Genomic DNA, 72,089 nt, shown 5'->3' on the forward strand with positions numbered 1-72,089 from the left:
TCCAGCTATTAAGGAAACATAGTTGACACTCTTCTCTACGCCAGGCACTGTAGTTATATTAGCGCTTCTCTCCTGAGGCTGGCTGCCTACTGGTGAATTCAGCCATGTGTAAGGAAAAATATAATTGCATAATTTAGTAAGAGAGATGGTTAGTATGCTGTGACGAGGCAGGGTGAGGGTTAGAAAGGCTGAAGATATTCAGAAAGCTGACCTTCTGAGCCAACCCAGAGCTACAAATCTTCAGTGATAAGTAGGCATTCAGGCTAGTAGATTATAATATGTACTTTTTTATATATATAATCTGGGAGCAACTATTATGGAAACATCTGTTAGAATGTTGGCAAAGATAAGCATCTAGAGGTTAATACATTTCTTATATATAATCAATAGACGATTTAAAAATGAATCTACACTACAATGTTTTAGCTTAATTTAGAACAATAAGCTTTTAAGGAGTATCAACTATTTATCAGGCATTGTAATTAAAATGTGTTGATTCCAAACTTGAAGGAGATAAAAAGATAAGTGGTATTTTTGAGCTCCTAGTTTGTCCCATAGACTCCAAGTATAACATCTTTTCATATTCAAAATACTTCCCTAATATAGATTCCTAACTCCGTTTCACAGATGTTGATGCCGAGTCTATGTGAAGTTAGACAAATTGCCAAATATCACAGGGTGTGTGGGAAGGCCTGATTTACACCCAAATCTCTCTATTCCAAAGCGGATTTTGTTTGTATCTTTGTTTTCCCCCTTATTTCTAAACTCACTAGGAATACTGAAAGCAGAAGACAGTTTTACACAGCCAGTACTTACTAGGAAAAAAGACAGATGCTATGTTGCCTGTGCAATTTCATTTTCACTTTTGTCCAAGCTGAAAGGAGACGGAACATGGGCTGATGGCAAGAGGGACAGAGCAGACACAGTGAGAAATGTGATTTGTATATTTTTGCCAAGAGTTTTTAAGTGGCAAAATATTTTGGCAATTATCAAAGTGATTTCTAAAGCTGCTCTCAGTTCCCTTTTATGGAAACGTATCTGAGCCACAACTTAGGATACTCATTTTCAGGAGAGGATATCTGAGGAAATTGTATTAGGAACAAACTTCTAGGTGGAAATATGCTGAAATAAACATCAATATGAAACTGTCCCTTTTAAGTCTATCATTGCATAAGCTTTGCACACATGCAAACTAAAAATGACTGTTGTTTTTAGGATGGGCTATCTATGGTAAAACTGCAGAACAAAAGTTTCTAGGGGCTAATGGATACATCTATAGATTGGATCCTTATTGTGTAAAATGATATCTAGTCTCATCTGCACAGAAAATAACTGGAAGGACATTTATTAAATTGCTCAGTGGAGACAAATCTGATTGGTGGAATGACAGGCGATTTAATTTATTCTTTATATTTTTCTGTACTGCTCAAAACCTTATTAATATGATTCACAGCTATAATAACAGCTGCAGAGGAGTCTCAAGCTGCGCATTCTCCAAACTGTAAAAGGCCAGAGCAGCCCACGTGGGTGTTTTAGTAGAGGCATTTCATCCTCACACGACTTCGGACATGTTTTTCTCCACTAAGCTAGCTGCTCCTTGTCAAGCAGAACATATACCGATCTTAGCAATTTACACTTTCCAGAGACCTTTTCCCAGACACATTCTCCTACCAAGTCCTTGCCACTGCCCATCACGTGCTCTCCTGCACACCAGCCTTTCCTCAGTGTGCCACGCTGGCGCTGATGGGGGCACCTTCAACACTAGCTAGAATAATCTCACACCCCTGGCTCCTCAGCAAGAGAAACGATTCCAGTCACACAATTCTCAACGTAGATATTACTTCTCCTTCCTGACTCACCGCTTCTGTATTAGCTGCTTTTGCTTCTGCCTCATGTCCCTGTATTATATTATCCTTCTCTGGTCAGAGCACTTACTATATTTTGATAAAATTGATTTCTTTTTAAAACTGTTTCCCCTACTAGATTTGAATTCCATGAGTCATTTTACACACACATTCGAACAAATTATATATATACATATACATCTATACACATATACATATATAGTAAAATGCATATCTACTCCACTTATGTGTGTGTGTGTGTGTGTGTGTGTGTGTGTGTGTATTTGATGTGTGGTTTAAGGAATTACCAGAAAACTTGCAGTTGCTGTCATGAGGAATGAGAGGTGATTGTGACTAGCAAGGAGATGGAAAATGGCTGTGCAGTTTCTGATGGGTGAAGACCATGGCGTTATCGTCTCTACTCTTTATGGTTGTCTAAGCATTTCTAAAACCTGTAAGACAGAGATGGCAGGAAAGGGAGACTACACAAGGGACTTAGTTAATAGAAAGTAAGTGAATAAGTAATGGGACACAGACTATAAAGTGCGTTTCGAAGAAAATGTGTTGATAATAATTATTACAAAGCAAATTGAATAGTTAAGGCACCAGAAGGTCCTAAGGGCTCAATACAGATAAAATAAAAGGTTTATTAAATCAATAAAATAATCATTGATCAATTCAATCATCTCCCTTGCTCTGCTTGACTTTAATTAATTTTGAATGAATTTATTAAAAAATATGTACTGAGCCTATGCTGTACATACCATCAGACACTGCTGTACATAGCATGGAATGCAAAAGATATAAAAGTACATAATGGTATTTATTCATCAATAAGCATGTATTGAAAAATGTTATGTGGGAGTCACTATACCAGAATATGAATGTAAAGTGATTTTTTTTAAAGACTTTTATAGCCCTAGTAATTTACTCTGGGAAGGAATCACTAAATACAACAGCAAACAAAAACTATGATTTGAAAATATGCTCACATATCTATAGTAATATAATTGACTGCTTAAGAGAGAGAGAAAAAAATCTAAGCACCAACTAATCAGGAAAGCCCTTTCTAAGAAAGTTGTATTTAAGCTGTTATATGAAAGACGCATAGGAGAAGAACATGTGATAAGTGGGAAGGGAAATATTCCAGCAGAATAAATTGGTTGTTCAAGTGCCTCGTGGTAAGCGTACGAGATTTCAGGGAAGAAACAGAAAGGGAGGTCATATTCATTTATTTATCAAATATTTATTGTGTTTATAGTTGCCAGACATTTTCTAGGAATTGGGAAGAAAATTTCAGCTCCAAGGAGCTACCTGAATAAAAAGCAAATAAAGTAATTTGTGTGTGAGAAGGTAGTAACCAGCAATATGGGGAAAAAAAGGAAAGGAAAGAGAAAGTTCTAATGGGATAGAGAAGTAGACTTAGGGTTACTACAGTTTTAATGGGAAAATAAGATAGTAACATAATGCATAATATATATGTATATACGTATATACATATATGGTATATACCATATGTATAATATATGTGTAAATGTGTGTGTGTTCTGTTGCTGTTTACAAATTGTAAACGTAGTGATTTTTTTAAAAAAATTATTATAAATATAAATTATAAGTCCCTTACCTTCTTCTCATTGCATCTCCCCTCCCCCCACATGCACTTACACATGTTTTATTCTTTAGATTAAAACATTGGCAAGAATTATTTTTTTCTTTGCAGATTTTCTTTGTGTATAATTTTTCCAGTTTCCTGGTTTTCAATTGCACTATATCTTAGAATCTCTCCATTTCAGAACACATATTTCTTTCTCATTCTTTTTTACTATAATCTGAGGAGTCGATGAGTTTTATTAAACTAGGTTAGTATTGATAGACATTTGAATCATTCCCTTTTTAAAAAATATTTCAAATAAAATTGTAAGGAAAAGCTTTGTATACATATCTTTGGGAAAGTATATATTATCTATTTTAGAAGTGGAATTGAGGGGTAAAATAATTTCTATGTTTAAAATTAATATTGATGGATAACTACAAACTGATCTCCCAATGGCAGTATCAATTACATGTTAACCGACATTTTATGAGAATGTTGGCTTCTTACTCTCACCAACACTTAATGTCACATTTTGATGGTCACTTAGATTTTATAATTTTCCAATATGATTAAAAGAGTATCTCATTGTGGTTTTTTGTTTGTTTGTTTCTTAAATATGAGTGAGGTTTATCTTTTAGTTATGGATCCTAGTCCTTTGTATTCTATTTCTGATCATTTTTTTTCTATACTGCAATATTTCTTTATTAAGGATAGCAGCCTTTTTCAAATGTGTTCAAAATATTTTCCTCACTTTTCAGGATTTTTAAATTATTTACAGATATTTTAGTGGGGGATACTCCATATAATTAATATTTTTCTTTATGGCTTCTTGGTATTGAAACTTGATGGGTTTTGTTTAAAAAGATGTTCTCGTTGCACAATTTCTTAGCCATTTTCAAGTATGTATTATGGTGACGGATGTGTTAACTACACTTATTGTGGTAATCATTTTGCAATATATACATATATCAAAACATATTGTATACCTTAAACTTACACAATATTATATGTCAATTGTATGTTAATAAAGCTGGAAAATATTTTAAAAGATATCAGCAAACACTAGCTATATTCATTTACATGCACATAGCTCTTTATAGCAGGCTTTCAGTAGCTCATGAATTAAATGCAAACCTCATTTTTTATTACAATTATAAATGGGGGAAAAACAGAATGTACACAAATTCAGGAGGAAAGCAGTCACCAAAAGACTGAAATATAAAAATGCTATAATTGCCTTAATAATACATTTATTTTATTTTGAGTATATAACTTTAGTAACTCTCACATAGAAATTGTTTAAAGTTAAGAAAATAGACATGCAGATAATTGCTCTATAAATGAAAACAGTAATCGTGTAGAAAGATTCTCCTTTTTAATATTTGAAAGCTGTGTAGTCAGGTAATGGTGTACTAACATAAAGATGTAAGAATCAAAGATGTATCTCTTAGGAACATTTATAAAGCTCATTTGCAAAATTGTGTGAAGTAAACTGAAGAAGGAAGAAGATGAAACTAAGAAAGGATCTGCCTCATTTAATCCTCACTGAAAGATTTTCGAAGCATTGTCTATTTATGAACTACTTTATTATAATGGTGCTCTATCAAAATTTCTATAATATATATCTAGTATCATACTTGACAGCCCAAGCACAAAAATTTACTTTGGTTTAAAGTTGAACACTAGCCTATATATTTTAACTGAAAAAGTGTTTGTTTACATTAAGGTGTTTTTAAATTTTATATCCATATAGATCAGAAAATATGGTTCTCTATATTGTCACTTCGACATGTCAAATTTGAGTTAATTTTTGAGTTTAAAATATTTTGCAATTAATTAAAGTAGGAAAAATATACAAAATGTGCCTGATGGTGGTTTATGTATTGATATTGATTTTAAAGAACTATGGAATCAATTTGAATCTTTTGGTCTGTTGTGTTTATGAAGTTTTCAATAGAACTTTTTTTTTTCTGCTACCTATTTCCTTTATTATACTAATATGTTCCACTGATATTGGGTGCTTATTATAATAATAATAATAACTGCCATTTTTCAAACTCTTTTCCATGCATTAGCATTTTTAAATTATCACAAAAGAAAAGCGTGAGATTAATGAAGCAATATTTGTAAGTAGGAAAGCAAGAATACAATACTAGCCAATATTAAGCTCCTTATTATCAGTTTGTTTGTTTTTTTATTGAAAATGTTAATGACAGGAGCAATCACAATAACTCCTACCATTTGTGGAGCTCCCACTGTGAGCAAGGGCAATTTAAGGACATTATTGTAAATGATCTCCTTGGCCATGGAAGTCATTATTGTTTCTATTATTGTTTAGCTTCAGGTAGCCAAGTGCTTTGTCAACCATCGCACAGCTAATGAGCATCAGCTGAGAAAATAACCCTACACTATAATGACCCCAAAGTGTATTTTTCCCACTATACCATGCTAAATCTCATTCCATCGTTTGAATTTATTGTACTTGCATACTTGTACATATAAGGAAAGAGAATTTTAAAAATGCTAAATATCAGATTATATCAGGTGAAGTTAGAATTTAAATGTAACTCTGTCTGATAACAACGCATCAAGTATTTCCGTAGGAATGATATGTAGCAAGTGCTCTAAGAAAATAGATGGACAAGTTCATATCTGTTAGATGGTTCTTATAAGCAATTGGCAGCCATCAATGGATCTGCATTGCATGAGGCAAAATGGAAGAAAAACCATAGTGATATATAAGGAGATGTGAAAAAAATATATTAGTTTAAATGGTTGATCTGTTTTGGTGGATCATTACAGGTGCTGTAGAGTCTGTGGAATCATGATTATATTGACCGGGTCAAATGAGTTTCTTTTTTAAAAAAATATTAAATTTATCGGGGTGACATTGGTTAGTAAAGTTATATAGGTTTCAAGTGTACAATTCTGTAATACATCATCTATATATCACATTGTATGTTCACCACCAGACAGTTCTTCTTCCATCACCATGTATTCAACCCTTTTTACCCTCTTTTCCCACCTCCTTTCCCCTTTACCCTCTGGTAACCACTAAATTGTTGTCTGTGTCTGAGTTTTCGTTTGTTTCTTTGTCTTGTTTGTTTGTTGCTCTCATTTTTCTATTCCACATATGAGTGAATTCATATGGTTGTTGACTTTTTCTGTCTGACATGTTTTGCTTGGCATGATAATCTCAAGATCCATCCATGTTGTCAGAACTCAGTATTTCATCTTTTCTTATGGCAGAGTAGTGTTCCCTTGTGTATATGTATACCATATAGTCTTTATTCAATCACCTATTGAAGGACACTTTGGTTGTTTCCATGTCTCGGACACATAATTAATGTTACAATGAACATCGGGGCACATATATCTTTATGGATTAACGTTTTCAGATTTTGGGGGTAGATACCCTGAAGAGGGATTGCTGGGTCGTATGATAATTCTATTCTTAATTTTTTTTAAGGAACTTCCATACTGTTTTCCATAGTGGCTGTAACAATTTACATTCCCACCAGCAGTGTACGAAGGTTCCATTTTCTTTACAGCCTCTCCGACACTTGGTATTACTTGTCTTACTGATAATAGCTGTTCTAACAGGTATGAAGTGGTATCTCATTGTGGTTTTGATTTGTATTTCCCTAATACCTAGTGAAGTTGAGCATCTATTCATATATCCGTTGGCCTTTTGTATGTCTTCTTAGGAGAAGTGTCTGTTCAGGTCCTCTGCCCATTTTTTTTAATTGGATTGTTTGTTTTTTTGTTGAGTTGTATGAGTTCTTTACCTCTTTTGGATATTAACCCCTTATTGGATATGTGGTTTGCAAATATCTTCTCCCATTTGGTTGGTTGCCTCTGTTTTGTTGACAGTTTCTTTTGCTGTGCAGAAACTTTTAGTTTGATATAGTCCTATTCATTCATTTTAGCTTTTACTTCCCTTGCCTTCGAGGTCAAATGAGTTTCTAAAACACCCTGTGCAGCAGACTCAAGTCTGTCAGTGTAGGATTATGCTTCTGACCTTTGTGCTTTCTGTCCAGTTGCTTCCAGAAGTTTCTGTTCTCATATGGACCACGCTTCACCATTTGTACAGGCTTCTTTGAATTTTTGCCCTTGAGCAAGGAACGTATCCTCGCTGAGCCTAGTAACCTGATCTTGTCATTTTTGATATTGCTCTCAGTAATTCACTTGAGAACATTAAGTATACATACAACAAAGGCATGAATGGGTCAGATTTTTAAAAGCTCATGAAGGGCTAAGAGAAATGTACTGGGTCAATCTTTAAAATATAAAGAAAAAGAAGAAGAAAATGTAAAATTTCAGAAAAAAATCAATACCGTGATTCAAAGCTAGACTTAGCAGATAGTAATATTAAAATATAATTGGTAGTTTGCAGAAATGCTATCCTTGCCTCAGGCTGTATGTTTAAACAGATACAGGTGTAGAACTATAGCATGTATGAGAAACTATAAGCACTTGTGTTTTCCTGGATCATAAGGTTCAAGAGGTAGCTTACGGTCATAGCACACAAGAAAAAGAGCAATCGTTATCTGTCCTTGTAAAACACAAATGTGTGTGTGTACACACACACACACACACACACACACACACATAGAAGCACGTTTGCTGTTTTCCAATTTTTGGCTTTCTTCAAATATGGAAAGTTAAATCTTCTCAATAATTCTCTAAAGGATGTAAGGAAGACCAGTGAGTGTATGTGAGAAAATCATAGCGGTGCAACATAGGAACTCTCTAACAAGTTTAGCTGTTCAAAAACAAAGCTAAAATATTCACTACAACTAACGCTGAAGTTAAAATATATCATATAAATCAGGATAAAAGGAAAAAATCAGTAAGAAAAGGTAGAATGTATATCTTGAAATGTTTGGCTATATTGTGACGTATTTCACTAGGTGATTTCTCAATTTCCTCATTGTTTATCTTCATATTAAGAGAGACAACAATATGCGAATACCTGGAATTAGTTGTACATGTAAAGATCAATCTAATACACTGAATTTTTAAAAGGTCTTTAACATTTCTCTAAATTTCAAGACTTTTCAGCTTGGTAGTCTAGCTATACACCTTGCTCATTAGAGGAAAAACAATCTTTTGAAATGTTTTTCTACTTAGTCTGTAACATGTGTCAAGGCAAAGAAATTATTATGGAGGCAAAGTATTAAAAAAGCAATTAGAAAGTGACATGTTATAAATAAAAATGCAAGCTTTTATGAGATTGTCAAATTTAATATTTATGTCATATGCCAGTTTAGATAAATGTTGCCAAAATGTGACATCCAGTTTCTTTTTCCTTGATGAAGCTAAATCGTGTGAATTACTTGAGATGGCTATCCATATAGATATTTTTCTAATTTTATTTATGCTTTTTAACCATTAATTCCTGTTGCCAAATTAAAGGTCACACTGCTTATTCCATACATGTCCAAACTGTGGACATTCACTCATCTCACATTCTAATCCCAATCACTATTTCCAGAAAATAGAATTTAGTGCAATTAAATCTCTAATACATACCATGTACACTTGTTAGATCATGGTTTATATGATTTAATTTTAGAATCTGAAGTAATGCAAACATGCTTAAAAGTGATTTTAATCGGTCTTTTTCATGATATATTTTATGCCAGAGAGAAGAACGTATACATTTGACTTAAGTAAAGGTTTCCATACCAACCAGCCCAAGCATGATATATGTTTAGGTGACTTTTATTTTGCCTTCAATGGTATTTAACAGAAACACTGCTTGTGTTTGCAAGACATTAATAAAAATTCATTGTATGTTTATTCACTCTAATTAAACCACCTCCCAAACTTTTGTGAACTGACTTGTTAGTATTTTCCTGTAATCAGTAATTTTTTTAGTTCTTTGAGCATATATCCATTACTGGGCTGAGATTGTTCTATCTAAACCCAAAGGTGCTTCTGGTTGTCCTGAGAATTTTTTTGTGTGTCTTTCATGATGTGGCAAGTACAATTTCTGAATAGACTCAAGAACAAAAGGATCAGAAAATATTCAGTATTTATGTATATACGTAACAAGTGTTAATTGTTTGCCGATTTTTGTCAGTTCTTGAATTCTATATTGACATAAGCTCAGATATTTTAGTGGCCCCATTCCCCCAATACAGTGGCTTAATAATATGTGGGTTTTTTGGTAGTATAAGTGGGTATTTTCATAAAATATGGATTGAAATTATGGTTATTATGTAAGAATTGGCAGATTGATTACTTTAAAGTATTTTAAAATGTATGTGCTCCGTAATTGCATGAAATAAATTGTTCTCCTAAAAGTATAAACATGATTCATGAATGGCATTTGTATCCACAGCATTTCTAAACTTCAAGGAAAATGCTGATGTGGAGCAAAATTGCTAACGAAACTTTGCTTTTGCTCTAAGGTCACTTAGGTTTCAATGATTAAAAATGCTCAAGGACGCACTGCCTATTAATCTTGGGAGGAGCATAGATGAACTGACCTCTGTTGAAATTAAATATAATTGAGAAAGCTGCATCATTTTTAAAAAACAGCTTTATTGAAAATGCTCATCCCCAAATTATATTTCATCTCATTACTTTTATATGTATTTCTGGTTTCGATTTAATACATTATGTTCTACAAAAAGAACACTAATAAATATATTCAAACTGAAAACAGTTCTATAACAGTAAGAAGAAAATGTAATAGCCTCAATCCCTATGATTCCTTTTCTAAGATTTAAAACAAGCTTTGATGATAGTTTTTCTAATCTGCAAAATATCCCGAACTCTATATTATTTTACTGATGAGGTTACTGCACCAAGGTCACAGAGAAAGGAGGAGATGGGTTTCATTTTAATGTGTTTTAACATACACTTTCCCCCCCCCAAGTTATACTTCCTTTAATGAAGTCAAAATCCAATAAAAACATGTCCCAAATATATGTTTGAAAAGAAAAGTATTCTTTTGATATTTGCTAGCTATTAAGTTAAAGCTAGATTCCTGAATGTTCTAAAGTAGTAAAAAAAAAAAAAAAAGTAGAAGAAAAAGACAAAGAAAGGGAGAGAGAAAAAGAAAGAAAGATCATGATTGGGTAAGAGAAATGCCGGCCAACTCAGAATAGTAACTGATTTCCAGACTTTCCTGGAAACATTAATAGATAGTGATATTTTTTTCATTTTTATTTTTATTTTTTGCTATTTCATTCGTGTATTTTATTAAATTCTGTAGAGAGGACATATGAACATGATTAAGATGCTCTGAAGGTACATCCTCTCATGTCTGCTTCAGGAGGATGTTGGGAAACAGGTGCTAAATGTTTTCATATTTTACTTTGACAGAAATACAGACTATTCACTGTTGTTATTGCTGTTGGTTTTCACATTTTTGTAAAAAGGTAAACATTTGTGCTTATGTGTTTCATATGGAGACCTTAGTAAGAGAAGATACATGTGACTTCTGAGTTCAGACAAAGAAAATTTCTATGAACTATTTACAGGCTATGTTTGATGAAAAATGTCACTACCTGCCTGAGTGGGAGTGTCAATCAGATTATCAGCTTTGATACTGAAAGGATTTGGGAAGCCATATGGTTTCTGTTTTCCGTATCCTCACTAAGAAATCTGTGATTGTCCCAAGGCATACAAAATTACATTGTTAAAACAAAACAAAACTGTTTTCCATGTTTTGTTAATATTTTATTAATTTAATGGATTAAAAACAATTAAACTTTGTTTCATTTACAAACTAATTATTAGATTTATGTACCACATAAAATGTATTTGTAGATATAACACATGTGATTAATTATGGGTAAATGAAATGCATTTATGTAATGTTTATGAATATATGGAACATGGGAAATCATTTTCAAATATCACGTAATGTATTATATAATACTTGCTTAATAGAAATATATGAATTTACTCACATTTGAGTACATATACATATTGAATATATTTGTCTTATGTATTCATAGTTGTATATATTTTAAACAAAAATATAAGTATTACACACTAATAAGTACATGCATATATTTTTGCATAGTTTAAATGGATATTATATTTGTATTCGTGTAGTTTAAATGGAGGTTGTATCAACATAATCTATTTAAACACTTGGCTATCTTAATGTCAAGACATACAAACTTCAGAAACCAAAATTCTTGGAAGCTTTCGGGGTGTTTAACCATAATGCAATTAAAATGTTACATCTCATATTCATTACGAAGTAGGTTGTCTTTAATATGAAAATATGTAATATATTTAGTCAGTTTGTCTTTCATCTTTTTAAAAAAACATATAAGATCAACATGTGAGTTTCTTTCAAGTATTGCACTTTATATAACATAGAGATATTACTCTTAACACAAATTTATCAAAATTAAATTTTTTGTATTCACCATTTCTGTATTAGTAACAATTGATGTACCCAAAGAAGAGGATAGGGTTGCCATTAGTATCAGAGTTGAAGCCAGCGAATTGAAATTTGAGGATAACAATATTGTCAGAGCTTTGAGACCAGTAGGAAGGACCAATGGGGTCAGAGTCTGTTACAGAATTATTGTCCAACACGACGATTTTCCTCTGACATCCATCTGATTTTCTGTACCTAATTTGGCACTTGGATTCCTGCGTCCCATGAAAATTGTTGCTCCAAGTTCCTGCACTAATTGTTTGGCTCCTGCCTTCATTGCATTTCTTTTTTTTTCCTTGACTAGTTAACACTCGTCAGTTTAATGAAGGAAGATAGTGTTTTCGTATTTGGTTCTCGCTCTTGGCCACCAGAGGGTAAGCCTTCTAATGTGAAGGTATATTCAATTATAGGCTGTAATTTCTCACTCATGTTTCTCTTGAATTTATCAACCAGCTAAACAACAGTAATGTGTATTTCATAAATTTTACATATCTTTATGCCCATATTTATTCTGTTTCTTATATTTTCTGAGATGCATATGAGTGCTGCTATCTTTTTGTTTGTTTGTTTTTTTTTTTTGATATCTTTTTATGGACCCCTTCATTCTCTTCCTCTCTCTCACTCTCTCTCAATTTTTATCCTTTAAAAGTGAATTTCTATATCCTGTTTGTTGAACATATTCAGTGTCTTGGTTATAATTGGACATCGTTTTTGTTGTTTATACAAGATTTAATTCTCTTTATTTTTAGTGATCATTGGAGTATATTTCCCTGATCTGACTTTCTGTGTATGAATTATTTTATTTTATGATTTTTCTTTCACGTATATATTTATTTATTTATATTATTTTATATATCCTTTTGATCACAATGCCATTGATTTCTTTATTCTTCTTGTTAATCTGTTAATTCTAATATTGTTTTCAGTCCTTTCTTATCACTTTGCCTTTCCTAAGACTCAAAATCAAACACACATTTCTCTGTATGAATGAGTGATAAAAATTCCCCTCATCTGGAGAGATGATTAAGCAAATGATAATCATTGCACTGTTTTCTCTCCCCAATAAAATGACACTTTGGGGATATTTATTTTTCCTACTTTCTTTTCAGCATTGAAATTCTTGTTTTAGACAGTATAATCCTTAGATTTTGCTGAGAGATGATATATGTTTAGTTCTAGCTCTATTTTAGACTCTGCATGCAAATGGCTCTTATTTAAAATATCCTCATTTGAAATGTAAGATACACGTGCCCTGAGTTTATGATTATCCTATTTGTCTCAGTTCTGTAGTTTAGATCTAGAATAGGATCATGTGTGTATAAATATATTTCAAGATTCATTTTTCACAGCATTTTCCTCTATTTTTTTTCTTTTCCTATGTTGAAATCTTCAGTTCTAACTAGTAGTTGTTAGGTTAAACTTTTTCCGCTGATATTTCTCCTCGAATAAGATATATGGGTGATAGATTCTTTGAATCGTTGTGTTTTGTAATCATATGTTTTATAACCTGTCTGTAAGAGGTGAGCTAAGCCTAGCATTCTCTCTGAAGATGTCTAGCTTGTGTTACAATCAGACTCGGTTTCCTAGGTCAATAAAGTATACTTTCTGTTTTGTAGTGTAGAAGGTTATATACAAAGTTCTGAAGATTATATACAAATAAGACTATTATATACAAATAAGACATAACTTTTTTTTCCTTTTGAGAGTTATTTTATTAATATTTATAATTCTTGTATATACCTCTCAAAAACAGTTTTATTATCCATTTTGGTTTCTTCCCTTGCATTTTTCCTACTGTATTTTTGAATATTTCTTCTGCTTAGTTGGCTAGGACTTTATTTGACATCTGAATAGTGGCTATCCTCCCAAATAATCTGAAGATTTTTTAATAGTAAACTCATAATGTCATTTAGATAGTTTAAATGCATGTCCTTGAGGGATTTAGAATTCTTTTTATGTGGTCATTTTTCTTACCCACCACCTCTATTTTATCAGCATTTTTTATTCTTATTCCCTCTAACTACCGGCTCCTCTTCATCTTGTCCTTATTTTTATTTGTCTTCACATTGGCTCAGTTCCAACTGGTTGATGACTTTAAAATGATAGCAATCCAGTGCAAAATGAATGTTGAGTAAAGGTGAGGTCCAATTATCCATCCATCCTCTTCTCTTTAGAGCACCAATGCCTCTGCTGCAAAGGGGTAAGAACCAAATTGCTCAAAATCACTGGGATATAGAAAACAGTACATCTATAATTATGTGTATTTCATATATATATGGAAAGAGAGACAGAGAGGTAGGGAGGCCTGGTTACATATCTCAGCCACTGTTTGTTGTGGTGTGTGTGTTTTTTGGGGGGTTGTTTTTTTTTTTGCTTCGAATATTTGCTGTACACTGTACTGGATTTTATTTTTCATCCATTTTCCTACATGCAGCATATTCAGCCATTTGACTGTTTAGCTATTTCTTGTCCACTACCCCTGTAATTATCTCCTTTTTATACACTAAAATATAAAAATAGGAAAAGGAAAATGATGAACGATAGCAAAATATCAGTTTAAATAAATCACTTTATATAGGAATAGATAAGTATTTTGTTGGTGTTTCAGTGTAAAGAAGTAATTAGATTTTTACAATAGTCTTATTGTGAGACATAGAACAAATGGATGTGTGTGAACCAAAATTATTCTTCCCCAATCATAATAAAATTCTTGCATCAATGCATCTTGGGTCATTTAAGCATTAAAAACTAATTCCTTGAAGTACCTTATTGCAATCTTTCATAATAAATGGTGTGTTGGGTCGGCATGCTGAGCTACAGGGAAAATGAAAGACATGAAAAGTGGAACAGATGAAAACTGGATTTTCTTCCCAATGTTATTATTATAAAATAAATAGTTTAGCTTAATGTCTTAAAGCTGTTGATGACATTTTTTCTAAGCACTTGAACATTAACTATCTGTCTGGTAATACCCGAAGAAGTATTTTTAAATGCAATGACCTCTTAAAAGATCATCATAAAAATCATTCTTAATTAGGTTTAGGAAATCAATTTTAGTGTATATGTAAATCAAATTTCTTATAATGCCATGCTGAATGCATGGTCAAGTAAGGATTGGAAAAAAATATATTGGTATGTAATGTTTCTAAGTAACATATATAAACACCAAGTATTAAAATTGACTTTTATAAAAAGAAAAAAGTATATATATTATGCCAAGTGTCTTCAGATTTCATTTAAAAATGAATGATTATGAGTAATGGCTGTATGATTCTATATCATTAAAACTAGCAATGGCATAATTGTCATTGCCATTTTAAAACTATGGGCAATGAAGGGGAAAACTCCTTACAAAGAGCCTAGAATTACAACATTAAATTGTATAAATATGATACTTAAATATTTTTATGATATTCAGCAGCACACATTGTTTTCCAAACGCTCTCTAGATTATGAAAGTAATACAGACGACAAAGGCCAGCGTGCCTCTGAGAAACTCAGCAGCTTGTGTTAAAGTTTTGATGTCTTCTTGTACAATGAGGAAACTCAGGGAGTATTTCAAGATCGCTGCTGAGAGTTCAGTTCCCGCAGAGTTCACGATCTATCGTGGCAAGAGGGGAGCATTATCGGAAAAGATAAGATGAGTATAACTTTCACTCCCAAACCATGAGCTTGTCCTTGGAGTTGAGTGGAATGGCCCCCTTTTTGTGGGCCATTATTATCTGATACCTCCTGTCACTGTAGAACACTGCACATTAATAAATATGAGTGTGGACGTATGTATAGACCCCAAAGTAACCCTGGAAGTTGTGCTGTTATCACTATATTATATAGAAGAAACTGTTAGTGAGCAATATTAGGAAGTTCAGATTTTCCTAGTATACTTTACGTCCATGGAAGCTCAGTCACAAAAAAAGGCGAAAGTCTCTTGGCACTCCTTTTTTTGAGTAGTGTACTTATTGTATTCCTCTTATTTCTATTTAGAGTTACATTTTCATTATCTTTAGACATCTTTTTGCTAAAAAAAAAAAAAAAAAAAGCTGCATGGATCCTTTAGCATTATAGACAATTGGAAATTTAATTTATACGTATATATGTGTGTCTAACTAAACAGTCTCCCTGCCAATATAGACAACATCAATTTAATTTGTAAACATAAAATTGTTTTCTGAGTACGTACTAGCTCATCCAAAATGTTCAGATGCTCCAAAAATAAAATGTGGCTCAACACTAAAGTCACAAATGTTTAATTAATGCTTACTAAATACCAGGTTCCATGCTTGGTGCTTAAAAAGCAAACCAGAATGAAAAATGAATACACAGGAGGTTAGTCCTTCTAGGCGCATATAATTTAGTATTAGGTCAAATATAATAACAAAATATAAGATTAGCATCACAAGATATAAATTCATATAAATTATAGAAGCCAAATGGAGGAAATCATGAATGTAAACTATATGAAATAAGTAATACTTCCCAGACGCTGGATTTTTTTGGAACTGGATTTGGGATAAGAAGTAAACTTTTCATAGGTGGAAATTGTTCAAATAAGCATTCCATCATTTTTATGAATTGGTAATAATAAGAAAAGCTATTTCAAAGAGGTGATCATATGCTCAGCAAAGATATGACATCCAATTTAGGTGGAAATAATGAAGTCACAGGATGCTTGTGTTTCAAAAAATTAATTTGTTCAATGATAAAAGTTGTCTTTAGAGGCTTAAGTAAATAATACCTGTTTTTTTCTAGAAACATTATCACACCCCGCCCTGTCATCATATATGTTTGTGCCTCTTAATATGCAGTGAAATCGCTTGCTGTCAATGACTGAACATAATTGTCAAGGAATCCACATTAAGAGAGAGATGGTACCCATTATGAAAATGATCAAATATATTAAGAAGTCACAGGCAACTACCATTGGTAAAATATCTATCTACCAAACAGACCAAGTAGATAAGTTCAAATTAGATGTTATTGCCATCATGAAACTGGTTCATCTTGAAAGGACACATTTGTCTCTGCTGGATGCGACGACCTCTGTGGGGCACTGCTATTCGTAGCTTCTTTGAGTTGTGGGGAAAATAAACACGAGTGCTAGTTGCCGTGGCTTTGAGAACCTTGCTGGTTCCTCTTTTCTCACATCCCGTCTTTATACCCCTCCCAGTGGTGACCCAGACAACACTTCACGGAGAGTAGTTAAATTGACACATAAAGGATGGTGACAAAATAAACCATAGAATGCAACCAGAGGCTGAAGAAACGAGAGGGTGATTTTTAAAGGCAGAGATTTAGTTGAATGTATATGTTCCCTTTGAGAAATAGTCACCTCACGTAGTTGTGAGTGATGAAACAGCAACAACAGCAAAACCAAACTCCTTCAATTGTCAGGTTCTGTGGGTCTAAAATTTTAATATTCTAGCAAGGATAATGGAAATTTGAAATCTATTTTTGTTATCAATACCATTCACGTAGAATGTAAACAGTAAATATTACTCTAGACGGTTGAAAAAAGGAAAAATAGTTATCTTACCATATTCTCCTATTCCCTTCTCATCTTAGTCTTTGATATGTAAAATCATACTATCATTACCTTAAGATGTGGGGAACTACATCTTACTGGGATGCATGTCTGGTTCTGCAGGGCTAGGGAAGGTACAGGTTGATTGCAATGGTTCCTAGAGGAAGAGAAATAAAAACCGAATAAATTGCAGAGGAATTGCTCTGAGTTCTAGGTTTATGTGAACAAAGTAAAGGTGCTGTATTAGTCAGGGCTTTTTAGTTACAGGGAACAGTAACACAACTCAAATGGCTTAACTGAAAGAGGTTCCCTGTTGGCTCTCATTACTGGTTGATCCAAGGGCTGATACTGACATAATGCTCACGGGCATCTAGAAGTTCAGCAGTGTCTTCAGGACTCCAGTAGTTCCCCTTCTCTGTGCTTTCATTTACCCTGCAGTCAATCTCAGTCCGAAAATATTAAACGGAACATTCCAGAAATAAACAAGTCATAAGTTTTAAATGGCATGCTCTTCTGAGCAGCATGGTGAAATCTCGAGTTGTCTGATCTACTGTTGTGAAGCACTGCTTGTGTTCAATTCACTCTTATTTTACTTATTAATGGTGCCACAGAGCAAGAGTAGTGATGCTGGCAATTCAGAGATGCCAGAGAGAAGCCTTTAACTGCTTCCTTTAAGTGAAAAGCTGAGTTCGGTACAATAAGAAATTGTGTGTGTGTGTGTGTGTGTGTGTGTGTGTGTGTGAGAGAGAGAGAGAGAGAGAGAGAGAGAGAGAGAGAGAGAGAGGCTACATTCATATAACTTTTATTACAGTATCCTGTTATAATAGTCCTAGGTATTATCAGTTACTGCTGTAATCTCTTAGTGTACCTTATTTATAAATTAAACTATCATATATATGTGTGCATAGGAAAAAAACTTAGTATATTTAGGATTCGGTGTTATCTGCAGTTTCAGGAATCCAATGGCGGTCTTGCGATGTCTTCGCCTTGGATCAGGAGGAACTACTGTATGTCTCACTCCTCTCCCTCTCCTGTTCCTGCTTTGGTCCATGTTTGTTTCATTCACAAACGGGCTTTCTACACGTGGTGTCAAAGGCAGACTACTAAATGTTTCAGATGTACACTCTTCTTCTGGTGAGAAATCCAACAAATCCAGGATGGGGTCGAGTGTGCCTGGTAACAACAGTCTTTGTGTCATCTATTTCCTACCCTTCTGTACCCATGTGGGTGGAGCAATCTAATATTTTACCTGGGGTCATATTTTGTTTCCAGGGAGAGTATGGTAGGGATTTTTGATCCTGAACCCTACCAGAATTGAACATAGTGGAAGAGAGACAGGTCCTAAAGCAAAACTTGACCAAAAGAACAGATGGCCACTACTTGCAGCTTATTTATTTTCTTCAGGAATACCCAGTATTATTTACTGCAATAGATTAAGAGAAAAAGGGATGCAGATCTTGAGAATCAATATAAGATAAATGAATTAAAAGGAGCAAAGGAAAAAAAGTCATAAAATTAGACATTTTGAGGTGATAACATATCTTCAAGGATTTAGAAAGTTGAATATTTTGCTACATGGTTTTAATATGTTGGAAAATAAACACGTTTACTTATTACTGATAAGTGCATGTAGTAATTCTTTGTTTTAAACAATTTTAGATAAGAAAGCAGTTTTTAATTTTGGATTGTAGGGAGCTAATTGATTCTATTTTACAATCATTTGAGTTCCGCCATGCCCCCTGAATACTCACAATGTAATCTGGCTATGTATTGTTAATTTAACATAAAGTGTTCCATTTGAATGAAAAGTAGGCATCCAGGTCCAATTGTTTGAGTGAGACAATGTAAAAAAATTTGTAACACAATAATCAATTTATACAAATATTGTATAAACTATTTTTCTAAAATTAAGAATAGATATGAGTGCTATAAGTTCTAAAATATCAGCATATATTGGAATAATTCAATTTTCCCTATGGTTAGAACACATTGTTTATTTTCATGTAGTGTTAAGTAGTCCTTTGTCATATCTTATTATTTTGAAGATATTTCCATAAATTGACCTAAAACCTACTCCTTATAATTCCAGTGCTATCTTCAATCTGTCCTGTAGTCCTATGGAATTATACTAAAAGGCCTAAAAATGTCACTATGTCCAAGGTAATTGAAGGAAGTCAATATTTTCTCCTAAAATCTTCATTTTTCCAGAGTAAATGTCTTTATTTTTTCAAATAGGTTCTCGATTCCCTGCTCCCTCTCTTCTTCTTTCTGGTCCTCCTCTGATGCAGATGTTAAGCTTGATGTTGTCCCAGATGTCCCTTAAACTCTCTCCATTTATTTAAATTCCTTTTTCTTTTCTTTTCTTTTCTTTTCTTTTCTTTTCTTTTCTTTTCTTTTCTTTTCTTTTCTTTTCCTTTCTTTCCTTTCCTTTCCTTTCCTTTTCTTTCCTTTCTTTTTATTTTTCCAATTGGGTGTTTTCTAAATCACTGATTCGATCCTCTGCCTCATCCAATATGCCGGTGACTTCTTCTAATGTATTCTTCATCTCTATTATTGTATTCTTTACTTCTGACTGGTTCTTTGTAATGGTTCCTATGTCCTTCTTTACGCTTGCTACTTCTTTGTTGAAGTTCTCATTAAGTCCCTTCAGGACTTTTATAACCAGTGTTTTAACTCTGCTTCTGGAAGATTGGTTGCCTCCATTTCATGCAGTTTTTTTTCTGGAGGTTTCGCCTGTTCTTTTATTTGGGACATGTTTCTTTGTTTCCTCATTCTGGCTGCTTCTCTCTGTTTGCCTCTACGTATTAGGTCGATCTCTTATGTCTCTCAGTCTTTCCCACGTGGCCTTACGTAGTATGTATTCTGTGTGGTTCAGAGGCTCAGTCTCCATAATCACCTGTGCATGTGTCCTGGGAGTGTCCCTTGTGTGTGTTTTGTTGTAGTTGAGACTTGATTGCTTTCGGAGCGTCAGTAGGTGGGACTGATTCGCAAGTTGACTGACAGTGAGGACTGGCTACGCCCACTGTGCATGAGCTGCTGTGTGGGGCTGATCCCTCAGAGGGGGATTCACCCCAGTGAGCCCTTGTGCATGTTGAGACCACCCTTTGGGTTTGCTGCTAGTGGGGCTAACCGGGTAGTGCTCTGGTGTGGTCTCAGGCTGGCCTCTCATCGTGTTGTTTCTCGTGTGTCTTTGGAGGGGCTCCTGTGCAGGCCAATTTCAGCCTTGCCTGTGACCAGCCCCGGGCCACCTGCTAGGAGCCTCAAAGCAATATGTGGTTGGCTGCTGCCTGTCCTGGACCTGGAGCATGTAGGGACGGCCTCGCTGTGAATCAAGGCCGGCTGCCACCAGTACTGGGCCTGGGGCAGCTTAGCAAAGGGCTTAGGGGCCCCAATCCTGTTCCCTTCTGCTGGCTGCCCGTAAGGCTCAACCCTTGAAAGAGCCTTTTCAGGTGTGTGGCCGGGCTGGTTAACAGGTGTTGAGGGTGTCTCGGGCAATGCAGCAACTAGCTGGCTGGTGCGGGGTCCTGGGAAGTTACAAGGCACGGCAGGTGTTTTCTACAAAGTTAATGCAGATTCAGTTCTTGCACTAGTGCTGGGCCTGCAACCACTTTACAAAACACCCTGAGAACACGGCAGCCAGCATTGTTTGTCTCAGGCCTGCAGACACCTGCCGGCCACCCAAGAGAGGGTGCAGCTCAAGTTGTGGCTGACTGCCGCCACCAAAAGTTTCCCAGGCTGGCCCAGCCCCAGGCTGCTGTAAAAGCCTTCCACACCTGGTGCGGCGGGGCCTACCACCCAGGAACTGAGAATGCCCCCAGTGATGCAGCATGAGCTGGGCGGGGCAGACCAATGGCGTCACCAAAGTTGTGCGCACGCACAGATTTTGCAGACCAATGTGGTCTCAGATTTGGCCATTTGGGGGAGGGTTCAGCATTGAAAAGATGGTGTTCTTCCATAGGCTACAGGTGAGGCAGGCTCCACACAGGGATAATGGTGGCTGTTCCTCCAGCCCTCGCCCCAACACAACTCAGCCTTTCCCCGTATGTCTTGGTACCTCTCGAGTTGCCACCCCTCCACCAGAGCCCAGGTGAGTATTTGCAAGTGTGTCAGTCTCTGTAGGCCCTATAAGAGGATGCCTGGGTTTCCAGCTGTCTTCCATCTCACCTGGATAGGGAGACAGGGTCCTCACTGATTTTCACTGCCAGTTGTTGTGGGGACTCCTCTACCCAGCACAGGACCCTGAGGCTGTGTATCCTGGTGTGGGGCGTGTACTCCCTCCTCCTTCAGGGCATCAGACACTATCCAGGTGTCCCTCCTGCTGTTCAACCATTACCTGTGGGTTTGGGATCCGCCAGTTTCTCATCTCAAGTCTTCCTACCTGTCTCAGTGTAGTCTTTTCTTTATACCCTTGTTTATTGTGGTTCTGTTCAGCTAGTCTTCAGGTGATTCTGGAGGTTGATTATTCTAAAATTTAGTTGTAATTTTGATGTGATCCTGGCAGGCAGCAGGCATAGCATTTACCTAATCCACCATCTTCCTTTTTCCTCTGCTATGTCTATTATTTTGAACAAGTCAGATTATATTCTGGGACATTATATATGTATTTTAATAAATGTTGTTAGTCTTATGTAATTCCCATATTTAGTACTGTGACTTTCTTGTTTGTTATAGAATTTGGAAAATGTGTTATACTCTAAATAACTTTTATTTGAAAGCCTTTTAATTGAGGACAGTTTTACAGCTATCGAAGTAATAAATATAAGAATAACAGTCTTAAAGCATTTTGTTTAATTGCATTTATCTCTAGTATGTCTTAGAAATCTCATCGATTTTTGAGGACTATAAAAACATCATTAAGCTATCTGATTCAATTCAATATAGTAGACAATCCCATTTAAACAAATCTTTTAGACAGCAAAATATTAAGTTGTAAAACCTATACGACACCCATTAATTAGACAGTGGCTATCCCAAAATCTTAAATCTTTAACACTGTGTTATTTCATAGAATTATTTTGTATGCTATTAATATATTTAACCCATAGTTATTTGAAAATTATAAAATTGAGTATCTCACGTACAAAATTATCTTTTGTTGGCTATATGATATTACTGTGAAATGAACTCCATAATAGTTATTTTTTTAGTAAATCATTTTTCATATTGACTTGACAATGCAGAGTGACACCTTTACAATACCTAATTCTTATATAATTTCCTTTTTCTCAACAGGCAAGTATACTGCATGCCCAATACAGAAGATAGGTCATAGAAGACCATAACACCATAACAGTAAGTACAATAAAATGTATCGGTTTCTATGAACATTTGATGATACAAATTTAAATGCTATTCAGGTGATACTGTATTATGTTATGAATAATTATAATCATTGATTATGAAGAGTGGTAAAGCCTTGAAGCAATTACCCCTGCCACTCATGGTGTGAAGTCATTCTTAGGTTAGAAGTGAAATCCTGATGGTTACTTCTTGAAATACCCCAACTTTTTTTTTTTTTTTCTCTCTCTCTTATTCTACTAAAATCAAACTTTTTTTTTTTTGGGGGGGGTCATTATGCCATCAACTCATTCTTAATATAAATTCCTGATTTTACCTGCTATTATCCCCACCTCTACCTCCCCCAAACTGACACTTAACCCCCGTATCCACATAGAAAAACTTCAACTCATAGCCTTTGAAAGAAAAATATGCAGCTCCCTGGGCTATTCATTGAGATTCATCTTGGTATGAACTGCTCCTCATTCTTCTCTAGAAGTCATTTCACTTAATATCACTATGTCTTCAAACTGATAATTTCCCTTAGCCTATATTTGTCCTCTTTCCAGTATTTTGTAAGCATCACTATTATTATTGTAAAATATTGATTTTGTATGTACTCTAAAGTGCTGTTAACATGTGCTTCGCCTGCAAAATCAATATTTCACCATTTACCCCAAGAAGCTGAAATTCCTTAGTATAGTTAAGTATAGTTGAAAAGACACATCACAATTTGATGTAATCTTAGCAAAACGGTTGTCTCACTCACTTTGGAAGCAAGAAGTCCCTCAATTTCTACTGCCTTTTTTCTCTTTTACATTTTTATTTCAAAGCATTTTTTTTTTCTTTCCCTTTTAAAAAATCTATCTGAGTCAGTTTGTATGCTTTCATCCAAAATAGTGACTTTAAAAGCTTTCCAGATGAGAACAAGTTCTTCCAAAATAAAGCATTTACTGTCCATGACAATTATTTAGCAGTAAGTCTTTGTCTGCTTCCTGAATTGTAATATATTTTGCATCATAAGATAATACAATTATTGTCATAAAATCATCATTTGTTCGACAACTAAAATCAAAGATAGATGATTTTGTTAAAGTGAATTTATGGTTTATATTTGTTTGATTTTTCCCCAAGTAATTTTATCTACCTTATCTTCTCTTTCTCTGCCTTCTCTGGTTTTAATTGAGCATTTTATAATCTTATGTTTCCTGTTTGTTAACATGTTATATTTCTTTAGTTTTCTTTTTTTTTCACCATTGCTCTACCACTGCCCAGATACTGCAGGTACCTTATAACAGTATTCCCAATTTCTCCCTTCTTTCCACACCTTTGTTGTTATTTATTTCATTTATCCATATACTATAATCACCCAATACATTTGTATTATTTTTTTAAAATACAGTTATCTGTTAGGTCATTATTATTAAGAAGAAGAGAAATAAAATATTTGTTTTACTCTTTGTTTATCTGAGAACATTTTATTTTCCTTTGACTTTTGAAGAATATTTTTGCTAATACAGAAGTCCCTGTTGGTATTATTTTTTCTCAACACTTGTAATATTTCACTCCATCCTGTTCTTGTTTGCATGGTTTCTCATGAAGAATTCGGTGTAACTATTTTTGTGTGTGTTTGTTTGTTTCTCTAAAGGAAAGGTCCATTCTCTCTGGCTTTTGTCAAGGTTTCTTTTTGTCTTTGGCTTTCTGCAGTTGACCATGTGACCTCAATTTTCTGATGGATCTACAAATGTCATTGATTTTTCAGTTTGCTTAGATTTTTTTCTTGGGAGTGGTAACATCCAAGCACTTTACTGTTAGAGCTAAAACACTCTTGGCCTGCATTATTGTTCTTAATAAAATTGTTTTATTTTCTAAAAAAATTAGCAAACATATAGAGTAATGACACTAGAGAAAGTAATATTTGATTTACCATGACTTCAGTAAGAATTGTACGTAAACATAGTCATTTAGCATACCCCAAACGTTTCCATATTATTTTTCAATATCCCGGTTTCTTCTATATAGAGAAGGAAGAAATAAGGAATAAAAAACTACATTTTTACTTTATGCAAATCTGATGCCACATTAGGATTGCTGGTCATCAGGTAGAGGCATTAGATACAAAACAGAGAAATGAGGAAACACATCTTTCTCTAACCATGGGGTAAACTGAGGACAAGAGCCAACCCACTGGCTGTCTCTGTGTCTGTGTCTCTCTGCTTCTGGTCACCAGGACCTCCAGAGAATATAGATGATGCTTCATTTCCACTCTCCAACCCTCATATATGTTTCTCTTTTGTCCCATTCTGACTTGAAATCTTAGAGGGAAAGGAAATCTGGGAAACATAATTCTACCTTAGCCATGTGGACACAGCCCAAGACCACAGCAGTTATTGCTTACGACCGGAGCGTTTTCATGCTGACTTTTAACCTCATCCCTGAAACACGGATACAATGCATTTGAAAACAAGGCTGGATATAATTTGAGAGGAGAAATACAATTGGAACTAAATTTTCCAGACTTGAACAAAGTGTTCATGAAATCAGTAGAGAAAAAAACAAACTGGTTTGATGTGGTTTTTTTCTCTTTTAGAGACACAGCCTATCTTGTCCATTAGGACTCCGTCAGCCGTGTTCTAAATTGCAGTAGTTTGTATGAATGTAAATACCTCCTAAGAATCTGAGAAGACTCCTCTCCTTCCCCAGTATACAAACACTTTTCTACTTGATTATGAGTTTGTTTGGTGGAGATAGGTTAAAAGAAAAAGAGCTTTGGAATTGTGGGAGAGAACATTTTTTGTAACACCGGACATTTCCAGCTGTGTGGAGAGATATCTACTAGTGTAATATTCCTGGCCTTTTTCCATTCCTTAACTCACTCATTTCTCGGGAAGGAGGGATAACTTACGTGATGGGTGTATCTGGAACAAAGATTTGGGCATCTGCTCAAGCACTTAATCATAATTTTCTCAGAAAACAGTTGTCCCCAGGAAACATGATTTACTCTGAGGAGACCTATTGTTTTACAGTGCCACCTGTAGCTGGGCCCATCGATCTAATTCTGATGTTCAAAAGCAGAAAGACCATGTCCTCTGATAATATTTTGTTAACCGTGTGCCTGGCTCCTTATTTCTATCCATTGTCTCAGAATTTTTGCAGGAAAAATTGTGCTATTTAGTAACCCTCTTAATCACAAACTGTGAAATGCTGTTACTTAAAGGTAAAACCTACCTGAATGACAAAACATTTTTCCTTTGGGGAAGGTGCCCTATTATGGTGCCATTTTCCTTTGGGAAAGGTGCTCCCGATCAGGAGGGAATAGGTGAGTTACCTGATTGAAATTTTGGAGCACTATTTATTGTTCCTACATACATTAGTAAGGTTATATGCTAGGGTGATATAGCAAGAACCTTCAAAATACACTGCTTTTAACATGACAAAAATTGTTCCACCTTGACCGTAAGAGATGTGACCCGGGGCCAATATTCAAAGTAGGTGCTTCTCAGACTCCTTCCTCTCCATCCTTAGGCTTTGCCTTAGTATATGATCCAAGATGTCTTACTTCTGCGTTTCTGCTCATGTATGGAGTGGCTGGGAGGCAGGAGGAATATAAAGACAAAACCAAAAGTTAGTCACATTTTCTGCTCCTATGCTGTTTATCCAAACCTAATCCCACTGCCACAGACTTCATCACAGCAGTCATTTTCTCAGCGTGTTTTTTTTTTTCTTTTTCTTTTTTTTCTGTATAAGAGGAGGATTGATATTGGGCCAAAATTAGCCATTTCTACCACAATATCTGTCCTGGATTTCTGGCATTATCTGATTTGGTACAGAAAGGGTGACCTTATTTTTCAGTTTTATTTTATTATTTCTGCTTTCCTCTGTGAATGACTGGAAACTGGGTCAGAGCTCATGTTATACCTCTGGAGGCTGGCCAAACAACACATCTTTTCTGATCCAGTTCTTGTTTTTCTGTGTCTGACAGTGTGAGGCAGGCTGCAATGTTCTACGTGCATTCATTTTAGGACATTACCAACTCTGGTCAGCTCACTGGTCGGTGCTCGCATCTGAGTTTGATTGCAGGTGTTTTTGTTGATTTCAATTCCAAACCTTGATGTTTAGTCCAGTTACGAAAAAAGATACCCATGTGTTAGCGCTAACTTTTAGGTCTGTTTTCTGAATTTGCTCAGAAGCGAGGGAGGAGAAAGGGATAATTAAATACCACTCCAACTCCAACCTATATTAGCTTGTTTGAGTCTGAAAACAGTTTAGTGACTTACGTGAGGTAGTATCATTATCTCCAAGTAAACATGAGGGAATTACCATCAGGAAAGTTAATTTTAATGAAGAGAATATTTTAGACCTTATAGAAAATTAGAACATACACTCTTTGAGAAATTCTAGCACAGCTCTGATTAATTGCTTATTAGCTCAAAATAGCAGATAGAAAGATAACTTTTTATTTTAAAGATTTAAAAAAATTGACATGATAACTTTTTACAATTTTATAACTTGCTATAAATATTTTAAAGCATAATAACGTCTAAGGAGGACAAACATAAATTATTAGTGATACAGTGAGGAAAGAACATGGCTTCCAAACAAGACACTGTTGGCATTAACTGAGATCATCCAATATGAATTTGGACAAATTAAACTCTCAGAACTTCTGTTTTCTGTTCTAAGTGGGTGTCGATGATATTGATTCATACAATTGTTGGGAGGACTATAAGAGGCACTATGAAAACACCTACCCCAGGATTTCCTATATCACAACTCTTAATATCATTTAATTTCATTCCCATCACATAATGAATCAAATCATGAACTTGTTTGCCGTATATCATGATCTAAAACTCTTATATTTAAATCTAAACCTTATGGGCTTAAGTCATATCAGTATCTTTTTCCAGTTACTTCCCATCAGTAGAAATTCAATAAATATCCATTTCATAAAGGAGTTGAGAATTTTACATCAAAACTTAAAAGTATAGCCTTAAAAATATAAATAATTTGAAGACATTGTTACATCACATAGGAGAGACACTCTGAATATATATTGTTTGAAGTGATAGATAAAAGACATAATTTCCTTAAAATTTCTCTGAAAGTCACTGTTGAAAATAGATATTGGATAACGGATCAGTTTAATATTTCTTATATTCTTACATTTAGATGACAAACAGCGTTACTTTTTTGGTGAATTAACTTTAGATAATAAGACCTTGAGGCTGTCTGAGGTTGCTTCGTGGGTTGAAACAATTCCTTTTTTCTTATGAGTTGCTGTAGATATTTCTAAGAAAACTTTTTTTTTTCTTTTCTCAAACAAGAGTATTCAAAGGAAAACATTCAATACTGTGCAGAAAATCATTCCCATTTGATGTTAAAAGAGACGATCCCATTAAGATGATTATCACTTACAAACCCATTTCATTTGACACACTGGTAGATTTCCTATTGGCGTGCTACTCTTCAATTCCATCCTGTCGAACTTTTAAGGTTATGTAGTTCCTGTGATTCCTCCTAAATAAATCCAAATATGCAATATTATCCTTTGCTCAGTAGGATGGTATAGCAAACGTATTTCAAGTTGTGGAAGAAATGTTTTCTTTTATTATTATTTTTAAAAAGCTATCTATAAGGAAGTGGAAGGGAGAGGCATACATCCATATAATGCAGATTTCTGATAGAAAAATGCTATAATTTTTTTTCTTTAAGGTTTGTTGAAGGATATTGTATGATTAAGGGTGAAGTAACAGCAGAAAGGAAGGAAGTAACACAACCACCAACGAGAGGAGGAAAAGGAGCTGAGGACAAAGGGGGGGACAGTTAAAAAGAGACCGAGGCAGAAAAAAAAAAAAAAAGTTAAGTAACAAGCCTGGATGCTGAACAAACAAAGGAACTTAACTTACAACTTCTCAGCATCAATAACCTTAGAAAAATGAAGAGCAACCGAGGGTTAAGTGATCAAACTGAACTCTGTGGCAATGAAAGGGGGTGGCAAACTCAAACAGAAGTTACTAGAAAGAAAACAAGAATAGATATCACTGAAGGTGTATCCAGGTGAATAATCAGTATGGTTTTATTTGATGGGAATAGTTTGGGAACAATATCGTGACCCTTGAATCAATTAGAAATTAGAAATAAAATATTATGAACATATTTGATATACTGGGGTCACCCAAAAATGTATACAAGTGGACACTTTGGTCAACATTGCTCAAGCAGTAGTTCGCTGTCATCAGAAGTGTCTGGAGGCTGATGGTAACCACTTTGAGCATCTCCTGTAATTGCAGAAGTCAAACATGACTTGTATTCATCTTTTATTATCGGTATATATTGAATATTTCAATTATAATAGTTTTCCTTTCTTAAAATGTGTATACATGTTTTTGGCACCCTCGGTATGATGTGATTGTATTCAGATCATATAGAATGATATAAATTCATGGGAAGGAAAGCTACCCAGGGAAAGGACGAAAGAAAAAAATTGTAGAAATCATCTCTAGGTAAGTGAAAGTACATCAGTGTTAATACTTCAAACAGCCGAAGTTGATCCTTAGGGAACATACATTCTCTTCAGTCTTTGTTAAAAGGACAAAGTGGGTGTGTGGAAACAAAAAGAATATCAACGGAAACAAATGTGGTATTTCCAAAGAAAACATGCCCAACATAAGAGACCATCAAATGCCTCTGTGGCTAGAAGCCTTTGTAAAGACCGCTTAGAGCTTTATTACTGGTATATCCACAATAAAACTTCTTGATATTGTCCTGTCTTTAAGGGGTGATATATTCATTGCTCTCACAGGCACCAAACATATTGCTCTTAGATCAGAAAGGAGTCAGCTTGTACTTCCGTTGATAACCAGAAGAAGGTTATGATCTGTGCATCAGCTATTTATTTTGCTTTTTTTTTTGAGTATGTACTAAGTTCCAGCACTGTGTTAGCCACTTTGAACTATCGAGATAAAGAAACAAGGTCTTCATTCCTAGGATATTGACAGTTAATGGCAAAGCCAACAAATGCGTGGGGAATAAAATGTAATCATTCGTTACAGAGGATCGTTGCAGCCTACCTAGGGGATGCAAAGGCAACACCACAGCACGCGTGCACTTTGACCTAGGACCTGGGGGGTAAATCTGCACTATGTGACATAAACAGCTTTCTGTGTTGCGTTCGTGTGCATGGCAGAAATCTTACAAAGGACTCACTGATCTACTGATTATGAACTAGGAATGAATCATTGGATTATCTTCTAAATAACTTGAGAATATTAATTTTGAAGCTGCTTACTAGGATGGAGAATATTAGTGTAAAAATCACATTTCAGTTGAGTGTGTCTGTGGCACATTTGTACTGAATTTCCTCTGTTGGGAGCCCAGTTTATCTAGATAAGTGTACTAGTACTGGCTTTCCCAGGGCGAAGAACCTATCAGTGCCCGGTGCTCTGGGACTGAATTTTGCCCATTCACATGAATGGAATAGGCGGGACTGCTTCTTGTCCTGAATGAATACTAAGTACTGGAGGGGAACCTGTAAGACTCCACTGAAAGGGGCAGATCAGGTAGCACATTGCTTCACTGTGAAGATACACCTATATCCCACTATACTTCACTACACTATGCTGTACTATAGACTATGTGGTCTTGGATATAGCAATTGTTTTACATAAATATAGTATTATTAAACATGAACTGTTAAAGACATTGGGTTTTGATTTTATCTCTATATTAAATTTCCTGGAGGCCAGAAGAACATACTATTACATTCATGGCCACAACCAACACACATCGATACACACATTCACTCACTCACACACACGCACAGGCAGGTGTGCACATGCCATTGAAATAGAAAGAATAGCAAATTGGCAAGAACAGAGTTTTCATTTCATTAAAAAAAATAGCAATGCTTCCAATTTAATTTGAGCTGTTCAAAACATGAGTTGGAATTTATCTTCTTAGACACACAGAAAATTCCCTATGACTCAGCACCATTTTTGTGCCTTTATGAATAAACAAAAGCTTTTGAGATTTAAGTGAAATGTTGTTTTGAGAATTCAAGGGTGTGTATGTACGAGAGAGAGAGAGAGAGAGAGAGAGAGAGAGAGAGAGAGAGAGAGAGAGAAAGGACATTTTTTCTATCTGGCTGTACCAATTTATATTCTAGCCAATACTATATGAGATTTATGGTTTTACCACATCCTCAGTAACATTTGTGTTGCCAGTCTCTTTAATTTAATCACCTAGGGGTCTGTGTTATGGTATCAAAGGTAATATCAAGTCTTAAACAATCTTAGGACTTTTTGTTCAATCTCAAAATTATTATTTTTGTATTGTTTTAAATAGAACGACACTCTCAACACTCATCTGTTTCTATTCCACTGGCTTCTAATCTGTTTGATATTCCAGTAACCATCCCAAAATATACTTGAGATCATTTTCATATCGGTTGTTATCATTTGCTTTATCACCATTATATCTTTCTCTTTGTACATAAAGTGAACTAGATTGAGGGCACTGTCTTTTGGGTCGAGGGATAACACTCATCTAAGTTGTTGTATTCAGATGAAATAGGTTGCTTACTGCCACTCTTATTCTCTGTTTATCTAATGCAATGTAAACAGTAGATGCATTTAATTGAGACTCCGTTGCTTCAAGTTTCCCCTATCATAGTACAATAGCTTTAGTTCTGGTAAAAGTTGCCTTTTCCAATCTTACAACATTCCAGTTTCCTGGGATCTCTCCATTCCCTTTTATGTCTGCTTCCAAATCTACTGATAAAAGTATACAATTGACGTCTGAATCTCTAACCTCTTTCTCTAAGGTCATATCGATACGATGCATGCATAATTTCGTAACTTGAAATGCCAGCATGATTTTCAGCAAATGGTTTGTTATTAAGTATCTTAGATTGATGTATATCTAGCCTCCAGTATCACGTTTTGCCCAGGAACAGTGGATCTGTTTCTCATTTTATATGCCTTGCATAGTCAGGACGGGCTCTGCTCCATACAGCCACATGGCAAACTTGCTTGAAGGAGATTCTAGCTGGGATATGAAGCCTCCTGTCACTCAGTAAAAGAAGAGAGCAAATGAAACATGAAAAAAAAAAAAAAGAAAGGCATGGACTTGGTGTTCTAACAGGTGATCTAAGGACATCATCTTAAGTGATGAATAAACAAGGTCTCCTCCCTTGCACTCCCATAGGTCCTTATATATAATAGCCACCCAAGTTTTTCAGTCAGTTAACGTTATGAAATTGACAACAGAAGAAAAAGCATAATTTTTTTATAACCGGTTTTTAGATAACTAATGTTTAATTATAGTATATTTATGATGTTGTATAGCTATTTTTAAGACGTGTCATTGTTTAATGTTAAAAAAGCATGGATAGTCATTTACTCTGAAGCAAGGTCAAATTCAAATTTGAAAGTAACATGGTCCTTGAAAGGTATATTTATTTAAATAATGAAGGCAATTTCTCACACATCAAGAAACTAGATTAAATATGATTTGTACTATATAAAGTCTCACATCTTTTACATACGTAAAAATTAGAGGGCTTTTGAAATGTACCCGAAACTTTACTTTAACATAATACTGTATAAAATCAGTTACCTCTGCTTTTTAGATACATAAAAAGCTAAAGTGAAATTGCTTAAAGCATAAGAAATTGACAAAACGTTAATGAAATTTTCAGCAGTCACACCTTGTCTTTTCTGAACTGAAAATCAGGCTCAATTTGGAACGTATTAGGGCCATTAGAAAGATAACTTCTATTTTTTGCTAGAAATGTTACTTTTTACCTGTGTGTGAATTGTTTTGGATCTGGTAAGAATCGTGTATTGATCATGTCATATGATGGCATGTCTTAGTAAGATTGTTATTTTTCCATTTTCGGCATATATATGAGTAGATATTTTTCATTGCCCCAACCCCATGCTTTATTCATTTTTAGTTAAAGCAAAAAGTATTTGACATATTCTGAATCTGAGACTGAATGTCTTCCTAGTAGAGTGGTGACTTACTCAGATGTTTGGGACGCTGTAGATATAGAAGATATTGCATGATAACTCCCACACAATAACGACCAATCTTTAAATATCAGAGTCTGGTGAACTTTCCTCAATGTTGTTTGAGAATCTAAAGATCTCAAGAGTTGTCACTTAAAACAAAAAGTGAGCTGGAAGTGGACTGGGCCTGAAAGGGCCTGGAATTTAACTTTGAATCAAATAATCCCTGAAATTGGATTGAATTGACTTGGAGTCATAGGATGACAGTGCTATGAACTTCAGAGTAGACCTATAGCTTTTTGAACACTGGAGTTATGATACAAGTGTCACTGGAGAGATTCGAAAATAATGATCTTTAAATGAATAAGTCAATTCGCTCTGAGTGTGGAAAGGTTAAAACTGATCCTGACCTTACACCATATGCAAAAGTAAAGTTTAGATGAATTGTAGATTTAAATTTAAGTAAAGTCACACAGGTTCTAGAAGACAATACGGAGAATGCCTTTATGACTTCTTGGTTTGTAAATGCAAGCTATGATATTTACTTAAAAAAAAAAAAAAACTACATTTATTGATTGGGTGTATTAAAATTAAGAATATCTGCTTATCAAACGATACAAAAGATGAGTAAAAATTAAAGCCAGTGGGGGCAAATCACATCATATATAGGTAGATGTATAGATATAGATATAGATATAGATATAGATATATAGATATATAGATATGTATGTATATATGTATGTATATACATAAAAATATATATGTGTGTGTCTATATATATGTGTGTATATATATATATATATATATGTATATATGTGTATATATATATATATATATATATATATATATATATATATATATATATATGTATGTATATAAAACTTCTTAAAAAGAAAGAGACAGAAAAGAACTTGAAAAGTTAGCAAGGCATTGGGTAGGCAATTTACAAAGATGTTTTCCAAATGGCTGATAAGCATAGGAAAACCGTTTAATCTCCCTAAAATCTCAGGGGAAACAAAGTGTAGTGTTATCAGTTGTTATCCACACACCATGATGCTAATAGGAGAAAGACAGCCCGTGCCAAGCTTTATAATACTCAGCAAGCAGTACTGACTGAATAACCAGGGTCATGGCCAGCCTATCTTTCTGTGTGCAGCTCTCCGTCCAGGAGTCTGTCCGCCCAGCCCCTAGCAGCCTTGGGGTCCCAGCCCTCTGGCATACTTTCCCCCACTCAGAGTCTCTCGGGCTCTGCTAGCTTGCCCTCCATTGGCTAGGAGTCCTGAACACAAATGTAGGGCTCCTTTCGTTGATACCCCATCTCTCAGAGATCACATTGTATTTTAGTTCCCAGCTCTCCCGTTTCTCAAAATTGTTCCTTCGTATATTCTGTCTTTCTTTTGGTTGTTTCTGTGAGGAGAATATATCTGGTTTCTGTTTGTTGTTCCATCTTAGCCAGAAGTGAAAGCAGTGCCACTAATTTTTAAACTATTTTCCCCAGCATGGTTCAAAGCAGAAATCTGCTACTGTAAACTACTAGAAACACAACACAGTTTTCCATTTCATTTTTTATGTCTTTTATTGTTCTCTGAAAACTGACATCTTTAGCTTTTAGTTAAAAAAAATGGTCATTATGTTCTCCTTTGCGGGTGTCTGGCTCATGAAAATAAATATTTACCAAAGAAATTCCAATTTAGCTACCTGAACTCTCACAATGGCCTGAAGTATATCTCAACTCCCAGAGCTGTTATAAAGATTCATATTGTTCCCTGAAATTTTCACTTGCTTCCACATGTCATGTATTGCAGAAAGTGCTGGAGTCTTTTAGTATTATAGTTGATTCAATGTTGCCTAAATGTGGAAATTTTACATTCCATATTTTATAATAAAGACTTAACAGATGAAGAATCTTGGACTCGTTTCAATGAACTTGATATTGAGGCACCTTTCTGATCATTTTAGGTTTTCTGATCGCTCCAGCAGATTTTGATTTATTCTTTAACACCAAGAGGCAGTGATCTTTTCTAAATAGTGAGCATCAAAACTTCAGGACTTTTCTGTCTTTCTGTATTATCAATAGAATACTAATATTCTTAAGCTACACTGGGAGTAAAATTCAATTCATGAAAAAGAGTGAATCACAGATTTATTTTGGAAATAATGCTCAAGGGCTTGGGTAAACAAGTCAGATATTTCATGGAAGGTATCAATAGGGAGTGGCTGGGCACAAGACTTCAGACAACAAAATGTTTTGAGTGGAAAACAAAGTGGGATGAGAAGAAAGTTTTCTTTTCAATGTGAGAGTGACTCATCTGTCTGTAGCCTGTGCACAAAACTATGCAGAACTTGAGCATAAACTAACCTCAGTGTGTCTGGAGTGAGACACTGACATAGAATCATGACCCAATAAGCCATCTCTTCTTCAAGCAGAACATCAAAGTTCAGCTGGAGCTTTGTACACGTAGAATAATAAATGCCATCACTTCCATATGTCAGAAACTTGCCAAATAAACTAATCTTGTAATGGCATGTTTTCCATTTCTTGTTTTAGTGGCATGGTTATTATTATTTATTAAATTGTTGAAGGTTGAATTATTAGATTTTTGGAATATTTCTTATCCACTTAAGCCATGTGAATGTCATAACATTTTCACTTCTCTTTATCTTGGTTTCTGTATCAGGTTAGCCTGACTGACTAATTTATCTGAGTATCCTGACAGAGCACATGGTGGCCTTATTTTAATATCTTTACACCTTGACATTCCCCTCTCTTTAGAGTCAAAAGATAATCCTCTTTTCTCCTGCACATGCCTTGAATTATTCAATTATTTGATTTTTATGCACTTGAAAAAATTAAGGGCACTGTAATCCTATAATACTGCTACTATTCCTACTACAAATATTATATGTATTGAGAAACCAATATGTTCTTTTTATAATTGCTCCAACATATTTTTACTGCTTTTCTCCTTACTATATAACCACTCATTTCCTAAGTAAAGTAAGCACTTTATGTGAAATATAAGGTACTAGATAGATTTACAGTAACTTTAAATAAAACAGACACAACCTATCAAATCTGTTGGATATTTTAGAGGTCATTGGCTAAAAAAAAAAGCAAAAAAAATCATCCTTTATCATAAAGCCATAGCTGACATTTTTTTTGTGTGTTCTCATTTGCCTTTTTTTTTATTAAAGTTTATTAGGGTGACAATTGTTAGTAAAGTTACATAGATCTCAGGTGAACAATTCTGTATTACATTATCTATAAATCCCATTGTGTGTTCACCACCCAGAGTCAGTTCTCCTTCCATCACCATATATTTGATCCCCTTTACCCTCATCTCCCACCCCCCTACCCCCCTTACCCTCTGGTAACCACTAAACTATTACCTGTGTCTCTGAGTTTTTGTTTCTCATTTGTTTGTCTTGTTCTTTTGTTGTTTTTAGTTCATATACCACATATCAGTGAAATCATATGGTTCTCTGCTTTTTCTGTCTGACTTATTTCACTTCGCATTATAGTCTCAAGATCCATCCATGTTGTCACAAATGGTCCTGTTTCATCTTTTCTTACCGCCAAATGGTATCTACCCAAAATATCTGAAAAAATTTATCCACAAAGACACGTATGCTGCAATGTTCATTGCAGCTGATATTTAATCTAGCATACGTCTATCATTTTAATTAAATGGAAAACAATTATGTAAATAAATAGGAGATAATCAGGGTTGATGATTAGTGTGTATACAACAACATAGAGTGATGATATATTGTCAGTTAGCAATATTGGGGTTGTCAAATCTCTTAGTCCTGTGACGCAAGTTATGTCACTTAATGTGTCACTCCAATTTTCTCTAAATGCTATCTCTAAAATGTTGCTGTAAGAGAATATCAGCCATTCAATTTTTCATAGCTCCAGTATTTATGGCTCTGAATCTAAAGATGAGACCACATTACAATAACTTTAGGTAACTCAATCTACTTCCCTTGACTACCCTACTGTATTTAAGGATTTCATAACAGCTTGGCTATACTACCAGTGTTTGCTATTCGTCATGAGCCTTTCTTACCTAAAATCCAACCGAAAAACTACCATTTGAATATCTTCCTAAAATATTACAAAATGGAAATCTAATATATAACTTCAGTGCTTGAAATAGGTATTTGATTGTCTTTCCCATAACTGCTAGTAGAAATGATCTCTCTCTCGATCTCTCTCTCGATCTCTCTCTCCCTCCCTCCCTCCCTCCCTCCCTCTCTCTCTCTCTCTCTCTCTGGGGCTTACTCTCCTAATAAGATATAATATTTTAAAAACTTTTATTTGTGAACCATAACTCAAGTGATATATGTGAGATACTTTTTCTTGTTCCCTCATGCACTGCTCTCATATAATATATATATATATATATATATATATATATATATATATATATATATATATATATGAGAGAAAAAATTTAATTAGAAGTTGTGCCAGTTATTGATGTATTGCCCCTTAACTTGAAATACAAACTTTTTATGCTTTTGTTGAAAATGGACCTGGGCCCTTAAAATATTTTTCTGTGCCGGCTCTCCTAAAGCTTTTTCAGTAGAAGGCACAAAGGAGGCCTTGCAAAAGGAAAGGACTTTTGTTTCCTGGCTCCGTCGTGTTCACGTAGCAGATCCTCGGAGCCTTGTGCATGGCTTCTTTATGTCTCCATAGCAAAATGATACATATGTCGTAATATACTTTTATGAGCTTTTTTGTTTGACTTACTAGATATATTTGTTCAATAAATTTCCCCCAAGTCTATACTTGTAAATATTTTCAGACCATTTACTTAGTATTTTATATCTGCTACAATACATTCTCTTTTGTATTTTAGTATACATATAAGATTATATACATATACAAATATGTAATTTTAGTCATCTATTGTTTATCAGAGGTATTTACAAAAACGCTCTACTAGCCCCAAATAACACATGCAAGACAAATAAAAGCCAGTGTAGCTATTAGGGTTGAAATAAGCAGTTTTAACTAAATCTTGCCGCACAAGTGAAACTGTATTGTACTTGAACAGGCTGAGGGGAAGGCGGGCAGGGGGGACAGGGTGGCAAGAGAAAGATTCTGAGCAACAAAAAGGGAGGGCTCTACGGCTGGTGTAAAAAATGCTCTGACGTCATTCAGATCTAGTTTGTTTGAGTCTTTTTCTGAACATTACTGACTTGCCTCTGGTTTGACTTTCTATTGATAATTGGAGTATTTTGAGGCGCTGTAGAATAAGTCAATTTGATACAGAATCTGAAAGCGAGTCCTTTTTTTTTTTCTAAAATAAACTATGCTCCTTCTCCCTAGGATTAATGCGTGTGATTTGGCACATCTAGATAATTTATCCAAGTGAAAAATTAGGGACTCAATGAACCATGCAGTGTGTTTGTGCTATTTGATGTATAAGAAACTCGAACGGCAGAACTGCGTGTGTGATTTTGGTAATGAAGCCCCATGGTTGCTGTGGAACCGCTCCAGTATTAATTTTTATTTCCTCCCACGGCTTTAGTATTTCTGAGCTTGGCCAGAACTAGACAGTCAGATTTCCAGTGCAAATTTTTAAACAAAAAATATCAGCATTAACTCAAGTTAAAGAATATAACTTAAATTCTTTCTTTGGAAGATGAAAATCATCAGAGTGGAGATGCAGATGTCTGTCTCTTTGGAGGACCTGGGGTTTGCAAAAAGACATTTTAAATGAATTTTTTTTCTCTCTGTCATTAATCTTACAAATGCAAAATTAAAACAGCTAGAAAAAGAAGGAAAAGCTCAGAGTCCATGCTATGAATGTAGTGAATTCACTCACTAAATTGAACTAAGTCTAGAGAGGGCTGGGCTGTGTGCCTCACTGATGAGCCCTGTGCTAGTAAGAAATACGTTTTATTATGCGTTTCTCATGTATCTTTTAAAATGCGAAAATCAGAAATCTTGTTTTCTTTGGTTTAAATTTGAATAGCGTGTACTGTAAAAGAGTATCGTTAGCCTAAATTAGTAAATCTATTTAAAATGCTAGAATAGACCTTGATAAATTGTACCTGATCAGAAAAAGTGACCTCGTCTTGCTTTTGTTATAATTATATACATCATGTATTTTTCAGTAATTTGGGACTATTGGGGGAATCACTTCCTAAATTTTATAAATGTCTAACCACTATGCTGTACACCTGAAACGAACATAAAATAACATTGAATATCAACTGTAGTTGAAATAATAATTATTATATTTATTATATAATAATAATTTTATTAATAATAATAATTATTATTATTATTATTGCAGTTTAAACGCTTGGATCAAGTAGATGGCACACAATCCAGGGCCAGTCCAAAGCGAGATGGAGTAAGCAATTAGCTGATGAGTTTTAAGGAAATGAAATTTCCTCAGCACAACAGTACCAAAAGATAAGAGGAATGTACAGGTGGCTATTCTTTCTGTTGTGTTTAGAATGGAGGGGTTATTCCAATTTCAGTCAGAAAGACCGATGGATAGCCTGTTGCAGTAAATCTCTTTCTCCAGTGTATTGAGGCATAGTTGACAAGTAAAAATAAGATGTTTAAAGCATACGTGATGATTTGGTATATGCATGCGCTGTGAAAGGATTCCCCACATTGAGTTAACACATTCATTACCCCTTTTTTACGTTTATTTTTTTTATGGAAAGATTTGTGTTGTAATCTCTTAGCAAATTGCATTTATACAATAATGTCATCAACTGTAGTCCCCATGTTAACATTAGACCCTCAGACCTTACTCAAGATAGAAAGTCTGTACCCTTTTACCAATATGGGTACCCTATATGCCCCAATAAATCTTGAATGATGAATGAATATATTTACTTAGACAATATATCGCTTTTAACAGGTAATTGTGTAAAGAAAGAAGGAAGCACCTCTTCCAGTTGCTACTTTTAGTATTTTATCCTTTTCCACTTTCTACAAATATAGAAGGTCTCATATCTAGAGATGCAATTGTGGTGTTTTTATCATGGAAATAGTGTAGACTACCAGCTCACCTTATAAGCATCATTATTCAAGGGCCTCATTACTCTGGGAATCAGAGAGGCTTCTTACTTCTTAAATAATGTTAAAATTAAATTGGGAACATTTTACACCTGAATTATGCTTCACATGTTTTTAATTAATCCCATTTAGTGAAACTTTCAAACCAGTTTAAACATGAGCAAATAATTAATAACTGAGTAATATCATAATAAAAAAGCTGTATTTACTTGTATTAAGTCAGATACTGAGAATTATAGACAAGAAACAAAATCCATTGAATGGTTTATCTACATGGTTTTTACCATTCATTTGTGCAATTCATTGTCGCCATGTATTATTTGTTTATTATAGTCAAACTTTGAACTTTGAAAGAGAAAGTATTTACAGAGGCTGACCAAAAAAGTATAAATCCATTAAAAAGGATGCTTAAAATGATGTAGTTTGCATAAGTCGTTGAATTCTTATTGATCTCATGTTTAGAAAATTTATTTTGTCTACCTACCTTTGACATTAATTTGGGGAATCCAAAAACTAAGCAGAAGAAAACTGATTCTTAGATGGCTTTATAAAGTTATAGAAACATTTACTCACAATGATTTCAGCTATTACATATCTATTCAGAGACTAAATTTGTATTCGATACAGATTTGAAGAAAAAGAAGTAGACAAGTGGGTAAAAATAAGTAATATAGTTTTTGCTGAAAATTGAAATCAAACCCCCTTTGCAATAATTCTATCAATAATTTAAATAATAATGCTGGCACTTATCAGTCACTTATCATGTACCAGACCCCTTTTGAAGAACTTTACATATACTAACTCAGTTATACCTCAGAATAAATATAGGTTAGGTAGTATTACTTTGCTTGTTTTCAAGATAATTTCTATGTATCCCAACCTCTTCATATTGGGACTTAGGGTCTGTGGAAAATATTAAAGACTGAAATTTAGTAGAGAAGCCAGGGTGAACATCCTAAAAAGTCCTCATATTTTAAAGAGCACGGGTTTCTAACCTGAGCTTAACCTCATTCCACCAGTCCTGTGTCTGAGGTTAACTTTCTAATCTCTGAAGATGAGAAGTAATGGCTGCCTTTCTTGATTCCTTAATGACTATTAGTAATACATTCAAGAACACAGTATTGTTAAGTACGATCTGGGAAGTGATTTATAAAACCTGTTCTCTATACAATAGTTCTACTCATATTGACCTTACATTTGAGGCAGAGACATTCACAGTAAGCTGAGTAGCTTTTGACTGTCAAAATAATGTAATGGGAAAAAAAAATGTTTTTGACTTGGCAAATCTTAAATTAAGCTAGAGAATACTTAGCAGAGAAACACCTGGTATTATCCCTCATGATACAAAGAAGTGGAGTTAATTGGTCCTCGGCTGAGATCATTTCTTCCTTTAAGCAACAAATATTGATTGTGCATCTATTCTGAGCATAGATCTCTTGTCTTTGCCGAATACGATACCCACAGATCATAGTTACAATATGTTGTTAAGTCCTCTAGGATCTTACCTAGGGAGAAATAGTGTATTCACAAAAATCAAACAAGCGACATGCCACAGCCTGTGAGGCTGAGAGACAAAAGATGCTACAGAAGTAGTGAGAATGGTGAAGGAGAATGTGCTGGAAGGATTGGAGAAGACCTCTGGTGGAGTGGAGAGTTAGGGGGTCAGGGTACTGGAACCTAAAGGAGCATTTGACGAGGGCAAGGGCAGGAGAAGACAATGGAAACATCATTGTCTTAAAAAGAGTCCTTCACGTCACTACCCCCATGGATTTATTTGCATCCTCTCTTTCTGGGAGCATTGGGGGACATAAACGGGAACTATATTTTGTAATTTAGGTTTTGGACGTCTAGTGGAAAGGTTCGGAACATGATTGATAACCTTAAACTTTATCCTTTTTACCTTTGAATGCATTGAACTTCATATGATTTCTCCAAGGATAACCAGTCAGAACTTTACAACCTCTTTTGTTTTTTTGTTCAGTTTCTTTCATGGCTGTTTCCTCCCAATATGGTGAATACAAGCGTGCATGTACACACACACACACACATATGCAGTTTTTTTGTTTTTGTTTTTAATTAAGAGCACGGCATAAAGCTCAACTGAAGGCAGAACTAGAAGTAATGTCTTTACCTTGCTAGCTTTATGTTAACATTTCAGACCCTGATTACTCTTTTTTATATAACTACAGTCCTATTATTATTTATTAATTAATTCTTGAGATTAATTTGAAACTTACACATACTGATGCAGAAGTCAACAGATACTTGAAGACTATAATTGAAATAGCAAGCAATGTTTTTACTTGATGAGGGTAGTTAGAAGAAGCAGTTTATTTTATGTTTTAATTTTCTTTGTATCAAGTGTGCTATTAAATAACTTCAGTCTTCTAGCAAATATTATTATTCTCTGTCTTTAAATAAAGTTTTGATGATATATTCAATGATTATTTCTCTGTTCTCCAAAACTGTCAATCTCTCTAAATATATTGAAATTGTGGGAGGTGAATTCTTATTTCTGGATCATGAACTGCCTCATTTCTGCAGGGGCTTTGGATGGTATATGAATGGCCTGACCACAAGGTGGTTGTCAGCTAGTCCCTAGATCAACAAAAAGTACCACATTCTCACCCACATTGCTTGGTGCTTGATAAACACACATTTTAATTGATTTTCTACAAACGCTTACTAATACACCACTACGATATGATTCATGGCATAACTCTGTAACTAATATATAAAATGGGGGGATGATAATGGTTATGACAATTGTATTGCTTGTATAACACAAGTAGTGAATAACATTGTTACATATTACTTTTAAGGAAATGCTCAATTTCTGACCCTTACACCTATTTAATTTTATGAAGCAAAGGCCCTTAATGAACATATGGGTGTTCAACAATAGCCTAGAATTTGGGGCGGTTATATCCCGGGAATCAATCATTTTACCATGCGTGCCTCTGTCTAGTTCTCTGGGATCACAATCCATCCTCCTCCTTCCAGACAAATATTTCTTGATATATTGGGAACTATGGACTCACTGGCTGCATCTTGCCTGCATATATTTCTTACTTATGTGTACTTGCCCTGATCCTGAACTCCAATCTGTTTGTGTTACAAACCTGGCCTTAGCTACTGTCACTTATATTCTCCATGTAACATAGAAACAATTCTTCATCTTAGTCACTCTTTTTAATTTTGGAGAGTTGACTGACAGTCCTCTTAAGGGAGAATGATCTGAATTTAATCAGAGTTATTAATTTAGTAAAGAAGAAATAAAATTATTTGCTCACATGTCTTCAGTTCATATGTAAAAATGTTCATAACCTTTTACCAGCTTTTGTTTTGATTATGTATTGTTGTTGTTGTTTTTTCCTTTTGAATGATGCAATGTGTCAATTCGAGGGTCTTCGCACCATCTTGGTCTATTGAATTCTACTGTCCTTTGTCTTCTCTTGGGAAACACTATCTGACCTGACAGTTATGAAAAGTGCAATCAAATGTTAGGAATTACACTGCAAGTAGGCCTTAATATATCTTCCCTGTTAAAGTGAATAGGAGAAGCCATACTTGGAAAATTAATGTTGCCATCGAGCGAGAAAAGCACAAGCTGTCTATAGCAAATATCAGTTTATTTATTTTAACTATTGATTCCCAAAGTTTTCTGAGAAAAATATGCATAATTCACTTAACAATTTCCAATGCAGTCCCAGGTTTTGTTGCAAAAATATTTAATTAAAAAAATTGTCTGTTTAATTTGGCAAAATGAAATTAAATAATTAGAATCTGCTATATTAAAAAATTAATATCTCCTGAAATCAAACTATAGTTTAAAAATTCTGAGATGGCATCAACAAATTATAATAGGAAAGACCTAAAACTAGCCCTTTTATTATCGTTAGGATTAATTTAGATTACTTGGGTACCAGGAGTTTTTCTGGGTTTTTTTTTTTGTGTGTGTGTGTGTGTGTGTGTGTGTGTGTCTTCATTGTTTATCATACTATACATAATGTTGCATATTTCATACTTAAATGTTAGTCTGGTGAAATATCAGACCAAAGACTCCAGTTTTAGGAATTAAAACAATTTTGGGGATTAGTCTTGGTAGTAATGTAGAACTGAGAAGTTAAAACAAAAACAAAACAACACAACTTTTATTGTATCAGGAAACTAAATTTGTGTGTATGGTTTACTGAAAAGCGGCAGTTTATTTATAATTATGTATTAAATATGAACATCATAGTAGGACTTTGAAGAGAAAGCTAAAGAAAAAAATTGCTATTGTTTATTGACTGTTTATAGTCTCATAATTTCTTTAAAACCTTGGAGATTATTTTTTTCTCATTTGACAATGTAGAAATAGGAATACATTATCTTGAAGATCTTATCAAGCTTTACCATCCTTGTGAGAGAATTAGATAATACGTAGATTTCATATTACTACTGAGCTTATAAACGATTTGAGACTTGGTAACTGAATTTGAAGAGATACAAACAAACAATTGTGGAGGATGAATGGAAAGATAGTATTTCAGCTTTATAACTTGTATTTTCCAACAAAATATTTTATAAGGCACTATTCTATGGTGGGTAAATGGTATATTTTCTCATCAAATAGATCCGTTGTTGAAAACTTGACTTGATCATTTATTACTCATATGCCCTTGAGTAATTAATTTACCTATAACTTCTATAGAGTTGGAATGACAACACCTATTTTATTTAGCAATGGCATAAGTGTACATTTTTAAGCATTTAAACACTTCTAAACATCTAAGATATACTGTAAGTCAATAATCTTCACGGCCACGCCATTGATTTATAGAACTCTCTTTTTATTCATATACGTGTATGTGTTCAAATACCTAGATTTGCTACTGAATGAAATTATCAAATAAAAATAAATCTAGGCTTGGTGAAAAAAAACAAAAAACAAAAAAACATTAGAATAATTTGCAATTGAGAGAACACTCCAATCTCAGAAATCTGCAAGCCTCTCAATTTCAAAATGAGAAACATTCTCTTTTTTACGGAAGAGTCAGAAATAAGTAAGGGGAAGAACAGAGAATATACAGGGGTAGAAAAAGCTAACTATACAATCGATGTGGTTTGACAGAAAACCTGTCTCGCTGTAATGAGCCGGTAATTCTGTCATTTAGCTGAGAAGTGTCATGGTCAGACTTAGAGGTGCGCTAGAATCGAGGGTCTTGTCAGGTAGTAAGAAGCCAGACTAAAGTTTGATCAAGACAAACCAGAGGGTAAGAAATGGTTAATTGTAAACACCGAGTTAACACTGAAGTAAGCAGCTCTGCCCCCATTTGAAATATGTAGGAAGCAGCTCTGTCCACATTTGAAATAGCCTCAGTTTTAGGGAAATTTTTGTGTGCACCAGAACTTGAGTAGTATAAGTGCTCATAGGGAAATTGTAAGGAAGCCAACAAAATAACATTGGTAGAACTCTAGACATTTAAAGTAACTCTTATTTTGTGAATCCATATTTGTAAAAGTAAGCAAAGCACTGGGGAGAAAAAAGTATCATGGGAATGAAAAGATATGTAAGAGTCCTTAGATTCTAATAAAACAATCATTGCATCCTATTCTCAGCATCGTTTTGTGTTCACCCCGTACATAGTCTTCGTGAAATTTCTCCTTTCGGTCTGCATGACAGTACACTCACCTAGTTAGTTTTACTACCCATCTAGGATGCCCTTTTCTAATTCCATCCTTGACTCTTCAGTACTGATCAGTAGATGCTAGAGTCTGTCAGCCTCTGTTTTAGGCAATCTTCTTTCCTCACTCCAAATTCATTCTGCAACCAAATCCCACTTTCCCGGGGTTTATTGACCTTTTACGTGGTTGTATCTCCAATTTTTACCCCATTCTCTTCAGAATTTCAGAACTTTATATCCAAATACCTCCCTGATATTTCCATATATATATTTAATAGGTAGCTACAATTCATGTTTCCTCTCAATTTTATCCCCAGCCTTTCTCTCATTTAGCTAGAATCTCCCATCCCAATGATCACTGTGCACAATTTTCAAACATAAGTTGGTTGTGATATAGACACAAGTGTCATTCTCAGTTCAATTCTTGAGACACTTGTTTCATTGATCTTTAAATAGAGTAAAATAGATAGTCATCTTAATTTTTGGTTGGTTAACAAGCAAAATGCCTGTGACATACCAAATACATAATTGGTCTTAATAAACTTTTTTTTTTTCTTTCTATCCCTGTATCCAAGAATCTTTTTTTTTTCAACCTTTTTCACCGAAACTAATAACTGGGTGTGGATGTTTTGTTAGCTTTTGATACTAATTTGTTTCATTTCTTTATATGTTTTCTACACGTTATAGGAGGACATAGGGAGTTCTGTGAGTTGTGTGTGTGTGTGTGTGTGTGTGTGTGTGTGATTTATCAAAGTAAGGATTAAATGCTTTACGCTATGTACATGGTGTTTGTTTTCCAGGATAACACTTCTCTAAAACAAACGTGACACAGAATATACAGGTGTGACAACAAGATCTTATAAGCAGCTAGTTCAAATTTACTTCAACTTGTTGGCTCTATTTTGTAAGCACATTAGTCCTAGCAAATTCAAAAAGAATTAAAAGATACATTTCTCAAAATATTTAGATTACTTTGTCTTGAAGGGGAAGAAGGGAAAAATTTAGGGAAAAGGTGTATTGCAATTCTCAGTGTGAAATCATATGATTACTGGAAATACATGTGACCTTCTGAGATTTGTGATGGAGGTTAAAAAAAGAAGAAAAATTGCTGCAAAATTTTCCACTTAGATATAGTACCTTTGAAGAGACACATTGAATTTAATGGCATTTTAGATTGGAAAAAAAAAAAAAAAAGTCCATCTTTCCAAAAATGAGGCAGCAGTTATAAAGTAGTCAACACACTACTGAACCCTTTGAAATATACCAGTGGAGAACATATAGAATTAATACTTACTTAAAATAAAATTAAGAAAAATATTATGACAGTGTCCAGCAAGCATTGCAATAGTATTTCAGTTCTCCTTATTCTTATTAGTTTTACTATTATGACTAAAGAAGCGATTTAAAAGCTACAGAGTTGACCTCTTATGTCTATTCTTATTAGTATTACTTTTTCTTATTAATATTACTATTACGATTAAAGAAGTGGTTTAAAGCTACAGAGTTGACCTCTTATGTCTATTAAAATACTGAAAAAAAAAATCTATTTTATCCAATGGCATTCATATATAAGTATGATATTGTAATAAGTTAAAAATAGAAGATACAGTACACGTTCTGAAATGCATTTTCTTTTTGTCCAGTAGATACAAAAATGAGGTGGTATTAATGCTAAGTCTGAGAGTCACTTTAAGGTGTATAGGTAAATGACAAGTAATAATTGAACTAAGGCTCAAACCAATTTCATTTGAATTACCGTGTAAATATTGAAGTAGTTTTCTCTCAATATTTTAAAATTCCAGTCTTAGATTGAATTTTATTAAGAACTGAAGTTTTCTGATGTGCTAATTTTGCCAATTGTTTAATTTTCATAAAATATGTAATATACTTTTTTCAAAAGAGAAATAATTACTGAAGCAGAAAATGTTTATAAAGATTATAATCATTATTTAAAGAATTTCTAATTATTATTTTTACTACCAGAACATGAAAAACTTAAAAGGCAAAATTTTATCTCATTGTGTAAAAGCTTCCTCCTGTGATTTACATTTTAATGAAGTTAGTAACAAAATACCTATGGCTATTCTAAATGATTTGCTGTCGCAACCTTATTTAAGAAATTAAAAGACAAAAGTAAGTTTTAACATTATTGTACAAGCATACAAAGATGCAGGGTGCATGGTTTGAATAATTTTCCTAATCTTCCTTTATACATTTATTTAAATTCTTCTAGAGTGTGGTTAATTCCAATCCATAATAAAACCTTGACCATCTCTGAGTTAGTAGTCACATACATAAAGTCAACTGCCAAAGACAAAGAGAAATTCTAAGGAAGGACTCTGACTATTTTATCACTCATATGCTATTTTATCACATGTCTGCATAATAATTTTGATTTTTAAAATATAAATAGGAAATAGAAATTATCTCATACTATAATGTCCAAGGATTATCTTCAAGACTTGCTCTGCATGAAATATAAAGATGGGTCTTCAAAAATTATTTTCTAGATGGAGAGGGGCCACTACATCTTTTCACTGTAATTTCTTGCACATCAGTTCATTGCAAACCTTCTTGCATAATGAAATTGTGCCATGCTTCTGCTCAAAATTGATTTTCTATTGAGTGTGAGTGATGGTGGGGTGGAAAGGCATACTTCATAGTCTCATATTGTTTTGTTTTATGGTACCCCAAGTCATAGTCTCTTTTGTATTCAAATCAACATAACATTATTAGAGTATGTGACCACCAATGTTATATAAATGAGAAAGCCTTCTATTTCCCACCAAATGTGTTTCTTTTTATTATCATTATTAATCTATTTGCAATGTATTGCTTTCCATTATTGGAACTTTGTTACTTTAAAGGGTTTCTTCTTGACTTCAAGACAGACATTCACAATTTTTAAGAAGTCTTATTTGAAGGAATTAAAATAATTAGTCTGTTAGTATGTGGTCACCAGTACTTTTGATGCATTCACTAGCATAGGTGAAATGATATTTTATTAGATATATGAAAGATCTCTAATGATATTTAATTATATTCACCAGATAATTTTAAAAATATATATTTACCAGGTTTTACTTTAATACTGATTTTCTAAGAGTATAGCAATACCATATACTATTACTAATGGTACGCATTTCTGAAAAGGAACAAGGATTTTCTGTGCACCCATAAAAATACATTCTTTCATTGTAATAATTAAATATTAATTGCAGCCTCTTGGTATAAATTATGTCATCTACCTGACACATCTCAAGACTAACTGAACATAATAAGAATGTGAATAATCAATCTGGTCCAGTAAAAATAAGTAAAATTTGACCACACAAATGGTTCAGCTTCTATATAGGCTGCTGCACTGTCACCTTTTCTTTCTAATGAACTGATAAGGAAAACTATCTGAAATCAAAATAGAGAGATAGTCCCAAAAACTTAAGTAAACACAATAAAAATCTGGATCCCCTTCTGCAAGGAGTATATTTGAGGTAAAAATTGCAAATCGTTTTATAGCATGTATTGTTTTCATATAAACTACTTGCCAAATAACATTCAGGACACATTGAAATAGACCGTGTTAATATGTTCGAGGAACTTGATTGTTATTCTTTACAGCTACGTGCTAAAGAAAATCACTGACAGGTAGAACCATGTTGTCATTTTCCGCTCTCCCTGTTGCCTCTACATTCACCCAGACTAATAAACTCCAGCGCTCTTCAAGGAGTAAATCAGATTGCAGTACTGTACTTGGTCCCTAGTGTGTCCATAGCGTGAGAACATTTATTCTTATTTTAGAATATTAAAATTGAAGTCTATAATCCATTTGCTACATTGCAGCAACTTGACATTCTGAACCACCTTGAAGTAAAAAAAAAAAAAAAAAAAGAAAGCAAAACAGTTTGAATTCCATTTGATAGTACTTTATCTTTAGTGTAGACTAGAGCACCACGGATTAGATTGTTGATGTTATTTTTTAAAGAAGAAAGCAAATTTATTACGACATAAAACCCACTGCTAAAACCATGTTTTGAGAGCCTAACCTGCAAGCTCAGCTTCACTGAAGAGGCTGCAGTTCACTTTTCTCTAACCTTTCTCAGGTCAAATAGTCCAGGAAGAGAGTCTAGAACTGACAGCAATATGTTAGATGAAGAAGTAACTTAACAACTTGAGTCTCCTGCACGTCAACTTGGAAAAGTGAAACTCCATGCATTATCGTGTGGGCTATATAATGAGACTAAATAATATTTAAAAATATTTTTCGCTCTGGGAACTGATCAAGCATTATCTTATATTTGAGTTGGTTGTCTATTAACCTATATGGAAATGTGTGTGAAAACACAACATGTCTACTGCTTTTGAAATAATAGTTCAGCTAATATCTCTATAGCACTTTTCAATTTGTAGGGCAGTTCTAGATACTTCTTACCACTTCAATCAGTATGCAAACAGTCTCAGAAAGATTAAGTAACTTGGCCCAAAACCACAATCAGTGAAATACCTATAATTTGAACCCATGGTCTGATTTATAGTCCCATGCTTTTCTTTAATGAGTGAAATGATTAAGTCAAAATAATAGCATATTATTATTACATACGAAAACTATAGACCTGTCTAACCTACATAGTATTTTTTTAAAATGTGTAGGTATTTATGTTTTACCATAGTTGACAAAAGCTATAGTCATGTGAAAGAGAAAGGAATATAACAGCATTTTAAATTTAATGTAGGTGGGTAGTGTCTACACTACTGAAATTTTGGTCTAGGAAAAGCTCAGGATCAAATCCAATTAGGTAACATTTATAAAACTATTTTGAATATTTAACATTCTCCACAAATCAAAAACATATGGATTCTGTATATGATTTATTTTTTGAGGTCTAATTTGTAAACTTTATCCTTTGCAACACAGATATCATGTTTCCCCGAAAATAAGATAGGGTGTTATATTAATTTTTGCTCCAAAAGATGCAGTAGAGCTTATGTTCAGGGGATGTCATCCTGAAAACTCATACTAGGGCTTATTTTCGGAGAAACATGGTATATTGTCATACAACAGAATATTTATCCAAAAACGTAAATACATCCAATTCTTTAGTCCTCTGAGGCAAAAAAAAAAAAAAGGGGGGGGGAATTATTTGAATTAAAACAAAATGTAAAAACTCAAAAAATTTAAGCAGATATGTAATCTTGAATTAGGAGAATTTGACACCATATCTCTGAGGCAGCTTCTGTTTATATTATGTCATTGGAGTTAAATATATATAATTAACCACGGTGTTTGTGAAACACAGAATTCAAATTACTTAACAGTTTCTCTGGTAATGTTGGTCTTTGATGCCCTATTTATGAAATTTAAATCCCCTTACTGGTAGTAAATATTAACCTATTGTTTTTGTTGTTGTTTTTTACCAAACCTGAGCTTATAATTCACTTAAATAAAAATCAGTGTTGAGTGTCTCTTGCTTTGATTTCTTTCAGAAATCAGCAATTATATGTGAGAATATAGTTTTTAGTTCAAGTATTATTGAATCTCTAGGGAATCACAACCTTTAAGAGTAGGAGAACGTATAGCCTCAATTTAATGTTTTTTTGCCACGTTTGTTAAAAGGCCCTGGACATTCTTCAGTTCAGATGCTTTAGGAGAATTCCACTGATGCTATCTTTAGAAGATAATAACTATAAATAGGCACCATGAGAAGTTAGTCCAGAACACATGAATGGAAACTAATGGGACCTCCCCAAGAAAGAACAGGACCGGAGAGTATCTGCGTCCATGCGTGGGTACATGGCCCTGGGAAGGGTACAGGAAGTGTCCACAGTAATGAAATCATGCAATTACCCAATTAGGTGAGAGTAACTGTGTAAAAGAAACGACTCATATTCTAGAAGGAGATGCATACAAAGTTGAAAAATCTATCCAAAAAGGGAAAACGCCTTTGTATTTGTTCTAGTAGTAGTAGCATTAGATGCACTTTCCTTATGTTATTTTCTTAAAGTTTGCTTAAAATTTGTTCTGATAAAAACTCTGATTTGTCAAGTACACAAACATGACTATCAATTTCATATCATTTTGCATATGATTTTAATTATAATTGAGAACTGCTCAGTTATTTCGACATAGTTTGGACACAGACAGAAGTAAAATGTTCCTAAAATAAATGACCTTCTGAGATTTATTTCTTTTTAAACTACAAGAACTGTTTTCTAGTACTTCCTTATACTGGTATCTGTGAAACTTAAGCAAGCACAGATATTATTGACAATATGACTGGAAAACCTTGTTTTACAAAACATTGATTCACCTATAGAAAAAGTGATAGAAGTTAGCTATTTCGTTTACTCTAATCCTTCTATTTTAGTACAACACTAGGTCCACAATCTGTGCTCAGCTAATTCTGTGGACCTTGAATCATTAGATAAAGTATATAAACCCTAATTCTGTTATATTTCAGGAAGATAAAGAACATTTTTCTCAATATCTGGAGTTAGTTATGTAATCTTCACTTTTTTTTCAAAAAAAGCATTGGATAGAATTTATACATAGTATAATTTGTGCATATTGGAAGTTTTTGCACTAAAATAAGACCTGGAAATAAGACCTAGCTGGACCATCAGCTCTAATGCAACTTTTGGATCAAAAATTAATATAAGACCTGGTCTTATTTTAATATAACACTGGGTCTTATATAATATATCATATCATATCATATCATATCATATCATATAATAATCAGGTATGTTATAATACCGGGTCTTATATTAATTTTTGCTCCAAAAGACACATTAGAACTGACAGTTCAGCTAGGTCTTATTTTCGGGGAAACACAACACATCATTAATATTTTACTAGAGCTTGAGTTGAAAAATAAAGATCATTATATTGTTAAACATTGTTTTAGTAAGCATGATTAACTGACAGCTTGCCGTTATAGCAATTATCATACTAACAGCAAAATCCTTGCAGAAAATTCCATCTTGGACTTTCCACTGTAATTATTTCTGTAGTTAAATAGGTTTTACTACCTTTCCCTGAACTGAAATAGGAACTCATTAATAGGAAGTTTGCAGTGATTAATTAGAAACCTGTTGAAAAACATCCTTTGAAGATCGCTAAATTAGGCTTTCCACTTTTCCCCCAGATAGAGTTTCATACTAATTAGCTTCCCCCCCCCCCATTTGATGGCAAATTGTGGTTTGGGAAGTTACTGTTCTTGCTTTAATATCACTCAAGTTCATAGATGAAAAGAAAAAGTACAGTTTGATTTTTATAATTTTTTTTCCTTTTATGTGGAATAGACCAGCTCAATCTAATGTTGTATGAAGTTGTCAGAATACCTGCGAGCACAGACAGGCCAGCACAGCGTAGAAATCCATGGTCCATTCACTGGACCAGGTCCTTCGAGAGATGAATGACAGTGTTAAGGAAATAATGTGACCAGCAAATCAGTCATTCAGCAATCAGTGTCCCTCAACTCTCTAGGTTTATATCCATAGAGTTACTAGTTGGAGGAATTTCAGTTATTTTATTTCTTATTGCTATTGTGAAATAATTATATCAAAATGCAGAGCCCTTTCGCAATGTTTGCAAGCCCTTATTTTTGTCAGATATATGGTGGCATGATAGTAGACTCAGTAAACTGAAATGGAAAACATGTTCTAAAAGTTGATTACTGCATTTTGCTTTATGTGAAGGCAAAAATTGTGCACGTATTGGTTAATAATCAGAGCATTTCATGGAAAAGACAGTTTAAAGATCAACTAGTGCAAAAACTTCCAATATGCATCAAATTTCCTTTCTAGATAAAGCATCATGCAGATAAAAGGCAATACAACTGATGCGGTAGCATTACAAAAGCGAACAAAATAATGATTTAAATTTGGCAGATCACATAGAGTAATTCAAATCAACTTGCCTCTATGCCTAAAATAACTTTTCTTTTTGGAAATTTTATTTTTATATCATCTTCACAAATTTGTCAAGTTAAAATTGCATTCCGCTGCATCAGAGACAGAGACTCAGATTGTGCATATGCATTTACTCTTTAATTCATTATCCTCCTCAGCTTTATTTAAAATTACTAATTTAGAGATTTAAAAACTAAAATTTCAGACAAGTGTATGGATAAACTTGTCGTATGTGGTTTCAATGCTGTTCCCTTGTTCTCTTGTTCTCCCAAACACACTGATAGCTTTATGAGAATTCCCATACATTTCAGGTTGGAAAATTGACTTTATAAAAAGGCAAGTCTCCTGATGTTAAGTATAATAAATATGATCAGGAAGCAACCTGGGCAGGTCACTGACCATTGTGTGCCTCAGGTTTTCCTGTGTAAAGTCAGTATTTAAAAATAAAAATAAAAAAATCATCTTACATCCTTGCCAGCTCTAAGTTTTATACTTTCTCCAATTATAGGAAAGACCCATTGAATGACTCTGGGGAATCTAAATTATTTCTCAGGTTTTTCATTTGTAAGATAGTCAAGAGTTGGGAAGACATGCTCAGACTTCCCTTTATTTCCCCGTTCTTCCTGGTTTCATTCTCTGGGTCCAGAGTGTAGAAGGGAAGGAAGAAAGGAGAGAGAGGAGAGAGAGAGACAGCGAGAGAGGGAGAGAGGGAGAGAGGGAGGGAGAGAGAGAGAGAGAGAGAGAGAGAGAGAGAGAGAGAGAGAGATTCAATAGTGCTACTGTTTGGAAAGAGCCAAAGCAAATAACTAAAGAGATGCCTCATTCACCTTGTTTCATCCAACTGCTATTCTACTCTATTTCAGCAAAAGACAAGAGAGAAGGGTCAATTGTGGCTTTGTGGCTTCACTGTTCAAGAAACAAAATATTGTAAGAGAAAAATATGTCTTATTGAGATGGTAGATTCTTGTAATCACTGCAGACTCCATTTACTCCTTCAATCTTATTTTCTCTGTCACTATTTTTTATCTGACTCTCCTCTGAGGATAGAACTATAAAATCCATTTAGCTCTTTCCCTCCTTAACTTAGTTGCACAATTCTTGGAAGAGAGAGCCTTGATGTGGCCCAGACTCCAAAAGATTCCTTTTCAGACAATAAATTATATAGTCATTCTAGACATGGTTTAAGGGAAAATAAGAGTAAGGAATAAGAAGATTCATATTTTGATGAACAACAGTCATCTTAGAAAGTGAAATTCTTTATTCTTACACTTTTCTTTGGAAAATGAGAGCTGCACCACCAGGCCGAGTATGATGGTTAGTTTTTTGTGTCCACTTGGCTAGTCAGTGGTGGCCTACTGTTGGCATCATTATTTTCTTGAGCTAATTATTTTTAAGAAATAACAGACACAGAGAAGCTCTGAAAATGAGCAAAAGTTACCTACTCCTTTTTAGGAGACATTTATATTTGTAAGAATAATCTCCATTTGTAAGGGTGTCTCCCTCTCTGTACCAATAATAGGGAGATGACTACATTTATAGAAACTCTTATCAGTGGAGACAGCATGAACCTAAAACTGTATAAGGACCATATTCTTATTCACTGTGCTTTGCCAGAAAACCTAAATCTCCCCCCACCCAACATCTCCTTTTGTCTTTAGCAGGAAATGGTAAAGGTAATAGCTGAGACCATTTTGGTGTTACTCAGTTTTCCTGAGCCTCTCCCATGTATACAGGAGGTTACATGTTATTAAAATTTGGTTTGTTTTCCTCCCATTAATCTGTATTTTATTACAGGATGGTCTGAGCCAAGAACTAGTAGGGTAGAGGAAAACTTATTTTTCTTCCCCTACGCTAGCCATGGTTCAAAGGAGGATAAGGTTGGGATAAAGGAGAATCCTTAGCTCCTTTCGTTTCTAACTAGCGATCAATAATATTCATCCAAAACCAAATTTTAGTCCCATAAAATCTCTCTTTTCCTCATACTGTAAATTTGTGCATGGGGGGTGGTTTCGCATTATCCCATCACCTCTGTTCAAACAAAGTTTGCCTTATATACCAGGGGACATCTGTAGCTACTGGTCGAAGGACCTGCCCTACCCATCAATGTGACAGGTGTGTGGGGACCAGTCTCAACTGTATATACTATATGATAAAGACCCTTGATAATTCATAAACTATCCAACAGAAAAATAACCATTAAATATAATTTGTCATTTTAGATGGAAAAAGTATAAACAAACTACAAACTAATAAATCTTGAGCTTTAATCTAACGCTTATTACATGAATGAGGTTTAGGGTGTTGAACACCATTTAGGTAGGTGATGTCTCACACTGGGGATAGTGAAAAATCTGGTGTATCCTCAGGACACATGTACCTGGGAGGAGAAAAGAAAGAAAATAAACTCTGTACTTTAACACTGGTCTAGATACTTAAAATCACCATCACTAAAACTATTGAATTGTAAATAATGTGAACAAGTCAAACTCTTGAAAAGCATGTGTCTGCATGATTTTAAGACACCAGTGTAAATTGATTCAAAACTTCGGGGGGAAGTAAATGACTAATATTTTTGTAATAAAGAAAGTAATTGTAAACCAGCTAACCAAGCTTCAAACTTTTTAACTAGGAGACTGGACCATTGTCCCATTTTTTTGAAATAGAAACAAGGTTCTATACTAGATTTTAAAAGAAAGATGATCAGTTATTTTAAATGGGATCAATACACTAAATATCTTTAATTAATACGAAGTGCAAGAAATACACCAAAAGAACCTTTTGTAATTCCACTGCACATGATCACTTAATATTCTTCCAGAAATTACCTGTAGACTATGTACAATAAGCCCTTCATTTAGGAAATCCCCACCTTGTTAACAGTGTGAGAAGGAAAATTTAAAGTACTTTTGACGGGGAAAACTTTATCACAAGAAAATGGTTTAATTTCCCTGAGCTTGAACTATTCCCCCCAAGGAATGTATCTATTAATGGCATGCTATGATTAATTAATTGGTTCTGGGAACTGTTATACCATATTAGTCACTTTCATATTAGTGTTCCCAAGAGTGGCAAATAAATAAGACAGTGCTTGCACTTCTTCATGTCCAGCCGTTTCCTGCCAAAACGTTTTGCTGATGTGCAGTTTCGGTGCAATTTCCTACAGTTGTACTTCTCGCCCGATTTAGTTCAAGCTTTGTTAGTTTAATGCTCAGAAATGACCCATGTTCTAGCAGGAAATCTTTTCCTCTCATTACTTTTCTGTGATATTATAGACAACAGTGTCCCTTGGGGGCATGACAATTGATCCCAGCAGGGTGAGTTACAGTGACAGGGTGGCACCGTTGCCAATGGGGGTTGCCAAAGGGTAAGCTGCTTCAATGTCAGTTTCCACCCAGCAGCGATTTTTGCGGTTGTAAATAATTCTATTTTATCTGTAGCCAGGTAACTGCTGTCAAATTTTAAGAGGTGTTCACAACTCACAGCACAGTTTTGCTTTTTCATTATTATCACATCTGCTGTTTGATTGGTGTGATATATTTTCTTGCATGAATGAGCATCAATTAAAGGAGATGGACATTTATAGGAAATTTATTCAGCTAGAGAGGCTTGCTGGTTTTTACATGTCAGCCATCTGAATTCATATTGCAATGATATTTTGGAAAGGAAAGAATGTAGTTTGAATAACAGTATTTTCTATGAAATAAAATTATTTCCTTAAAATATTCAAGCATAAGTTTTATTAATATCATATCCCGATGAAAATGTTGAATTATTCAAAAATAGTAACTTTACTAAGAATCATCATATGTGTCAGCCATTTCACTCACGTTATTTAATTCAAACTTCCTGATAGCCTATGAATGAACCATATATGGTCATGTTAGGCAATCGACCCTCAGAGGTACAAATAACTTTCCCCAATTCGCATATTGATTAACGCTAAGATACGAGCTGTTTGACACAATTTAACATACTCGATGGCATGTTGCTTCCTCACGTTCAAAAGGTATTGAAGATGCCGAGTGAAGGCCAGTGACCTTTATTGCCATCTCAAGCACCTAAGCGACTGTCACCCTTCTTAGCAGGTCTGTCTTGAGATCAAAAGAAACGCTCTCGTGAATGTTGAGCATGACATGCATAATATATATGAAGCGAGTTGTATAGATTCCCAACCTTCTCTTTTCCATCTTCAACAGTTAGTGTTGAGGTTGGAGTCCAGGCTGAAGTCCTCAGTTCCTTCCAGGACGCTCTATCCACTCCTGTTCATCAGGTGTCCTCTTCAAAGGCAGTTACCAGAATCTGAAAATATGCTTGAGTGTAATCTGATCATCCCTCCAAAATTACTGACTTTTTAAAAAAAAAAAAATTCAATAATTTAACTTTGAATAGGACAATAAATATTTAATTATTGTCCATTCTACTTCGTTTAACTTAACGATTCAACCAAACCACATACATCTTTATTTTTGCTCTTATATCTCATAATGCATATGAGTATATTTCATGCGTGGAAAAATACCAGACACCAATTTCTGTGCATAGATTGTGGGACTATGAAAATCAGATCATAATTTTCTATATATAAGCTTAAATTTTAGGAGCTTTTTTGCCAGCATATTCAGATTTTAGTGAATAAGAGCAAATGTGAAATATTTAAAATGTTGATAAAATGTAAATAATATCAATTTGTTTTTCAGTTTGTAGTGTAATGGTTGCCTGTTGCTAAGCTTAGTTTTTATTGACTGATAAAGAAATTGAATCTTAGAAAACAATATACCTAGTCTCCTCTTCTTGGATAAAATTCTTAAAGTTGATAACACATATAGGCACGTACAACACCAAAATTTACTTAAATATTGTTCACATTATATGCTTGCTCTTGTTTATAAATATATCTATAGTAATAAGGAAACATGTTTTCCTGCATTTTCTTTATTGCTTTACTGATCTTGTTTTGAGTTCAGAGATGGTATTTAGTGAGTTATATTTTTCAAAAATAGTTAAGATAAAAACAATTTTAGGCTAAAGAAAAATGTGAACAATGGCAGTGTTAGTATCTGTTTGATTCTTTGAATTTTGTATTATATAACGGCTTGGTATTATGAGAAGTCAAATTTAAGTACACTCTTAATTACAGTGAAAGAATGAAACAGTGTCAATTTAGATATTTAGTTTATTTTCAGTCCTGCTATCTATCACCAATTAAACAAAGTAGGGGGGAAAAACCTTAAATATCATAAATAATGAATTTCATATCAAAAAGAATGATATCTAAGTATTCCAGATAATCCCATATGGGAAAATTCCAAAAATAGTTGGAACATTATGTAATTAATTAAAATAATAAAACCAAACATGTATGTAAATAGGTGTATTGGTGTAAATTAAGTAGCTTTGATTTAAGTGTATGAACCTGGGAGAATGAGCTAATGGCAAATGAATATCTTGTTTCTATTAATAGTCAGCATGTTGCAAATAAATACCACTGATAGGCATCTTGGACCTACTAAGGGCAAGCCATTGTCCTTGTCCTAAAGAATATTTAATAAACCTGAAAATAGATAAAGTTGAATTGCAATTAAATGAATGGACATAACAAAGATTATTTTATTATACATTATTCTGGGCCATTAAAATCGGAACTATGGTCTAATGAACGTTGTTAAGACTTTAATTGCTAGTGTGATCCTGTAGCTCTGACCGAAGTTGCAAGAAGCTATCACTTTGTCACCAATGAAATAAAATGTGGTTAACATATATGAAGCAAAAAAAAAAAAAAAAAGTCTTAAACAAAACTAAACATTATTGATCAGATCAGTCTATATACTATGGACTACAATTAGTATTATATCTATAGACTAATATGTTTGTTTCCTAACTCTTCTTCCTGGGAACAGATATGAAATACCAGCTTTGTGTCTATGTATTTTTTCATGCAACAAAAATTATGATTCATAAATATTAAACAGTGACATTAATACCAATTTTTTATAGAAGAATATTGTTATCTGGTGAAAGAAAATTATTACATTTGTAAAAGATAGGTCATAATCCAAATACAAATAAATAAGACTTTGAGAAGTATATTACAAAATGTATTTTTAAATCAAACCCACATGCGTATATGACCACAAAAATCTCATTTACAGTGGAAATCCTTTCTTTCACAATCATATTCAAAAACTCTATTCAGATATCTTTGAAAAATAAAATGTGCTGGCTGTCACAATTTAACATGAAAATTTAATGCAAAACTGAAGACTATTTATAAAAATACTTATTTCCAGAATACTGATTCATGTTTAAAATGTGGGAAAGATATCTTTATGGTGTTCCTTAATCTGATGAAATATGATTGCTTAGATATATTGTTTTATTTTTTTGAGTTGGTAACTCACATAGCACAGAAAAAGAAAAAAAATGTTTCCCTTTCAATTCAGAATTCAAGTCACAATTTACATAGTAAGCAGTGCAAATGGAGAACAAATGTAGACAACTGTCTCTAAATGAACTTTATAAATGCCTGAGTCCCAAAAGGTGGTTAGTGTATGTAATATATCCTAAAATTGCTATATGACTTTGGACCAATCAAAAACATTTACCTCTGATCTATCTCACATGTCAAATAGCGATGATAATACCTTCTACATTTAACTCCAGACATCCAAGTCGTAAACCAAAGGAGATGGGAAAGAAAAGAAAAAGAGTAGTGGAGGGGAGAAAATAGGAGGTAACATTTGTATACAAGGAATATTGAGATTGAAAAAGAAAATCTATGAGTTTTTGTTGGTTTGTTTGCCTCTTTCCTTTGTTCCTTTTAGTTTTATATCCCCCATATAAGTGAAGTCATATGGTCCTTGACTTTTGCTATCTGACTTATTTTGCTTAGCATAGTAATCTCAAGATCCATCTATGTTGTCTCAAATTGCAGTATTTCATCTTTTCTTATGGCTGAGTAGTAGTCTATTGCATACCACACCTTTATCCAATCATCTATCGAAGGAGAACTGACTCGGTAATGAACACACAATGCAGCATATAGGTGATGTATTGTAGAAATGTACACTTGAAACCTATATAATTTTACTAACCAATGTCACCCCAATATATTTCATTAAAAAATACCTACGGAGGATTTAATTCACTCAAAGAAATTAATTAAAACTGATACTCTTTGGAAATTAGTTCGCTATCCTCTCTAGAGTAAACCCTCTTCCAAAATTAAATGTTATAATTTTAAATGCCAATTAAAGGTACAGCTGTCAGAACAAATATCCATGAAACACTTGAAGTTCAGAAAAATCTCTGTGGCTGCTCCTAAGATGTAAGTTCTTGGAGGTAAATAAAAAGGAAGAAAATCTAACAGGAAAGTTAGTATATGTTTGAAACTAACCAATCCTCCAAAACTCATGTTCTCTTAAATTTCTTTAAGTCTGCTATATTTATGATTTCTCAATGCTGTGTTTATTGTTCTGAAAATAAATGAAGGTGTTGACATCTGGCACTCCTCTCACCATGCCTGCTGTTGGCTTGGAACAGTTATAATAAGTGACTTGGACGTGCCTGTCAATTTCATTTAAACGTGCGAGTTTCAACAAAGTGTCAAAATTCAAGTTGTCGTACCCTTTCACAAATTTAAAATAGCATTATTCAAAATATCTAAAAAGTAAACTTTTTGTAAGTTATAATACACAGCTTACTACATTTAAAGAACAACAAAAAAATGATTCTTCAATTACTTGTGACAAATAATAAGGGAGCTCTTAGAAAAGGAAATTGATTCCCAGAGGTGAGGATGACTTTGGTAAAGACATGGAATGTGACATGGAAAATATAATGATAATTTAACTAAACTTTGCAGAATATTGTATTTAAGGAAATGGAAAAACATGGACAGCAATATTATTAAATTTTAAGTATACAGACCCACAAGTGTAATTCATGCAAAGACTGTTGATTACTGGTTTAATACCATCCTGGAGCAAAAACTCTTACTGGTACCCAGTAGAACTGAATAGTTATTTAGCAAATCCAATCAAGCTTTGTTCCAATGATTTCCATAAAGAGGTACAGGGAGGTCGTTAAACTGGGGGATAAATAATAGAACTTAGACACTGTTTGAAGTAGACAATATTTATAATATCGCTAGTGTGATGGCTTAAAATAAGAAGGTGAAATATCACAGTGGTTACTGTAAATCCTGCAGTTTACATTGACAGAGAGAGAGAAAGAGAGAGAAAGAGAGATGATGGAGAGACAGAAAGGGAGGTTGGATTAAGTGTAGACTAGATAACAAAAGTGAAAGAGAAGTAAAGTAGATGGAAGGATGAGTTGAAAATATCCGAAATTGCAATAAGGATTTAGTCTGAACTGACATAGAATGAGAATCAGAAAACATTGGTATATCCACAGGGAAAACCAATAAGGAGACCCTGTTTGACAGGAAGGGTTGAACATAGGAAAAATTCAGTCTACTTCACATGATATGCTTTATTTCCCCAATGTTAACTATTTGGTGTGAGTTTATTTGCTCCACTGGCGATGAGGTAAAATGTAGAAAATAATGTATCTTAATGTCTGTGGTGAGTATGAGAAATGGAGGCGTATCTTATTGACACTCCATATTGGACACAAATGATAAGGGCTTATAGAGTATTATTTGATTCCTGAGGTGCAACCAATTTAAAACATTATTTATTTTTTTCAAATTTTTCAACTATAATGATCATTCAGTATTAGTTAAAACCAATATTTTCTTGTTTAAGAGTTTCACATAGTCACAAATTGCCAAGTTTCTATTGTAATTAGCAATGAACAGGTTAAACACAAAATATGGTGCATGGCTATGTCTCTTAAAGCAAAATGAAATGCTAACAACACTAAATGGAAGGGTAAACGTATTGGGTCATTTTGTGCTCAGATGTTTACTCAAAGCCTATGGAAATAATACGATATCAAATGAAAATATGACTAATATGGTCAGCACAGCAAAAATACCACAATTAGTGCAGAAAATAATTATATAATTTTACTATTTGCATCAAATTCTGTCTGTATTAGTCGTGTATTAGTATAACATTATTTATTTTTAGAGTAACAGCCTGATCAATATAATTTTAATTAATGCATAGTTAATATATATGTTGTATTTTTTATGTTATGCAATCAAATAGTATAACTCTACTGAAATTCATAAATAAGTCACTGCTTATTTGAGTGTAAGGAGTGAATTAATTTCTCTAAGTCTTAATTTTTACATTGAAAAATAGTGCATATGATGAAATAAGTTAATTTTTCTTCAATCTCATCACAGTTCTGTCTACTTTATCAACCTTTTTAAAGCCCCTCTTTTTGGCTTTAATGACCTTTTATCTTTGTTTTGTATTTCATTAATTTCTGCTCTTAGAAATTTTAATCTCTTTTGCCAAATTTTACATGGGTTTATCCTCAGAATCATTTTGCAAGTATTTAAGTTTGACACTCAATGATTTTATCTTCTGTCTTATTCTTTTCCTAATATGAGATTTTAATGCTACAGATTTCCCTTTATTTCACACAGTCAGTATCACACAACTTTTTATAGGTAGTAGTTCCTTTATCCACTAGTTTTAAGTAATTTTTTTCATATTATAATTTCTTCTTTTACCTATCATTTATGGTATGTGTGTTTTTAATGTTCAAATATAGGGGGTTGCCATTTTTTAGTATTAAATTCTCCTTTAATTGTTCAAGAAATAGTTTTTATAATATACATTATTTGACTATTTTGGAGTACGGTTTATTAATAATTATAGGAAATATTTATAGAACACTTACTGCATGTCTGGAACTGTTCCAAATGGCTTACATACGTTAACTCTTTTAATCATCTTCAGGACTATGTGAATATGGTCCCCACATCTGTGTCATATTTTATAGTACAGGTGGCTAAAAGTGAGATGAAATTGTAGACATTACTGGTTTTAAAATAATATATAACAGTTCTAAGCCTGATTGTAATAGGTTCCTCAGCCTCTATTTATAAAAATTAAAACAGCTCTGCAGAGACTTCTTGTATAAAGATGGAACAGAAATCTATGCAAAACAGGTACTGCATGCTGAGAAAATATCCATCTTGACTCTGCTAATTTTCCCCATCACTAAGGATGGGCGAGTGGACCATAAATCATAATCAGTATCATCTCACGTGGAAGGGAGTGTGCTCTAGTGAAACTGATGTGGAACTGGAGACTTGGTTGTAAAAAAAACAACTCAGGCAATCATAAACCTTGAGAAAAAAATAAATACAAAATAAAATAAAACCGCAAAATAACGGAACACTAGTACTAACATTAATTGTAATATCCCCTTACTGTGTCAAATACCTTCTCCTCCCACCCTCAAATCCTGGTGGCTGCCTCCTATTGGCTGAACTCAGCTTGCACCAAAAAGCTAGAAATAGTGTTTCAGTCTAGAAGGGTCAGCTCGTAGGGCACAGAGCAGGGTGAGTTTGGAGAGTGCATCTCAAGGAGAACAGGGAAGACACCAGCACAAAGATAAAGCCAAAATTTTTGTTACTGACTTGTCACAGAGATTGTTTCTAGAACATTAGTGTCGTCTACTACTTAGCGAGCCATGAATATTTACCAAATGAGAATATGGATAAATTAACAACTATACTTCATAGTCTAAGAAAAAAAATTCTTAAAAGGAAACAAAATTGAGTTGTAATTCCAGTAAGGGAGTTTTAACTAGAAGTATCACATTGGAAAGTTGAACACAATATCTTAACTTTTAAATTAAATATTATATGTTATGCTCATTTAAAAAAAAAGGTTTGTTTGATATATTGATACATTGTGTCAAAGCGCATAAATGGATTAAAACAAATTCTAATACTAAATATAATGCTTTAAGTTGAAGTAGAGTATAGCTATTTTATATTTATTATGCTATGTGTAGCAAAGTATTTGCATGGCAAATACAATTTTAATATGATAGATTATTTAAAATCAAAATCACTCTTTTTTAATCTAGTTATTAAAATAAATGCATATGGAGTGTCAGACAAAGACAGATGCAAAGTCATTTCACTTATATGTAGAATATAAAGAACAAAATAAACAAAACAGAAACAAACTCATAGATACAGAGAACATTTTGATGGTTGCCAGATGCTAGGGGGCTTGGGGGGGGTGGCTAAAAAAGGGGAAGGGATTAAGAAGGACAAATTTGTTGTTACAAAGTAGTCGTGGGGATGTAGAGTATAGTATAAGGGACATAGTCAGTAATATTGTAATAGGTAGGTATGGTGTCAGGTGGGTACTAGATTTGTTGGGGTGATAGATGGGAGGGCAGCAGGGGGCTGGTGAAAAATGTGAAGGCATTAATAAGTACAAATTAGTAGTTACAAAATAGTCATGGGGATGCAAAGTAAAACATAGGGAATATAGTCAATAATATGGTAATAAATATGTATAGTGCCAGGTGGGTACTAGACTAGTCAGGGGGATCACTTCTTACATTATATAAATGTCTAACCACTATGCTGTACACCTGAAATTAATAGAAAATAATATTGAATGTCAACTGTAATTGAAAAATGTAAAAATAGGGGAGAAAGTGAAGGGGAATAAGAGGTCCAAATTTCCAGATATAAAACAAATAAGTCATGGGGATGTAATGTACAGCATGGGGAATATAGTCAATAATATTGTGATAATGTGGTACAGTGCCAGATGGTTGCTGGACTTATCATGGTGATCACTTCTTTAGGTATATAAATGTTGAATAGCTGTTGTATGCACCTGAAGCTAATACAATATTGCATGTTAGCTATATTTTAATAACAATCTTAAAATGTAATAAAAATTAAAAAATGAAATAAATGCAAAAATTTCTTAAGAAAGTATTACCAATTTGAAGTATTGTCCTTATGATTTTTTTTCTTTGGGAGATATATTTTGCATTTATAATTATGAAATACTCTCTTTTATTTTTAAAATTGCTAATATGAAGTTAATAAGAATATTTATTAAAGCATTCCATATGCAGAACTACTGGTGACCACAGAAACCAAAGAACATTGTATTTTTCCTTTGTTCAATTTGCTATACATTCTATTGCCTCTAGTATAATTTAATTTAATTTAGCAGCAAAATGTCACTCCAGGCCCTGTCTACAGTGGTTAATATAAATCTTTAATATCATTTAATCCCAATTAACTGAGGAACTTTATTTTTCTCTATGATAGTAAACCAAGTGCTACATTTATTTCCAAGTTGTCATAATTTTTATCAAAGACACATGTTTTATACCTAGGACCTACCCCCATCCTTCTCAGGGGTTACTCATCAAAACTGGTAATCTTTTCTGAAATAATATGATATAAATTTCCTTTTTTTTTCACTTGAGTGCACAGAGCTGTTATCTAAGCAGGTTATTTTTAAATATATAAAATAGCTTTCAAAAGTTTAGTATATTTTATTGTACTGAAAATTGCCAAGATGATTTAGTATACTGTGTTTTCCTGTGGAATAAATTTAATAATTTTATGTATGTAAATCTACCTGAATTCGAAACTGATCTCTTTAAGTTTCAAAAGCAACAGAGGTGGCAAGGGTATTCAGAATGATGGACTTTTGTTCAAAATTATTAAATAATATTTTTTTTCTTTTTTGGGTTTTGATTTTGTGGTTGTTAAACCTTAGTCCAAATATTTCTTTAGGATACTGCTCTTTTAATAAGATATGTAATCGTTAGCCAATATTCATTTTTAATTGGTGAAAGGTAGAGAAATGAAAAAGCTAACTATGGAGTCCCTGTGCTAGAAGTCTATCTTAAGAGGACGACTGCCTTACACAGGCCCTCTCCATGTTCCTGTCCCAACCCACACACCCTCCCTAAACAACCACCCATTGGCCATTCCCTTTTCCCCCACACTCGCTTGCTACTAACTACCGATTCTCACTAAGTTTACAGTTTATTTTAATCCTATTTCCTCACGTCCGCACTGCTATGATAGCTGAAGTTTCACAGCAATTCTTTCCCCCTCCATCCGTCATGAACTGAACAACCAATCTCACTTTTTTCCAAAACCACATTTTTCTGATAGTTGTTCCCCTCAAAATCTTCAGTGAATTCTTAGTGCCAAAGAAAATGTTAAATACTTCAACCTTGAATTATAGGCACTAGAACATACCATCTTCCCTTGCTTACTTTCCATTGTTCTCCTCCATAGAGAATGTACTTCAGTGAAACTATGCTATTTTATATATAAATCATTCACTGCATTTTCCACTACTACTCTTTTATCACACCATTACCCTTTAATGTAAAACTGCTTCCCCCTTCACATTTTTCCCACTCTAAATTCTACCCTACCCTTCAAGCTCGAGCTGGCTTAAATCTTGCTTATTCCAAAAACCCATTTTTAAGCACTCCAGGCAAAAGTGTTATTGTTTCTACTTTAAATGCCTATGTAATTCAACATCTGTCTACACTTATGAATGTATTATTCACTAGTCCATAAAACTGTGAAAGGCACTTTATATGTTTAATTTCCCAGATTGATTTTAGAAACCTATTTGTATCCTCCTGGCTCTTAAAGAGTGGCTTCCTGACGTTGAGTGTATATTTGATGAATGAAGAAGCCATTTACCGAATAAGAAAAGTGGGAAATAATAGGGAAACTATTCAAAAGAAGGAGTTAATTTATGGCACTACAGTTGATTAGTGTTCTTCCTAGATAGTCTTCCTTATTTCATATCCTTCTTCAGTGATGTAATAGTTTAACATTTATTGAGCATAGACGATGTGACACTTCTCACAACTCAATAGATAAGCATAGTTTCTATGCATTGAGCTTGAAATACTCATAACAAAAATGAGGCCCGAAAAGATATCGAAGACTCAAAACAAAGTGATACCTTTATTATGAGCTCCTCCCTGTCAATTCTCTGTTTTTCCTCTTGGTTTGATCCATTTTTTTTTTTCAATGTCTGGACAATTATGGCCACCAGACTAGTTTCCCTACCAATTCCTCTCTCTTCCATGCTTGCCTTTGCCAAATTTTATATATAAAATAATATTTTTATTCAGATGTCTCCCCTATTTAAAAGCATTGAATACTTTCTAATAGCTATTACATGAATGCATTGTAGATACTTTGTGGATTTTTATGTCACTGTCCAAATAAACCTCCACTCTTTCAGCCTTTTTGTTTGTTTTGCAGCTTTGGGAAATGTTATTTCTGCTTCCACCTAAAGCCAAACCCAGTGTTGTTACCTTATCCCCCATCACTCCCTTGAGTATTCAACTACCTTAAGAATCCCCTCAATCTTCCATGGTCAACCTTTCTCTTTCTGTTTTCTCATTTTCACTCAGCCTAAAGCATCTCAAACCTATCCCACCTTAAGGAAACAAACCTAACTAACTAAACAAACAAAATGACCCTAGAACACATACTTTCTCTAGCTTCCCAGAATTAATAGTCTCTGTTACAAATGACAAAAATCCCAAATCAAATAGTTAAAAAAAAAAAAAAAAAAAGGGAGAAAAGAAGAAAGACACACATGTCTCATGCACTTAAAAAAAAAAAAAAGTAAGTCCTATTTTAAACTTGGCTTGATAGGAAATCCCAATGCCCATGTTCAAGTCTTTTCCACCAGCTAGCCTCGCACATAATGGTAAATGGTTATAGGAGCTGTAGCTCTCAGGTCCTTAACCATCAGAATTTAGGCTAGAAAATATGCATGTCTGTCTTTAAAATTCCAAAATAGATCAAGCCCATGCATTGGCTCTGACTGGTTGCTTGCCCACTCTTGACTCAGTTGCCTGGCCATGGCTATGGGTTGTGCTTAGTGACATATTGACTGGAGATAAGCCCTAGAACTGAACTGAGATAAACAATCGGTAAGAATGAAAAAGGCGTTACATTCCATGAAGAAAAAACATTGTCCTATTGATTAAACAACACGTTACAGACATTGTGGAGGCAAAAAACAAACACCTACTGTACTCGTTAAGCATCTTGAATAACTGGAATACATTGCTCACCTTCCCTGTCTAACATAAAATGCACTTGAGTTTTTAACTTCATCAATCCATTGAACTTCATCTAAATCCACATTTGACTAATACCCACATTTTTGCTGTTGTTTACCATTTATTCAACAAATATTGAGATCACCCTATGTCCCTGTTCCTGTTAATATGCACTTAAGATATGGATTGAAGTTGACGGGCGTGAACGAGTGTGGGGATTGGGGACTAGAGGGACTTGCGGGAATGACAGCCGGTGGTCATCAGAGTGGGGTGCAAGAAATGTGTTATTGGGACTGACATTGTACAGTATGACTAAGATCATGATGGCTGAGATAGGATGTTGTGCAAGACAGAGAAGAGGAATTCGATGAATTCCTGAGATGTTAAAATTCTCAACTATGCATATACTGACCCCCTATGGAAGTGGTGATGGAGAGAGTGTTAGTAAAACCAAAGCTAAATAGTTGTGAAATATCCAGCATTTAGTAGAAAAGAGCATTCACATGGTATAATCGGTGATAAAATAAAATGGCTTGAGATTGGGGAAAGCTAAGGAAAATGGTGGGAAACAAGAATGAGTGGTAAGGAAGATTAATACTTCATGTATGGGGAAAACACTTATGTGAGAACAGGGAGGAAATCAGGGGCCTCAGTAGACAGCCAGGTTTTGATTATAACAAGCAGGTGAAGTAAACATTCAGAGCAGATTTGGAGTTATATTTTAAAAAAGAAAAAAAAAAAATGCTAGTAATGGACCATGGTTTCCTGACTGGAAAGGTTTCCGAACCTGGCAGGGTTGAGAGAAAGACACTGGTCAAGGGTTGCTATGGAGCCTTATGTAAATTAGAGTCTTGAAAGTGAGGGGTCATCTGATATTAGAGGGTCTCATAAGACTTACATAAAAGGGAAAAGCAGCATAATGAAGTCCGGTGGACTTCAAAAACATGGTGGTGTGAGGTTATGAGGGTTAGAGTTTAGAGAGGGTCAGTGCTGGGTGTTCCTTCCTAACCTCTGATGGTACAAAGGAGGAACTATACGAAGGTACATCTTACTCTCAGTGTAAAGAACAGCCCTCTTGCCTCACTTGTTCCCTCAGAATGCAGACAGAGATCATATGTAGAAGCTTGGGAAATCTCTAAACTTGCATCATGGACATGAATGGCCTTAAGAAAATGGCAGTCATTAGACTGCCACTTGACTCTCTCTTGTTTCTGACTTATGTTCTCTGAGTTTTCTCTATAGTTCATAAGTTGTTCCATTTCAATTTTTTAACCTGATTTTTTGTTTCTTTCGGCCATCTTTAATAGTCTGTTACTTTCACAGAGAAGAAAACCAAAAGTCTTAATGTGACTTTCAGAATCTTCAGGTCTTCAAAGATTGATTCCTAATTTAGCTTTCCAGATACAACTTAGAAAGCTACCATACTTGAAATTTAAATTTTATTCTCCCAATTTATTTGTTAAATAATTTTGAGCATGCTAATATCCCAGTCATGCTACCAAGTGCTAATCCAATGTTACAGAAACTTGTTATGGAATAACTGCATCCAGGCTCTCAGGCATATTCGTTTCTCTACATAGTCTAACCTCCTTCCCTGCTCCGGTTCACTGCTATTCAGCCTGTTCAACTCCATTTAAGGAGTTATGGAAACCTTCCCAAAACAATCGAATTTCCAGAAGCAGACATAAAATAGCAGGAGGTTAGATTTTTTTATGCCAAAAAAAGACAATTAGGAATACAAATGAAGGTATGCATAGAAAGGGAATATAATGCAAGTCTACTGGAAATCTTGCAACCTGAAAGACAAAGTTAGCATATTGAGTGAGGCATTTGCGAGGGAAATTATGAGTACACTGAGATTTGGGAATGGCTCTAATTTTAGTTTTTCCTCTTACATAGTGGATTGATGAAAATGAAGAACTACTGTAATTCAGAAAAAGTAACAACTAGAGGGGATCATGGAAACCGCACCTGTACCCTCCAGTCTAAAAAATGAAAATTTTATAAAATTGGGTTAAGATTGAAAAGCACTAAAGCACCCTAAAGTAATATTATTGTGCTTATTTTGTCTTCTCTAGTCAGATAACTTACTCTTTTAAGCTTTTCTCACTTTGAATATTTTTTCAAATGTTTTAATTTTTTCTTTTTTTAATTTATTTACACTCCCTCTGCAACTTTTATAAGCTACAAAGCATATAATATAATGAATGGAGGCCAAAAAACAAGTTGTTGCTTGTAGCACATTAAGTAAACAAAACCCTACTAATATAAATCATCCTTGATAACATTAATACAGTTTGCATTTAACATTTCAGTGAGATTATGACCAATAGGCAGTGCTTTTCATCGATAAGCATACTAGTGTAGCTTTTAAATCCTCTAAAATATGACAGTTATCATCCTTGTTAAATAGGTCCGTCTTATGTTTCTTATTTTCCCTATAGATTTTAAGAAATGAAAGATTATTACAATCACTTTATTATATATAAAGTGTTTGTATGGATATTTTCTTTAAACTTTGTTACTAGTTTTGAAAAAAAGAGTGAGAATTATTATAAATATGAATAACTAGCATTCTACCAAGTGTTTCTTAGAGAGGATGTTTGAGAAAGCCTTTGGTGGAATTTCATTCACTATGTTAAATTTTTGATGGCATATTTTAAAAAGTGTAAACATGTTGTCAAAACATTTAATGAGATGTTTTATAATACTGTAATTAACATTAAGTAGAAATATAAAACTTAGAGAAAAAGATTCTCACATTTATGTCTATATATCACATACACCACTTAGATTTCAACTACGGCATTTATGTATTAAAACAAATATACTTGAGTGATGAAAATAAATGAATGTTTCAGTGGTTTGTAACAGAGGTAAAATTTGGTCACATTGACTATAACATTGAAAAATATTCAAATGAGATTTTAGAATGACATCATTTTTGATCGTTGAAAAATCTAACAGTACTTAAGAACTTTTGAAGATATTGCAGGTACTAAAGCGAAGTATATTTTTAGGATGAAATTGGAGCTGGACTACTTGCAAATATTTTAAAATTACATGATTCTAAATAAAAAGACCTTTATATGAAAATAGAAATATTTATGAGAAATCAAAATTTTTGTTTTGATGCTCTCTTTTGCCTCTCACAATAATCCCAAACAGACTACATCTGTGACGAATTCTTCTGAAATGAGAAGCATAAGCTAGCGCTGTAATATTCTACTAAAACCAAGAGGCAATAGAGACAGAAAGCTTGTGCATGGAGTAAGGATATCGACTTTTCTCTTGGCATGTCAGTTGCATGGCTGCCCACTAATTTTTAGTGACCTCAATCAAGGAAGGAACTTTGATTTTCTGAGGCCTTGCTTCCTCATCTGTAACGCATTGGGTTCTGGTTTTTCAATTTAAAGTTGAGAACATTAAGGTGTCCTTTGTATACTTCTCAGACTGTGAAGAGTAAATTAATAAGTTAAAAAAATGTTTTGTATATTAAAAATAATATGAATCATTATTATGAAATTATGTAATTAGTATGACTATTTTCAGAAATTATTAAATATTCCAATCTAATTACAGGTGCTAAATATTTCTGAAATTGTATGTATGTATGTTTAAATTTAAAAAATCATGCATTTTATATTTATATTTACATTATATATGAACCATACATATGTGTGTGTGTATATATATATACACACACACATATATATATATTCTTATATCACTCATGAAAATAAAATATACATTCAAATGTATTATCTCAGAGGAT

The sequence above is a fragment of the Rhinolophus sinicus genome, linkage group LG12 (assembly GCF_036562045.2).
Source record: "Rhinolophus sinicus isolate RSC01 linkage group LG12, ASM3656204v1, whole genome shotgun sequence".
In the NCBI taxonomy this organism is placed as follows: domain Eukaryota; kingdom Metazoa; phylum Chordata; class Mammalia; order Chiroptera; family Rhinolophidae; genus Rhinolophus; species Rhinolophus sinicus.